This window comes from Passer montanus, unplaced genomic scaffold (assembly GCF_014805655.1).
Source record: "Passer montanus isolate IOZ18808 unplaced genomic scaffold, ASM1480565v1 scaffold8, whole genome shotgun sequence".
Taxonomy (NCBI): Eukaryota; Metazoa; Chordata; class Aves; order Passeriformes; family Passeridae; genus Passer; species Passer montanus.
In genome coordinates, this window is record NW_024373256.1 from 14,888,720 (window position 1) to 14,953,439 (window position 64,720).

Below are 64,720 nucleotides of genomic sequence, written 5' to 3' on the forward strand. Positions count from 1 at the left end.
AGGGTATCTGGAAACCAGTTTGTAACGGGCTGGACACCACCATGAGCTGTCCCTGTGTCTGAGCTCCCTGTGCAGCCTCACCAGGACAGGGACAGTGACAAGGAGTCCTGCATGGAAGAGGGACACAGTTAAACTGAGGGAACAAGATGCCCAGGGCTTTCCTGTGTGCAGGATGAGTTTGACCTGTGCCCTAAGAGCCTGTCCTCTGGGTCCTCAGCTGTGCAGGTGCTGGGGAATGAGGGCAGCTCTGGGGGAGCAGAGTGAAGTCACCCCCACTCCTGCTCCCTGCTGGCCCCAGAGTGTGGGGCTGAGCAGGGCAGGGGTGGGAGGTGTCCCTCCAGTCAGTGGGGCTGTCCAGCTGCCTCAGCCAAGGCTCCTCCTGCCTTGGGGCCTTCTCCAAGCACCTGTGTCCAGCTCTAAATACCTGAGAGATCCCATTTGTTTCTGGAACTTGTCCACTTGGCTGAACTTGGAGTCTGGCTGCAGCAGGGCTGCAGGAGAAGGCGATGGTGAAGACTGAGGTGTGAAGCCAGTGGGAGCAAGGCCACGTTTGCTGTTTAACAGATGCACTGAGAGAAGCTGTTGGCACCAAGAGCCGCCAGCTCTGACACAGGAAAACTCTGTCCAAATAGCTGAGCTTCATCTCCTGCCACTGGCTCTTCCTGAAGGATCCCTCTTTTCCTGTCTGCATGGATGAGATTGAAGATGCCTCCTGGTTTCAAAGTGCACTGAACCCCAGTCAGACACAGGACCTGACTCGCTGAGCCACAGTCCCAGGCCATTCCTCTCCTCTCTGTGTGTGTAGGTTTGGTGTCTGCCATGACCTCGTCCCACTCTGGGGCACAGTGGAGCAGCAGCTGCAGGGAAAGGGCCCCCAGAGCAGCCCCTTGAATGGGGTCACAGAGCTCCAGCCCCAGTGCAGAGCAGGACAATCCCCTCCCTCACCCACGCTGCACCCGGGGCAGAGCCAGCTCTTGGCTGCCACTGCTGGCTCTGAAGTTGCTGTGAGCCCCAGGTGTCTGCTGGGCTGCTCCAGCCCCATCCCCAGCCTGTGCTGCCCTGCCCCAGGTGCTGCTGTTGGATCTCACAGGCTGAGACTGCCCAGCTCCCTGTGAGCCCCTCTGGGGCTCCACAGCCCCTTCCAGGTCACTGTTGTTGGCAAACCTGCTCAATGTATGTCAAATTCCTGGATTTGGAGCATTTACAAAAACATTCAAGAGCACCAGCCCTCAAGACAGAGCCCTGTGTAACCCCACTGGTGACTGCCCTGGAAAATCCATTTCCATGGGAATAATGGGATTTTCTCCCCATTTTCCCTGGATTTGGAGGGGTGTCCTTTCATTCCAGCCTCATCCCAGCTTTGCTGCCACATCCACCCACCCAAATGATGGGATTTTTGGATATTTGGATGTTCCGGCCCCTTCCCCTACATCCCTGGAAATTCTGGGAAGACTGGGCCACTCCTGATGTGACCCCATTTACTGTAATCCTCTGAGCTTGTCCTGGCACTGCCTGCTCACCCATGCACAGGGTGGAGCTGTGTGAGGGACAGCTGACCCAAGAGAGTGCTGGAGATGGGACCAAAAGCTCTGCTAAAACCCCAAACCACCACTGCCTTCCCAAAGATGGCTGACACGGGGCTGGCAAGAGGGCTGGTACCTCAGAGGGTTGTGTGGCCCTTCAGAGGGACCCTAACAGGGCAGAGAGGAACCTTCTGGAATGCAGCACGGGCCAGAGCAGGGGAGAACAACCCAGGCACCAGGCAGGGCTGGGCTGGAGGGCTGGTACCTCAGAGGGCTGTGTGGCCCTTCAGAGGGACCCTGACAGGGCAGAGGGGCACAGAGGAACCTTCTGGAATGCAGCACGGGCCAGAGCAGGGGAGAACAACCCAGGCACCAGGCAGGGCTGGGCTGCTGCTCTGTGGAGAAGGGGGTGACACTGACTGCTCCTGACCAGCCTGGGGGGCTGCTGGGGGTGTGAGGGAGGGGATCCTGCCCCTCTGCCAGCCTGTGAGGCTCACCTGGAATGCTGTGTCAGGACAGGAGGGACGTGGAGCTCCTGGAGCAGGTCTGGGGGGGGGCTGTGGGGATGCTGAAGGGCCTGGAGCAAATTCTTGTGAGGAAAAGCTGAGGGAGCCTGGAGAGGAGCCCCAGCTGAGAGGGACCTCAGCCCTGGGTGTCCCTGGGTGCAGGGATGGGCAGGGCAGGGCCCAGGCTCTGCTCCAGGCCCAGCAATGGCACCAGAGCCACGGGCAGGGACTGAGCCCAGCAAGTCCCAAATGAACACAAAAAAACCTCCTTGTGCACTGGAACAGGCTGCCCAGAGAGGCAGCGGGGTGTCTGTTACTGGAGGTGTTTCAGAACTGTCTGGGCACAGCCCCGTGCCCTGGGCTGGCCCTGCCCCAGCAGCTGGGGCCAGGTGAGCCACTGTGGGCCCTGGCAGTGTTCTGTGCCTGGGGAATCAGTGCCTGAGCCTCTCCCAGTCGGGAGTTAAATGAAGCAGGACCTTCCCCTGTGAGCCCACACGGCCATGCCTGCTGCCTGCAGCTCCCTAAACAACCCCCAGGATTTTAACACTGAAGTGGCACTGACAGGCTTCAGATTTCAGGGATCTTCTTCCTTAAGTCTGCTTCAGAACTCGGACATTTAGCACCTGCCACTCAACACAGACTGTCCAGACTCCCCAAGCCCCGGAAAACACCGGGGAGGTCCCGGATGAATCAGCCCCGGGACGGACGCACCGTGTCCCGTCCTGCCCAGCTCCAGGGCCTGCGGCACTCTGTCCTCTGCAGCCACGGTGTCCCAGCACAGGCTGCACCACACCCGCGAGCCATTACAGACACGGATACATTACATTACTCCGCTGGCCCTTATCGTTACACACATTCCCCGCTTTGCATTTCATTCCATGGAAGAAACCTGAGCCTGCTTAAGGGACACGAGGGGCAGGACGAACGCAGCTTCCTGGAGGCTTCACACCACTGATTGCTGTGAGGCTCCACCGAACGCTGCCGGGTGAGCGGAGGGCGCGGGCAGCCCCTGCGGACAGTCCCTGGGAGCGCACCCCGCCGCTCCCTCAGACGCCGCCGCCATCTTCCCGCCCCTCCCGCCCCGCGCGCGGGCCGCCGGGACGGGGCGGTGCCGGCGCCGGGGATTGGCCCGCCGCGATCACGTGGTGAGGGCCAGCCGTCCGCGAGCCTTTCCCGCGAGGTGTGGCCGCGGCGGCGGCCGCTGATTGGTCGCGGTGCGAGGCGTGGCCGCCGGAGCCATCGCTGATTGGTCGTGGCGCGCGCGGCCCGGCGTGAGGGCAGCACCGCCCACGTGACGCGGGCGCGGGGCCGGAGCGGGCCCGGAGCGGCGGCTGCTCCCGCCGGCGGTGAGTGAGGGAGAGCGGGAGAGGGCGGACCCGGCACCGGCACCGCGGCCTCGGGCCCCCCTCCGGCCGAGCTGCCTCCCCGGGCCCCGCGCAGCCCCGGCCCCGGCTCGGCCCCCGCCGCGGCCGCTGTCCCAGAGACAGCGGTGAGCGGTGAGCGGGCCTCCGTGCAGCGGGAGATCAGGCGGCCGCAGCGCAGCCCCGGCCCGGCAGGTGCAGCCCCGGCTCCGTGTTCCGCGCCGCGTCACTGCCAGTCTGGCGGGCTCGTTTTGTTTCCCCGCAGCTGGATTTCCTTCAGCCCTTACGGAGCGCTGTGGTGTGAGCAGAGAGAGCTGGAGGGATAGCGAGGAACTTCCAGTGTCGGAGGGAAGACTGGTGCAAGGACTGACTTCTCTCTTTCTCTCCTTTTTCTCTCTAACGATTTCAGCAAGCACCCGCAGCACGGCCCTTTGTCACTTCCCAGGAAAACTCCCAAAGCAAAGCGCTTGTTGTACTGCCGGCACCGCAGTTACCGTGGTGAAGTCAGCAGTGCAGCCCCACAGAGCTCTCCGAACGCGATGGGAACGATGCCGTGAGGCCTGGTGAGGCTCGGCCATAGCCATGACAGAGCCGCACAGGGTCTCGTTCACCACGCTGCACGGGCCCCTGAGCAGCAGCTTCCTGAAGAGGTCTCGGAAGGACGAGGCAGAGCAGCCCCCGGAGGCGGAGCCCGCGGCCACGGCCGTGCGCATCACCCTGACCCTCTTCGAGCCCGACCACAAACGCTGCCCCGAGTTCTTCTACCCTGATCTCCTCAAGAGCTGTCGGGGGAAAGTAAAAGGGACTTCTGCAGGTGACAAGGTGAGTGTCCCTGGGGGCCTGTGGGGATCTGTGCTGTAGCTGAGGGTCTCAAGGGCTGTCTCAGCATCACTGTTGTGAGAGTGGGTCTGCCTTTGCTGGGAGGTGGGAGGAAGGTGTGTGGACATCCTGCAGGCAGGAGAACTGACCCACAGGCTGGGCTGCTTGTTGTCAGGCCGTGCTGTGGCACTCCTTTGGCCTGGCTGGAATGTGGTGTTGGGAGGTGTTGTGCTGGTGGCAGCTGTGGGATGTGATGCTCGTTCAGTTTGGAATGGCTGGATCTAAAGTGAGCTTTGGTAGCTGGGCAGCCAGCAGTGACAAGGAGCTGTTTTCCAAAGAGCACCAAAGGAGACAGGAATGAAAACTCCTGTAGCATCTAAAGTTTGAGTTGGGAGTGTTTGTCTATGACAAGAAACTTACTGGATTCTGTTCCTTTTACTGTTTGCCTTCAGGACTGTTAGCAGTCAGTTGATGCTGTGTGCCACTTAATTTTGGGGGGTTTTTTGAGGGTTGTGAGAAGCAGAGGCAGGTACAAAACTAGCTGGAAGAGCAACCAAACCACAGGGATACTCTCAGAATCCCAGCATAGTTTGGCTTGGAAAGGGCCTTAAAGCTCATCCAGTGCCACTCCTGCCATGGCAGGGACACCTCCCACTGCCCCAGGCTGCTCCCAGCCCTGCCCAGCCTGGCCTTGGGCACTGCCAGGGATCCAGGGGCAGCCACAGCTGCTCTGGGCACCCTGTGCCAGGGCCTGCCCACCCTCACAGGGAACAATTCCTAATTCCCAATATCCCATCCAGCCCTGCCCTCTGGCAGTGGGAGCCATTCCCTGTGTCCTGTCCCTCCATGCCTTGTCCCCAGTCCCTCTGCAGCTCTCCTGGAGCCCCTTTAGGCCCTGGCAGGGGCTCTGAGGTGTCCCTGGAGCCTTCTCCTCTCCAGGTGAGCACCCCCAGCTCTGCCAGCCTGGCTCCAGAGCAGAGGGGCTCCAGCCCTGGGGGCATCTCCAGGGCTCCCCTGGACTCTCCCCAGCAGTTCCAGGTCCTGCTGCTGTTGGCCCCAGGGCTGGGGCAGCTCTGCAGGTGGGGCCTCACCTGAGGGGGCAGAGGGGCAGAATCCCCCCCCCCCCCTGCTGCCCACACTGGGGCCCAGCCCAGGGGGTTTCTGGGTGGTTTCAGCCAGGGCAGGTCCAGCTGTCACCCACCAGCAGCCCAAATCCTTCTCCCAGGGCTGCTCTAAATCCCTTCATCTCCCAGTCTGGACTGATCCTGCAGGTTCCAGGTGCAGCTCCAGCTTTTGGCTTGGTTGAACCTTATGAGGTTCCCATGCTCTCAGCTCCCCAGCCTGCCCAGGTCCCTCTGGAGGGCCTCCCATCCCTCAGCTGTGTCAACCTGGCAGCTGGGTGGCACCCCAGACATGCTGAGAGTGCCCTGATCCCACTGTCTGTGTCACTGATGAAGATGTTGATCCACTCTGTCCTAAAGGTTGATTTATCTGAACTTCTGCCTAGCTGCTCCAGTCAGGATGGGTTTAATTTCTACAGTTTTGGGGCAGTGTGGCAGGATTGACTGTCATGGTTTTACCCCTTTTGTTCTGCAGAAGAAAGACCCAGCTGATCCCTTCAATGATGAGGAAAGGGAAAGGCATAAAGTGGAGGCTCTTGCTAGGAAGTTTGAAGAAAAATATGTAAGTGTTTCTTCTTTACATTTTGTTATTCTTTGGGCTGGGCACTGCTGCTCAGGTCTCAGGCAATGCTTTTAATGCTCACTGGCTCTCAAGTTCCTGTTCTCCCCCAGTCCTTTATCCTGGCTGGCATGTGCTGGTTTTTATGTTCTTTTTCTGTCTCAAGGCTGCAAAAATAGTTCAGATTCATTCTTAAATCAGATGAATCTGATTAAAGCAAATTACAGGAACTAAAGTGAGCAGCAAATCACTTACTGTGATTGATAAAATTGAGTTTTCCTGAAGCAAAAATGAATTCCTAGGCCTTGTTGCTGTGGCAGGATGGAATGTTCCAGGTTTCTGAGCATGGGGCTGTGATGAGCCCACTGCCCTCAGGACACTGCTGCATGGATCTCTCTTACCTGTTCCTTTCTGTTCTTCCTTTTGCGTTATTTCTGTGGTTGGCAGTAAAACCACACTGTGGTTTTTATACCCTTTGGCACATTGGGGTAGCAAGTTGGGTGTTGTTTTGTGACACAGGTTTGGTCACCTTGACACACTGTGTGTGTTTGCTGTCTGTAGCACTGAGTCTGTACCTGCTGCAGCACTTAGGGAAGAGAGCCCTGGCAGGAATGTTGAAGGGATGCAGACCCAGTTCAGCGTGGAGCCTGGCTGGCAGATTTTCATTTGGCTGCACTGTTTTGTTTCTGTATCACAAGGCTTAAAACTGGATTTACCACACCCTGGGAGCGCAGTGTGACGGGAGCCAGCCCTGGTTTGGTTCTGCTGCAGCTTTTCTGTCCTGGAGCCAGGGTTGCTGTCCTGTGTCAGGGTATCTGTGTGGTGCTGGAAAGAAAAGTGATCACAGTGTCCATGTTTCCTTGTTCAGGGTGGCAAGAGGCGCAGGAAGGACCGGATTCAGGATTTGATTGATATGGGGTATGGCTATGATGAGTCCGACTCCTTCATCGACAACTCGGAAGCTGTGAGTGCTGGGGCTGTCAGTGGCTGAAGGTGGCTGCCTGGGAGTGAGCCTGCTCTGGGAGTGAGCCACGAGGCTGCCAGGGCCAGGGAGTGAGAGCTCCTGGGGCAGCTGTGTGGCAGGAGATGCTGGTAGGCATTCCAGTGTGCTCCTGGGGGAGCACAGCCTCCTCAGACTCCTGATCAGGGACAGGACTTGGGGAAGTGGCTGGAGCTGAGTCAGGGAGCTTTAGGTGGGATATCAGGAAAAGGTTCTTCTCCCAGGGCATGGTCAGGTGCTGGAACAGCTTTCTCAGGGAAGCAGCCACAGCACCAAGCCTGTGTGAGCTCCAGAGCATTTGGACAAGGCTCCTGGGGATTCACAGTTGGGATTGGTGGGGTGTCTGTGCAGGGCCAGGAGCTGGACTCAATCTGATGGGTCCCTTCCAACTCAGCATGTTTTGTGATTCCATGAATCCCACTGCATCTTCCAAGCAGCTGAGCTGTGGAATGAAGTAACCAAGGTCCCAGTGCCAATGAATGTTCTCTGTTGTTTCCAGTACGATGAGCTGGTTCCTGCCTCTCTCACTACCAAGTATGGAGGGTTTTACATCAACTCAGGAACGCTGCAGTTCCGGCAGGCCTCTGAGTCTGAGGATGACTATGTCAAAGAGAAGAAGAAGAAATGTCCCAAGGTCAGGAAGGCACCTTTCTCAATTTCCCTCTGTTACAGCTCAGAGCTTGCTGCATGAGAGTGTGTTAACATCCAGGGTGGGAGGGATTTGTGTCTTGATGCGGACAGAATAGGGATAGGCTCTTGAAATCCCATTGTATCCTAAAATTTCTTGGTAAAATGAAGCATGTCTGGGATGGATAAGACTCTGCTGGGGCTACCTGGTTCCCAGAGCAGAGGTGGCAGCAGCTCCCTGTCACCCTGGAAGTCACAGCATTATGGGGATGCTGTCAAATGCTGAAGGCAACACGTGTCAGAGCCATGGTGAGGGATGTAGGGGGTTGGGTTAATGAGTCCTGTGTTTTCACATGCCTGGGAGAGGACCCAAAGTGGCTCTGGGAGTGCTGGTAATTTGTGGGAAGCTCTTTGATTGTGACTTGTTTTTAACCCTCTGCAGAAGCGGAAGTTGAAAGATGGGGGTGAAAAAATAAAGAAGAAGAAGAAGGATGATTCTTATGACAAGGAGAAGAAATCAAAGAAGTCCAAGTTTCCAAAAGCTGGGTAAGGAGGGGAGGAGGGAATTCTTGCTGCTCAGCACTTGTGTCAGGGTTCCAGGGGGCTGCAGTAGGAGGCTGTTGCACACCAGCACATTTTCCAAACCCCTGTTGTTTCCCAAGTGGGAAAGAAAGGCAAGGGATGATCAGGAAAGGAGCACAGCTCCACAGCAGCACTGTGTGAGCAAAGAGGGGCACAGCTGGCTGCAGGAGTGGTGGTTTTGGAGCTCTGTTTAGGCACTGACAATGGGAAAAGATCTGGAGAGGAGAGAGAAAGATAACAACTGTTGGAATGAAGGGGGGGGAGGACAGGCAGGTGGGGAGGGCTTGGGGCTGTGGAGTGTGGGGCTGGCAGGGAGGGAGAGGTTACAAGGCAGGCTGTCACTGCTCTCTTGGGGCAGTCCTTTGTACTCCTGCCCAAAGTATTTCTTGGATGAGTGCTCAGCTCTTTTATGGCTTTTGGGCTGTAAAATGGACTGCTTTTTCTTTTTGTCCTGTGTCATCTTGTGCTGTAGCTCTGTCCTGGCTTTGGTCTGCCTGGCCTGTCACTTTCAGTATCTATATCTGTTGCTTTTCATTAATTTCCTGTATTTTCCTGCAAAGTTTTTTCCCTCTTCCTTTAACTTTGTAATTTATTTTTTCCTGCATGGATCTGCTTTTGGGCAGCAGCAGCCCATGTGTCTGATGGTATCATCAGTGTGTGATTCCTTCAAAGTGAGCAAGGAAAGGAATTTGCTCCCTGGTTTCGACACAGCAGAAAGCTTCACACTAACCTGTCCTGCCTCAGTTCCTCTGTACTAATTGTGCATTTCCCAACCTTCCTTGCTGGAATAGCAATAATTTCATGTAGCTAAATGAAAGCAGAGCTCTGTGGAGGTGGTTTAAGCCTTAGCACCTCTCTGCAGTGAGTCAGGACAGCCTTCTCTGAGCTGAGATGAGCAGCCAGAACCCTGAGACTTTTAGAAGCTGTAAAATACCTTTTCTGCTGTAATTGGTTAAGGAGCTAAGACTTTCCAGGGAATTGTGCCTGAAGTGAACTGGGGGAGAAGGGCCCCTCTCTGCTCCTTGATCTTGTATTCAGTTCCCTTTCCCCCTCTACGCTTTGTTTGCAGCTTCACAGCATTAAATGCAAGTAAGGAGAAGAAGAAGAAGAAATACTCTGGAGCTCTCAGTGTCAAGGAGATGCTGAAGAAGTTCCAGAAGGAGAAGGATGCTCAGAAGAAAAAAGATGAAGAGCAGAAAGTGGTGACTCCTTCGCCAGCAGACCCCGCAGCCCCACGGGAGGCAGAGGCCATGGCTGACCCTCTGCTGTCCCTCTTTGGCCACGCCAGTGACAGTGACCTGCTGCAGGCAGCCTCAGCCATGGACTCCTTGAGCGAGCTGGACCTGGAGCGGCTCCTCAGCGAGTCCCCCGAGGGCAGCCCCTTCCCCGAGGTGGAGGATGGCAGCGACCCTGCCTTGGAGCAGGAGTTCAAGCAGCCACCATCCCTCCCAGAAGGGCTGCCAGCCCCCCTGGAGAAGAGGATCAAGGAACTGGCTCAGGTACAGCAGCTCCTGGGGCAGTGGGGCTGGGAGGGGGCCCAGCTCTGCTGGGAGGGGCTGTGTGTGACAGGGGGCTGTGTCACAGCTCTGCTGGGTGTGTGTGACAGGGGGCTGTGTGTGTATGTGTGTGACAGGGGGCTGTGTGTGTGTGACAGGAGGGGGTGTGTGTGACAGGGGGCTGTGTGTGTATGTGTGTGACAGGGGGCTGTGTGTGTGTGACAGGAGGGGGTGTGTGTGACAGGGGGCTGTGTGTGTATGTGTGTGACAGGGGGCTGTGTGTGTGTGACAGGAGGGGGTGTGTGTGACAGGGGGCTGTGTGTGTGTGTGTGACAGGGGGCTGTGTGTAACAGGAGGGCACAGCTCTGCTGGCTGTGTGTGACAGGAGTGGCATAGCTCTGCTGGCTGTGTGTGACAGGGGGCACAGCTCTGCTGGGAATGTGTGACAGGAGCTCTGCTGGCTGTGTGTGGCAGCACCCAGGGACAGAGCACATTCCAGTGGGGGTGTTCCTCAGATCCACTGGGATCACATCTTTGTGTCACTCAGTTTCCTATAAGTGTTCTTGAAGTTCTTGAAGGCCCAGATGTCAAGTGATGTCCAAGTCCTGGACCTTGTCAGGTACTGAATGTAAACTTGAGATCACACCTGATCAGGATTCCTTCTTTACCCCTCTTGGAAAAGCATGGTCCTGATGCAAGCAGGAATTTCCAAAGTCAGTTTGACATGAATGAGCTGAAATGTGGATTACTGAGGCTGGGGGCTGGTTTGGGCTGGGATAGAGGTAATTTTCTCACAGTGGCTGTTTTGGGGCAGATTTGAATGGTGCTGTAAAGAGAGCTGATGGCCCAGGGATGTTTTGTTATTGCTGAGCAGGCAGTGCTCAGCCAGTGCCCAGGCCTTTGCTGCTCCCACCCCACAGTGGCAGCGAGGGGCCTGGGGGGCAGGAGGAGCTGGGAGGGGACAGCCAGGACAGCTGATCCCAACAGGGATATCCCAGCCCAGGGGGTCACGCTCAGGATATGAACCTGGGGGGAGAAGGAAGAGGGGGATGTTTGGAGTGATGGCATTTGCTTTCTCACATGATACATGTGATAGAGCCCTGCTGTCCTGGGGATGGCTCCACACCTGCCTGTCCATGGGAAATGGGGAATGAATTCCTTGTTTGCTTTGCTTGTATGGCTTTTGCTTTCCCTGTTACACTGCCTTGCCTCAGCCCATGGTTTTGTCTTTTACCCTTGTGATTTCCTGCCCCATCCCACCTGGGTGAGGGAGCAGCAGCTGTGTGGGGCTGAGTTGCAGCCTGGGCTTAAACCATGACGAGGACAAATGCCACCATAATATTTTTAAAGTGCTGTGCTGGTCAGGACACTGAAGGGGTGCACAGTGTTGTGTGTGTAAAATCAGAGGGTGCAGCTGGAGAGCATTGCCACAGTTCTGCACTGGGAAAAGGCCTGGAAAGCCCTGTAGATGGGGCTTGAGGATCTGCTAGAACCATTTCCATGTCACAGGCAGATCCCTTGCTGAAGCTTGGGTACCACTGGAGCTGCACCAATTTGGCAATTTGACTGTTTCAGCCATTTTTAACATCTGCTTGTTGGGATCCCATTTAGGGAGTAATGGATTCTTTGCTTGTTTTCTGCCAAGGTCAGGATTAAAACATGAGATGGTATTTCTTGTTCAGACTCAGATGTTTATTAGTTCTTATCTATGGCACAGTCCCACAAACCCTGGCTTCTGGAGTACTTTGCTCTAACAAGGTAGAAAATGGCTATGTATCTCTCTCCACAAGGCCTTTTAAGGATAAACTGTCTAACTAAGAAATGACACCTGAATTATTTTTACTTTTAACCCAATAAGCAGCCACCCATGCCCACAATGTGGACTTTTTATCCAATTACACAAAACCACCCAAACCCATGGAGAAGAAGGTGAAGAAGGAGGACCAGCCTCTGCCCTAAAACCTCCATCTTGCCTTTTATATTTTACTATAGTCTAAAACCTTTAACTCTGAGTTTCCCACCCTGTGATATCACACACTTCTATCAAACTCCACACCCACAGTCCCAGTTCTGTCATTCCATTTTGGAAGCCTTCTCCACAGCCTCAGGTCAATGCAGTGTTGTCTTGGGGGTCAGTGCCTGGCAGCACAGAAAGTCTGAAATTCTCAGCAGCCAGGGTTCCAACAAGGGAGTGAAATACATTAATGTCTAGAAGGTTGATCTTCTGTCTTTTCACCAGCAGCTCCTCCTGCAGCTGGGCTCCTGGGGACTCCCCCATCTTCTCCATCATGTGGTGTGCTTGGGGAAGCTCCAGTGTGTTTTGGAGAAGGCAAATATTGGGTGCTGATCAGGGATCCCTTCCTGGCATGTCAAAGTGTGCTTTCAGCCTTGTGGTGTGAGGGCTGTCACCATCAGCCTGTCAACAAGTGCTGGGAGGTTTTGTGCCTGCTGCTAGTGTGGTTTTAAACATTGATTTTAAGTCATAAACATGCCCTTGGAGCTCTGTGGTGGTTCTGCCTCCTGGGGCACTTCAGTTTAGAGCACATCTTACTGAAGTGAGAGATGCTGAGTACCTCCTGTTACTGAAGATAAGCTGCTCTCAGAGAACTGTCCTGCTGAGTTGTGCATGGGGGTGAGCAGATGGGAGGGGAGGAGGAACTGAAGCAAGTATTGCCACAGCTGATAAAAATAATGGGCTCTTGGTGGATGTTTCTGTTTCAGAAAGCACCAAAACAGCTGTTTGTGACTCTGAGTTAAAGGAGAATATCTTGGAAGTTCCATGATATCAGGTTAATTGTTATGGTGTTGTGAAACAGTTTCATAGCAGAGTCCCCAGTGATTTTCCTGCTTATATTTTCCTGCTGCTGTGTCTCTTGTTTCTGGATTGTGGATGTTAAGAAAAGAAAGAAACTGAAGCCTGTGGGTCAGTTAGGGCTGTGGGACAAGAGCTCATGTGGCAATGAAGAGATGCTGCACCTCTGCCTGAGAGCCAAGTCTCTTCATCCCAGAGGTGGGAGCATCTTCTGAATTAAATGGAGCCTCCAGGCATTTCCTCTTCTATTTGAACTGCTTTGACTTTAACCCTCTCCTTCCTAAGTAATTTTCCTGTAGAGGATTCTCCTTAGCATTGAGCCTTCTCCTTTGACATCACCTGCTGCTGGCAGGGAGGAATGTTCACCCTGTGGGCATAAATGAATTGCTTGCCTGCCTCAAGTTTGGAGTGGTAAATCATGGGATTTCAAAATCCTCTCCTGGTCTGCTTCCCCATGCAAAGAATCATTTACTCATAGTGGTGCCTTGTGCCAAATCCCAGTTTTGTTTATATCCCCACTCAGAAAAAACTGAAAGTCTTGGCAATTTGCTACTATCTCATTCATCTCTTGGAATTATTTCCCTGCTGGACATATTTTTCATGGGTGTGATGTTTTTGGGCAGCGCTTTGTGAGCTGCACTCATAGCTCTGGAAGCTTCCTGAGCTGGACTTTTTTTCTTTCCATGGTGTTGACTGGGAGTAACACATCCCCTGTGGCTGTGACTTCTCTGTTGGTGTCTTGGCTTAGTTTCCAGATGGATCTAGAAAACCTGGTGATAAGTCTCCTCAGCCCTCCTTAGATGTGATTAGGATGAGCTTTGCTGGTCCAGGGACAAGCTCTGTGCTCATATCCCTCAATATACTGAGAAGTTAAAACCATGTTCTTGTCCCCATGGCAAATTTGCCAAAGAAGTCACCAAGCCACCTCCTTTGTCCCAGGAAAGAGAGGACTCTTCATCCAGAGTGGTAACTCCAGTGCATCTGGAGAGGAGAATCCAGGCTGGGAAGGTCCCCAAGTGTTACCAGGTCAGGTGGGGTTGGACTTGAGCTGGGGAGTTCACACTTCTGCTGTGACAGAGTTTATGTAATAAAACTGTGCCTTGTTTTGCAGTAGTTCTGTGGTGCTTTTGGAGACACCTGGTTGCTTGTGCCAGCTGTGAAGTGCTGATGATTTGTGTTATTTCCTGACTTCCAGGCTGCCAGAGCTACTGAGGGAGAAAGCAAGCAGAGATTCTTCACTCAGGACATCAACAACATCATACTGGAGTAAGTGCTGCCAGCAGAGAAAGGAGAGCATTAGGCAGAGCATTTTGGTAAATTCAGGAGCAGGCTCAGCAGGAACTGTGGGGTTGTCCTTGTACAGGTCTTCCAGGCAGAACATGCCCAGAATAAAATCAAAGTCTCCTATAAATGGCTTTCAGTTGAAATATGATGAGTTAGGAGAGTGTTGGAGGGAATGTATCCAGGCCTCCTGTTCTCAAGATGCTGCCTGATATTTATGTACCTAAATTTGGTCACTTGACCTGTGAGTTTAGCTTGATGCAAGACCAGTAAATCTCTCCCTGTGAGAGATGTCAGGTATGTTTTTGCTACTTAATTTACATGCTATGTAGAATTGTTTATAACTGGGATAAGGCTGCTGTGTTCAACTGGTTCTCTGGGAAAACTGGAGGAATTCCATTCCTGCTCTGTGCTTTGAGGCCCCAAATTACAGAGCGCCAGTGTTGCTCAGGCAGCTGCAGATAATGGCTTCATTCTTCTGCCAGAGCCTGGAGAGGCCTGATGAATGCACAGGGTTTTGTGATCAGTGCAATAATACTGACACCCAGGCTTTAATTTCATTAAGGTTTATCCAGGCACTTGCAGGGAACTGCCAAGGGGAGTTTGGGACTCTTTCCCTCTTATTTCCAGGGCTGATTACCACCTTCCAGCATTCCAGTGCTGGCTGCACAAACAGTCCTTGTCTGGTGTCAAACTGATCACTTCAGCCTCATTCAGAGGAGGTTTAGACAGATTTATACAATTTTGCTGTTCAATTTGGATCAGGGCAACCTCAGACAAGAATATAGACTGGGAGAAGAACTCGCTGTGAGCAGCCCTGGCAGGACTTGGGCTGTTGCTGGGTGAGAGGCTGGACATGCTCCCCCCTCTGTGCACCCAGAACCCCCCTGGGCTGGGCTGGAACTCCCCCAGCGTGGCCAGCAGGGAAGGGGGGTGGGGGATTCTGCCCCTCTGGCCCCTCAGGTGAGACCCCACCTGCAGAGCTGCCCCAGCCAATTGAAAGCATTCTGTGACTTTGATGATAGTGATGATGAATCACTTGGCATTTTTTACACTTTCTGACACCAAAAAGTGGCTTAAAAAGCCAGGCTCCTAATTCCTGTTTAGTTGTGTAGATGGGTTTGGCACATGCTGATCTCTCTCATCTACTCAGTTGGAAGTTAAAACCCAAGGGATAAAGTTTGATTTTGTGTTGTCCTGAATTCCACTGCTACAGCACCTGACATAACCAGTGTGCACTTCCCATTTCATGGCCTGACCCTCCTGCAAGCAGCTGCCAGGGAGAGCAGACGAGACTGCTGACTTCCATCTGCTCCTTCTCCAGCTACTCCCAGAGCAGATTCAAAGCACAGCTTGGGATCAAATCTGTTCATTCTAGAATCCAAAGAACCTTCACACGGTTTACCTTGTCCCCTGTGCCTGTGTCCCTGCCTGGTGCCCTGGTGGCTCAGGGGTGGCTGCAGTCCTGCTGACGCTGTGTTTGTCCCCAGCATCGAGCTGCAGACGCGGGAGCTCAGCAGCCAGGTGCGCTCGGGGGTCTACGCCCACCTGGCTGCCTTCTTCCCCTGCAGCAAGGACACCCTGCTGAAGAGAGCCCGCAGGCTCTACCTCTACGAGCAGGTGAGGGAGGTGGCCAGCACAGGCCTGGGGGTGCTAGCCCTGCTGGGCACAGCGTGGCTGTTGCTGTTGTCCCCAAACTGCTGTGTCCTCCGTGGGGCACTGTCCTGGCACGGTGGCTGGGGTGGGGGTTGGAGCTGGCTGGACTTTGGTGTCCCAGCCATGGGAACATTTTGGGGTGTTTTGTGTGGTAGCAGCTCTCTGGCCACAGAGAGAAACAGACAAAACTTCCCTGGCATCATTTTGGGAAAAGGCTGTGAGATGGTCAGAGAAAAGAATGAGAAACAATTCTTATCTTAACTTGCTGCACCTGGTATAGTGAACATGTGGAATGTGTTATGGGGATTTATTTACCAAAAGGTGGCTTTTTAATTAACTAATGGTGGTGATCTTTTAATTAAAGAACTAATCAATTCCACCTGTAGTGAACTAAGGTATCAAAGTATAGGTTTCTTAAAGGTTATTGATCAGCCTTCTGTAAATACATGGAGTCTGTGTAAGTGGTCACCCAGCCCTGGCTGCTGTGCTGACAGTTTTGTGCTCGCTGCAGGGGGGACGCCTGAAGGAGCCTCTGCAGAAGCTGAAGGAAGCCATTGGAAGGGCCATGCCAGAGCAGGTGGCCAAGTACCAGGAGGAATGCCAGGCCCATACTCAGGCCAAGTTTGCCAAGTAAGCTCCTTGTTTGCTCATTCCCCATCTGTAGCTTTAGCCAGCAGGCTCCCTGTGGCCTGGAGGCTGCTCTCCCAAAGTTTGCCACCTCTTTTTGTTCCGTGGGTTACATTGGGTGATGGCCATTGGTTGGCCTGATTCAACTGTGTGTGTTCTTTGTGCTGTCTGTGGCCATGCCAGCTTCAGCAGCACTGATGGGACCAGAGCTTGGCTGAAGGATTTTGCATGTGCAGGTGTGTCCTTAGGAACATGGCAGCCTGGGAACAGTCAGGGTGGATTAGTCCCATCATCTCTATTACAAAATATTGGGAGATTTCTTAACCTTCAGCCCATAGCTCAGCTTGCACCCTTAGCCAGAGATTGCTTATACTGAGACCTCTGTCCCATGCTCCTTCAGAGATACTTAATCCTCACCTGGAACCTGCAGGACAATCACTTCCACATTTTCTGTCTCCATTTTAGGATGCTGGAAGAGGAAAAAGACAAAGACCAGCGAGTTTGTTCTGATGATGATGAGGATGAAGAAAAGGGAGGGAAGCGCGTCGCAGGCCCACGGAAGAAATTCCAGTGGAATGATGAAATCAGGTTTGAATAACTCAGATATTAAGCAAACTCATGACCTGTCTTACTCTTTGCAGTTGGCAGTGAAGCATTTTGGTGTCTGTGTTTTGTTCACAAAGCAGTGCTGATTACCTGTAGGAACAGTCAGCTCGGAGGCTCGTGGCACATGGTGGTGTTTGTGGAAGCCATTGCTGCATTTATTGCATCTCACCCTGAAGCTGATTTCAGGCCCAGGCTAACCCTGAGAGAAGTGCTGAGAAGCTTCTGTGCAGAGTCCAAAAGAGAGAGTCAGATCTTTGGCAACAGAAGGGATTCAGCTGAACTGCTGACATCCTGCAGCCCAGACTCTTGACATGCCCAGGTTCTGGTTGTGGAAGCAGTTGAAGCTGTTGGGTTTTGCTGCCCCTGGCACTCAGGGGGCTGACAGAGAAAGGAGTGCTGAGAATAGGAGAGAGTGACAAAGAGTAAAAAGAAAATCAATCCTGCTGTCTTTTTCTTCTTATTCTAGAGCAAATCAATTTGTGCTGCTGATCCAGGACATAGCCAGCTGTGCTTCCTGCCTTCTCCTTGCTGAGAGGTTCAGTTCTGTGGTTGTTACTGGTGCCTGTGGCTCTGGCACTGGTTTGCTGCCTCAGCTGTTTCAGGAGATCACACTGGGAAGGGGTAACAAGACTTTTCTCCCTGGTGCATCCACGTGTGTGCACACACAGAGCAAGGACTGTGCCTTTCCCTTCTCCTTTCTGAGGAGGCAGTGCAGGGTTATTTTAGCAAGAGCCAGGAGTGTCTTGGTGTGTTTATCCAGCCTGGATAAAGAGAATGATCTCCAAGTGGGAAAGGTCAATCTGCATAACTGTATGTGAAATCTTCCTGTTCCTCAGGGAGCTGCTTTGCCACTTGGTGAAGATTAAATTGGATGGTTATGACCTTGACAAGAATAAGGCTCAGTCTCTAGAGGATTATGTGAAGACCTTCCTAGAAGGAGAGGTGAAGCCCCTTTGGCCAAAAGGCTGGATGCAGGCCAGGTGAGCAAGAATCAAGGGATTCCTTGTCCAAGGGACCTGGGAAGGTCATTAGTCCTACCCTTGCTCAGGGAATGGCTGGCTTCAGAGTTAGATCAGAGTGCTCAGGGCTTTGGCATATGGAATTTTGGAAATTCCCAAGGATGGAGATCACCACAGCATGTCTGGGCTCCTGTTCTGGTACTTGATCACTCTTCATGAAATCTTTTCTCCTTATTTCCTATAAGAATTCCCCTTGCTGCACTGAACTGAATATTCCCTGCTTTTGTTTTTTTACTGTGCATCTTTGGGAAAGGTCTGGCTCCATCTTGTTCCTGTCCCTACCGCTCTTTAGGTAGTGGAAAACTGCCATTAGACTTTAGACTCCTCCTGGGGCTTCTCTTTGTCCAGGCTGAGCAAACCCAGTTCCCTCCACCACTCCTTGGCTGGCGTGTGTCCCTGTTCCTTGGGATGTCTCCAGTTTGCTGGCATCTCTCTTGGATTGTGGGGACCCTGAAAGTGGGTCTGTGTCCAGATGTGTCCTCCCAGGTGCTGAGCAGGGGATCAGGGGATGGTTTGCTCTCAGCAGGACACCTCTGCAGCAGTGGCTTCCCTTCCCTTGCCCCCCAGGACTCCAGGTCCTTTCCTGCAGGGCTGCTGCCCAGGGTTGTTCCAGCCCAGCTGCAGCACTTGGAGCTGGATTTCACTGAGCTTCACAAGGTCTGTGTTGGTCCCTTCCTCCAGGCTGGGAAGGGCCCTGTGAGTGGCAGCCCTGCCCTGCACCTGTCCCTTTTCACCTCACAAATGCCTGAGTGCAGCCAGGACTGTAAGTGGCAGTGCTGAGTGGCCTTGGTGCCACGTTGATGTCACACAGGTGCCACTGGCAGGTAGATCTGGCACTGAGGTCAGGCCCACGGGCCAGTCTCTGCTTTCTTGGCTCTGCATTACAAAAGATCCCTTTATAATCACAAAGGATACATTTTTCAGACACTTTGGGAAGTTTTCTCTGGAGTGTTCCCAAAAGAAGGCAAAGTAGCAAAGTTTTAGGGGCTTATTGGAGTCAGTAGAATCTGGTGTGGTTTCTGTACCCTTACTGCTGTTTTCTGCTCTTTCCCACTCTCCATCATCCCTGCCCTTGAGCTGGCAGTGGCAGAGAGCCACACAAATGGCAGAGTCCCTCTGCTGGGACTGTCATCACCTTCTGGCCTGCTTTGTTTTGCTCAGTACTTTCAAAGAAAGGACAACTCTTCAGTCTTACTTCTGGAATCTTTAAGGTTCCTTCCAGCCCAGGCTGTTCCACGATCTGTCTCTGCATTTCACCAGCTGGGCAGTGCTGTCTTCTCTGCTGAGTTTGCTTTCTGGGTGTTGGGGGTTAAAGGCAGATGTGGGTAGCAGTTCCCAAGAGCAGTGAGTATGAGTGGCACGTCAGAGATGCACTTGGAGAAGTCCATGGCTGTTTGTTGCAGTTGCATGTGCACAGGAAGCTCAGTGCTCAGCATGGTTGTAGTGTGGTGGTGCAGGAGCTGAAAGATGGCATTAGGAGGTGGGGGAACATTCCTGCTTAGATAATGAAGATATACCCAGCCTGAGGGGCACAGCTTGCCAAGTTTTAAAAACTTTTCTTGGAATAAATGGAAATTAAAATCTTCAACTCCAAGTTCATTGTTGGACATTCAGGTATTCACCCAGGACTCAGTGTAGGAGGCACTTCCAGTGGAATTAAGTACAGTAAGTAATACCTCAGTAAAAGTGGATTTCCTGGTTGCTTTCCACTGGCTCAAGGACAATGGTTTCTTCTGGTGGGACTTGATCTTTCTGGGTCCCATCCAGCTCAAGATATTCTCTGACTTGGTAGTTTAAAGACAGAGGGTAGAGTGACAGCCACAGGGAGGGATTGGTGGCTCTAGGAAACCTGTAACAATTTTATGGATAAGTCAGCTTGGTTCATTGTCATCGTGGTCTCAGAAGTTCATCTGTAAGAGGAACTTGAAGGTGGACAGAGCAGCAATTTCATGGAAGGGTTAGAGAGGCCCTGCCATGAGTCTGTTTCCTCCATGAGCACTAAGAGATGACTACCAGACTGTTAGGTTAACATAAGCTTGCTTTTTAAGAGACAAATGATAACAGAAGTCTGTTAATACCAGCCAGGAATCACATTCCATGTGCCAGTGCTGAAGGAATGTTTGTAGCTCCCCCCTGACATGTAGGAGGGCAGCTGAATGGCAGCTGGTTTGGGTCAGAGAGTGTTTGGGGGAGACTCTGCTTTACCCTCAGTAGTGCAGGCTTTGGATGAAGCTCAGTCTGTCAGTCCTTCCAGAAAGGATTGTGATGTACAGAGTCACCTCAGCTCCAGGCTGGGGACACAAAGGCAGCACAGACCCTTCTCCTTCAGTGCTGGATGAGAGGCACGGGAAGGGAACTTTCTCCTGGAGGCTGAAGAGCTCTTGGATGATCTCTGGCAGCAGGAAGGCCCTGAGTGATGATCCTGCCTCTCCTTTGGCTTTTTAAACTGGAAGAGCCTTTTTCCTTAGACATTGTCCAGCCACTGCCTTAATGGCCTTTCCAATGCCTACAAGCACAGAGAGAACTGTGTAGGGCAGCTCAGGATGATCTTCCTGGCAAAGGGCTGAATATTTGTTTGCTCTCTGTGGTTTCAGTTTCACCAAGTCCCTGCTGTACTGTGCAGCTCTGTCTCCAGTGATCCCAGCTGCTCTACTGGGTCTTGCTGGATATCACTTCTCATTGCTCTCTTCCCTTCTTAGGACACTGTTTAAGGAGAGCAGGCGTGTACATGGACACCTCACATCAGTCCTGTGAGTATCACAGCATTCCTCTGGAGTGAAAACTGCTGATCTCCATTCCCTGGGGCCTGGGGGGATCCTGCAGGAGCACCTGAGCTTGCTTGGCTCCCCCCTCATAGATCAGTGCTGCTTCCTTTGGGGAGGTCTAGGGAGAGCAGCTGCTTGTGTGTGACATCTCCCAACACTTTCCTCAGGTGCTTTAGCCTTCAGCAAGCTCAAAAATAACAACTTTAAAGCCAGGTTGCCTCCGGTTCAACAGCCTGGAGTCAGGCCTCTGTGCCGGGCCCGGGAGGCTCAGGGAGGTCAAGTGGAGTGTGATTACTGCAGCCTGTTCAGTTGGTCCTTGCAGGATTGTGGATTCCCTCTTTCTTGTTGCCTGGTTCAAGGAGGGTCACCATGAGCTCAGGCTGGTGAAGGTGGGTGGCAAAGCAAGAGCTATCAGAATCCAGCTGGGCAGGGGCTTTAATCCAAGGGGTCTCATGGATCTTGCTGGTGGTTGATAACAGATGAGGACATGGATTTAGGCTGGTGTCAGCTTGGCAGACAGTCCTGTTCTTGGCACTGGGTGAGTGAGGGGAAGTGGGATAGGGTGCAGAGTCATCCTTCCCTCAGCCACACCACCCAGCAGCTCAGGGATGTCTTGTAGCAGGAATTGCATCTGACCAGATCTATTCTCTGGGAGTTTGGCAGATGCTTTTGCATCTTTTGCTTCTTCTGGGAAACCCAAAAGCAGGGTGTAACTTCTGCAGAACAGTCTCTGTGCCAGTTTCTCTCTGGGCGTTGCTGTAGGAGGGCAGCAGTGGGGTCCTGCAGCTGGTGCAGGCTGTGTGTGTGGGTGTTTCACTGCTCTGTGCCATTCCAAGACTGCTCCACTCCCTGATCCGCTCCCTGGGTGGGAGTTGGGGCTTCCAAGAGCAGCAACCAAATGTCATGTGGTTTTGAATCCTAGCAACCTGAGATGCTGCCTCTGTTCCCTGCAAAGACCCAGTGGATCATCACCAGCAGGGCCCACGTGTGCTCCCTAGCTGGCTCCTTCCCTGGGGCACTCACTGAGCCATGTTTCTCTTGTCTTCCTCCAAACAGGGCGAAGAAGAAGGTTATAGCTCCTACCAAGGTGAAAGTGAAGGTGAGTTCTGTTTTCTGGTTCTCATGGTTGGTATGTGCCAAAAGTCAAGTGACTGCCACCCTGAACCCTGTGTTTGAGCTTTGTATCTGACACCAGCTACTGTGAAATGGCTCTGCTCAGTATCTGGCTTGGAAAAAACAACTGGAACAGCAGCTAAAGTTGATGGCAGTGGCAGTTAGGAGGGAAGTGGGGACTCACGGGTATAGAATATGTGTATCCTGCCTTTTATTCCCAGATTGTGAACTTTCCCTCCCCTTTTCAGCAGTAATCCCTGTCTCTTTTCTGACTGTGCCTTCTCCTGTGATGTTGTTCCAGGACTCTTCCTGCAAGCCAGACAAGAAGCTGTCGGTGTCTGTCCCTTCCCTGCACTCGAGCAGCACCTTGGCCTTGTCCTCAGAGGCCCAGGGAGGAGCCCTGGGCATCAGTGCCCAAACCAGGGAGCTCCTGTCCCTTGGGACAGCCCAAGCTGCCAGCAGCACTGCCACTCCTGCCACCTTCAAGGATGACTCCTTGGATGAGGACTTGATCCATAACCCCACCTCCTCCCTGGAAGCAGTGTCCAAGGAACTGGCTGTGCTGAACAGCAGGGCAGCAGCAAGCCCTGACTTTACTCTTCCTGCAGCTCCAAAAGCTCCACCAGAGAAGATCCCAGCTCTTGCATCCTCAGAGGAGAAGAGGACATTTCCAAAGCCCAACCCTTCCCCTACATCATCCTCTGGTTCCCTCCAGTCTCCTCTAAACTTCCTAGCTGAGCAGGCCCTGGCGTTGGGCCAGTCTTCTCAAGACAAGAAGACAGAGAACTCTAATTACAAAGAGCATTCCTGCCAAGCCTCCCCCAGCAAAATCCTCCCTGATGCCCACCAGGCTAAACAGAAGCACCACAGCCTGGTGAGGCCAGGCCACGGGCCCCCAGCCTCGGCGCCGGTGCCGGCCTCTCAGGTGAAGGTGTTCCACCCTGGTGCTCAGCTCCAGAAAACCTTCACCTCCCCAGCTCCCTTTGTCAAACTGCAGAATCCCAAATCCTCCACCCCTCTGCCCCAGCGCTCCCTCCTCCAGCAGGTCAAGTCATCAACCAAAGCTCAGAGCTTCCATTCCTCCACGTCCCCAAGCAGCACCCAGAACTCCAGCAGCTCCCACAAGAGCCAAGGCTTGTCCTCATCCTCTCTCAGCTACGCCGGGAAGCACTCGAGTGGCTCTGGCTCTTCAGGACAATCCTACAAATCACCTTTTGTTGCTGGCTCCCTCTCCAAGCACGGGGCTTCTTCCAGCAGCTCCTCTGGAGCTCCTGCCAGCCAGGGCAGCTCCTCTGGGACTTTGCTCCCCAACGTCGCAGCCCCGTCCCCGGGCTCGGCCTCCAGCCGCCCGGCCTCGGGCTCCTCCGTGAAGAAACCTCCCGTTGCCCAGAAGCTGACCCTGGTGGCACCTCCTGGAGGCTCCAACGGAGACTCCAGCGGGGGCACCCAGGGGGTGGCCAAGTTGCTGACCTCGTCCCTGAAGCCAGCTGTGGTCAGCAGCACCGCAGCCTCTACCTCTGTGCCGGTAAGGGGCGTGCTGGAGCTCCTGCCTCGTTCGCAGCTGCCCTCAAAAGGGGGCACTTCAAAAGCAGTTGCTGAAGTTCTTGAATGACTGTCTGGATTTTGTTTTAGCTGCTTTAGACTAGAAAGTTGTGGCCTTTGCCCTGGGCTTGCCCTCCAGAATTCCAGCTTTCATTTTCAGTTTAAACAACCACTAAGCTGAATACTGTGCTGCCTTACAAAGGGCAGTTTTGCCCAGGCTATGTCATGGTCCTGCCCTGGCTCTGTTAGTTATGGGGCAGTAGGGCTCCCATTTGGATTAAGAGAAAGTGTAGTAAGGTAATTTATCACAAGAGATAAAATCTATTGCATAAACTAAAAGTATAATGATGAATTTATTATTAATTAGATCTACAAACTTAGCCTTCTTTAAATTATTCCAAGTCATTTTAGTATTATTGGCACTTTTGTCATGACTGGCCCATAGAGTAAATAACCTGTGGTTATAGAACCGTGGAATCATTCAGGTTGGAAAAACTCTCGAAGATCATTGAGTCCAACCATTCCCCCAGCACTGCCAAGGCCACCTTTAGCCCATGTCCCCAGTGCCACATCCACATGGCATTTAAATCCTCCCAGATATGCTGACTCCACCCCTTCCCTGGCAGCTGTGCCAGTGCCTGACAACCCTTTCCATGGAGAAATTTTCCCAGTATTTTTTGGGATAGAACATTTCAAGAAGGACTTCTGGGTTGTCAGTACAAACTTGTGTTATTACAATATTGTATTACTTAATGGTAATAAGGGGCTTCATTTTTATCTATAGCAAAAAAGTAATAGTTCCTAATGTTGTATTCAACATCCTGCCTGCCTTCCTTTGTGCCCCACGGAAAGAGCTGGGAAATACAAGGAGTGTGTTGAAATGGAAAGCATGTACTGCTCAGCTTGTGCAGCTTGGCTGTTGCTGAGCTAGAGAGCTGGAAGCACTCCCCAGTGCTGCCTGTCTCCATGAGAGACATCCTGAATAACATCCTGGGGTGCCTTGGGTGTCAGACCTCGGTGCCTGGAGTTGTCAGCAGTGTGTGCTGCCGTAAGTCAGTCAGAAGCATACCCCTGGAACTCACAGGCAGTGTGGAAACCTTTCCTCTGCCTAATAGAGGCACAATTCCAGAGCAAGGGAGTTGTGGAGGCAAATCCAGCACGGCCACATTCAGAAGAGCTGGCTTGCCAATGTCCATGTGCAGATGGCCTCAGGTGTTGGCATCTCTTGGGCCCTGGCTGGGAGGGTGCTTTTCCAAGGGGGAATTCTCAAGCATTCTATGTTTTGCAGATTTGTAAGTCTGAATGATGCTGTACCTTGATTCTCCCTCTCCTGACTGACCTTTTCATTGCTTTGCAGAAAGGAACTAGTGGAGCTGTGCTGCTAACAAGCTCTTCCTCCTTAAGTGTACTGGCTCCATCCTACAAGTCCAACAACCCAAAGCTGCCAGCTGCCCTGAGCTCCACCCCGTTAGGTATTATCTCTCCTATTCATTCTTTCCCTCTCCATGTCATCTCCTTCAGTTCCGACTCCTCCCCAAAAGCAGGAGTTTCCAAGGATGCAATAGTTACGGGACCTGCTCCGGGAACTTTCCACCATGGCCTCGGGCACAGTGAGTATCCTGCTGGTCACCCGTGTGTCACCTGTGCTGTGCTGTCACATAGACCATCGCTGCTCTGCTGGGCTGCCCCATTGCACACCAGCCCATCTCTCTGGCTGTTGCTTTGTGCTGTGGTCCCTGCTTTTGTATCTCCAGCAGTTGCATTTGGAGAACATCCCTAGAGCTCACCCAGAAGTGCCAATAACTGGAACCCGACCTCTGCTAACTGCTGCAGCTCCTCTGCTCATTTCTGTCTTGGATGTGTATTGGTTCCTTTTTCCCTCTCCTCTCTTTGTTTTTCTCTCTAGGTCTTCTGGCTGGTTTGCACTCCAGCCCCCACCACGCAGCGCCACTCCCACACTCTGCCCTGTCCACTCATTTACCACAGAGTTTGCCAGGTAACTTGTTAGATGCTCGTGTTTGTCTTCTGCCTCGTGAGTCTCCCTCTATCTAAGCAGATCCTTCCTTCAGGGCTGGAGCAAAGGGGTTGTCCATGTTTTCCAGCTGTGTGGTTGTCACGAAAGCCTCTCCAAGGTACAGAGTGAGGGGCTGGGAGCTACCTGGCCTGGTGGAAGGTGTCCCTGCCCATGGCAGGGGGTGGAACAGGATGGGCTTTAAGGTCCCTTCCAACCCAAACCATTCCATGGTTAGGAAGAAATTCTTGGCTGTGATGGTGGTGAGGCCATGTCACAGGGTGTTCAGAGAAGCTGTGGCTGTCCCTGGATCCCTGGAAGTGTCCAAGATCAGGTTCGACAGGACTTGGAGCAACCTGGGCTAGTGGAAGGTGTCCCTGCCTGTGGCAGGGGGTGGGATGAGATGGGCTTTAAGGTCCCTTCCAATCAAACCATTCTGGGGTTCTGTGGTTTCTGGAATGATGAGTCCTCAGTGCTTACAGCAAGTGTTGGTTCCTGGAGATACTCAGAATTATCCTGCCAGGATGAAAGCTGTGCCTGTTTGTGCACAGCCTGCCAGGACTGCCCTGGAATGAATATTCCAGTTCTGGGGAGTTTTGTTCCTGGTGGCCTACATAAAATGTGTCAGACCAGACTGTCTTGTGTCTGTGCACTGAGTTAATTGCCAGCATCTCCTTCACAAGTTTGTAGTATAAATGCAGATTGCTCCACTTGCTGCTCACAACGTGAGGATTTGGCAGTTAAGCCTGTTCCTGCCCCAGTTTGATGCCTGCAGAAGTGATGCATAAGACAAGAGTTTTCCAAAGAAGGAGAGAAGTAAGGAAAATTGAAATTCAGCACCAGCAGATCATTCTTACCTGCTCCAGGGAGCTGTGTATTCCCCTGATAACTCCTACTTCTGCTTTCTTAGGCGTGTTCTTTAGCACTTTGGTGCAGTTGAGTGCCATTATCTTAGTACCTGCTCCTGTTGGGATGGTCTTCCTGGGCTAAGTGAGCCTGATTTAGGAGTGCTGGCCTGGTCCTGTGGCTGTGTGCATGGGTAACCATGTGGCCTGGAGGAGTCATGGAACAAAAGGCCCTTGGCTGCTGAGCACGGTGCTTGTTTGCTTCAGAAGGAAGAGTGCATTGTGCACTCATGAAAATGCCAAGAATTGGTTTGGTTTGTTTCCTTTGCTGAAGTTTGATGTGGGTGGTGCCACGCTGGTGTGGTAGAGCTGAAGAAGGTCCTGGCAGTGATCACTGGTGGGACAGACCCTTCCTGTGTGTAAACCACACTTCCTGGAATGACATCAGAGATTGCACCTGCTTGTGGAATGTATTCCATGTCACTGAGGACCAGCTCTTTGTCCCTTTAGTTGAGGGAATTCTGAGTGATCACTTTGTTCATAGGGCTTATAACAGAAGAATTTTTTGATGAACTCTTCAGCAGGATGCAGGGCCAGAAGACAAAAGACCACTGGGAATAAGTGAAGGAAAATTGACCATGGATCCAGCTTCAGCAAGGACCTGCTTTCTCACTTGGTGTTTTCACTTAAAGATTGAGGATGGAGCCTGGTGCTGCCATCTCTTGGAACATTCCCAATTCTGGTGTTTTGGAGGAGAACACAGTAGATATTTAAGTGACTCCCATAACCTTAAAATGAATTCCTGTGTTTTGTGGCACGAGCTGTGTTTGGCTGTGCCAACACCTGCACACAGCTGCATTGCTCATTGTGTGAGCACTGCCAGGTGTGTGGGAGGTTGCTGCAAATGCAAGGGAATGTTGATGCCTTTTATTTAAAAGTGCTTTTATATCCACATTCATCCAAGAGCCTGTGAGCAAAGAGCATCCAGTTCTTGTCTGTGTGTGGTTGGTGCTTGTGTTGCTGGTGGAGGTTCCTTGTGCTGGGGCTGGGAATGTGGAAATGGGATGTGCTGAGCTGAGCTCTTGCATGCAAAGGAGCTGTTCTTGGCCTGGAGGAGAAGCTGCTGCTGCATTGCTGGGTGCCACTGCTGCTTAGCTGCACGTCTCAGTACTTCCATTTGTTCATCACAGTCTGAAGTGGTTTTGATTGCTCCTGGAAAACTTTTGCGTCTTTAAATTTCCTTCCTTTTCTCTCTTCAGTGCATTTTTTCTTGTCCTCCACATCCATTCTGTTCTATTCCATCAGTGGTGAGATTCCTACGGATCCTGTTGCTATCAGTGGGTGCCTAAAGCCTTCGTTTAAAAAGCACCTAATTAAATAACTTTAAAAAATAAACAATAAAGCACCTAAAGCCCTACCTGAAAGGAGTTTCTAGGTGAGGGGTTTGCTTCTTCTCCCACAAAACCAGTGACAGGACAAGAGGAGACAGGGGGAAGTTCAGGTTGGGTATCAGGAGGAGTTTCTTTATGAAAATGGTGGTCAGGCATTGACAGGGGCTGTCCAGGGAGGTTTGTAGTCTCCATCCCTGAAAGTGTCCAAGGAAGGCCTGGATGTGGCACACAGTGCTCTGGGCTGGGGACAAGCTGGGGATGGGTCACAGGTTGGACTCCCTGGTCTTGGAGGCCTTTTCCAACCTCAGTGATTCTGTGATTACAACAGCAAAAATGTACAGCAGGTTACTTCCAACCACCTGCAGGTGCAAGGCAACTGCAGCGTGTATTTTGGGATTCCTGGAGGGGGAGATGTGGCAGGGTGGATTTAGAGAAGGGCACAGGCTAAGGAGTTCCCTAGCAGCTGGAATTGTGCCATGGGGCTTCTGCTGGGGGCCCCCCGGGACCCTCAGTGCTTCCCTTGTCCCTTCCTCAGGGGCTGGGCTGCTCCCAGCAGAGAGATGTCTCCAAGCACATCCTCTTCTTCTTGATCCCTTGGTGCTGGGAAGGAAGAGTAGGTCTTTCCCTCTGTGCAGAGGCCTGGCTGTCCCAGCTGCCCTTCAGGGGGTGCTGAGCCCCCTTCCCAGCTGTTTTATTTTCTTTCAGATGCTTCTCAGCTTCACGGCAAAGGGTCCAATGCACAGCAGCGCAAGTTGTGACGCCTGCAAGGAGGGGAGCTCCAGCACCCATAGGATAAAACCCAGAGGAACAGGTCATGGACTTTGGATACCAGCTGTGTCTTTTGATTTCTTTTTTTTTTCCTATTTCTTTTTTTTATGACAACTGGAGAGACTGATCTGCAACAAGGAACTCATTGGGGCGTCTGCTCAGAGGCTTTCAGAGCTGAGCCCCCACATGGGGCCAGCTGGAGCCATGCCCTGATGAGAGGAGCCTTTTGTAGCACTGTTTATTGCTGCTGCCCTTCCTGCATTCCCTGGCACTGGCAGGAGCTGGAACTCGCAGGGAGGCTCGGGTGGTCCTGCAGGATTCCCACCCACCTGTGTCTGTAGCTGCCAAGTACCTCCAAGTCCAGTTACCTCCTTGGTCTCCCTGTGGAGGGTATGAAAGGTGCTTCTTTCTTCTGCTTTGGATTTACATGGATAATTCTAGCACTGCCAGTGCTTTCTTTAAGACATTTGAGTAACTTTCCAATTGTACTATAAAACTGTGCTACACTTAATTGGAGGATTTAACATTTCCTGTGTGGTGAATCTGAGGAACCACCTGATGTTCCCCTCTGGAGGAGAAGGAAGACTCTCTAGAGACTAAAGACCTTTTTAGATGCAGTCATCGACTTTTAGAATTGTACTTCTTTTGAGTTTTTGGATTTTTTTCCCTCCAAAGGGATGCTTTTTTCCTGCTCAGTTTTATCCTCATTGCCATCGAATGCATTGGATTGAATGGGACACTTCTTAGCATGTCACATGGATCGGAAGACATAATTCCAGTGCCTTTTATGGTGGAGCAAGAATGGACTAGTGACACACATTTCAGCCCTATTTTGTGTGCTCCTCAACCCTTTTTTAATCTTTCTGTATTTAAAATGTATTCTGGTTTATTTAATAGAGCTTTTTATGGTTGCACATCAGAAAAAAAAAAAAAAAAGCTGCACTGTCTGGACTTCAGTGGTGACCTGGTGACTGAGCACAGTCCCAAATCCAGCAGGAGCACCAGTTCTCATCCCAGTATGTGCAGGTGGGTTCCAGGCCCTCCCCTAAAGCCATTCTTTCCTAGGGTTGTGAGTTAGGATCAATTTGGTGGGCAGAGGAATTGAGTGAGATGAACCAAGGTCACGACCTGTCAAATGAATTCCAGAGAAAAACATTGCTCCCCTCAATGGTACCTGCACCAGGATCATGTGCTCAGCACAGCTGCAGGAACAGGGACCATCTACAGTTGGGGGGGTGTCTTTTCTTGTTCATTTTTTTTAATTTCAGAGCTAAATACTCCCCCTGTGCACTCCCTTTCAGGCTAAGGGCAGGCTGAAGCTCCACCTGAGCTTTCTGAGGTTTGGTTTCCTGCTCTGCCCAGTCTGTCTTCTCTCAGGCCGCCCCAGCCATGTCCCAGTTGTGCAGGGGTAGTGCTGATCCATGTAGAATTTACTGGTGTTCCAAGGAAAAGCTTGTAGCTTCCTCCTTGAGCTTTGGGGAAGGATGCTGACCCCAGGATACCAGCAAATGTCTGCTTTAGTTTCCTCTGTTTTTTTTTTAAGATCTGAGAAAGACTGTTTTCAATTTGAGCTGATACATAACTGCCCAAGATCAGTGAGTTGATTGTATTTCACATGAAGGGATACAGCTCAGATTTCAAGTCTGTTTACAGAAAATACCTAGGTTGTAGCAGAAGAGCCAAAGACAGAACTCGTGTGGGTAAATGAAGCACAGCATTTCTTGGTGGACTCTGATGTCGTGTGGCTCCTGTTGAAGGCCTCACCCTGAGGGGTGCTTGGCACCTTCCCCTGAGAGCTGAAAGCTTGGGACACCTGGCAGGATAGGGGGTCTCAGTGAGTGACTCGAGGTACTGGTTCTCCTCCCTCTCTGCTTTCACTTGAATGCTTCTGCTGGGCGGCCTGCGCGCGCGGCCGGAGCAGAATCCCTCCTCTAGGAATTTAGCGAAGCCTCTTGCCTCAGGGAAACGTTTATGTGGTGGAAATTCTGTGGGATATTTTTTCTTTACATGCTATAATGAATGAGTGAGTGGTGTGGAGCAGCAAGGCAGGCCCACGCAGAGCAGCTGATGGGGAGCCAGGCTGGCACCTCTGCCTTGGTGAGGCAACTGGCAGCGCTTCCAGGATGGAATGGGGAGGGATAGGCTCCCATGGCACTTACCTGGGGATGGCAGTTCCTTTTGGCTGTAAGAGCTGCAGTTTACTATTCCATTTTTTTTTATGTGTGTTGGCACTGTCTTGCTGAAGATGGTGGGGGTGGTATGAAAAATGTTAATCTTGTACAGAACAACTCAATAAATTGTTTCAAACTTTCCAAAACGCTTTTTTCCCCCAATCTCCTTACCTCTAGTTCCCTGACTTTGTTTCCAAGAATTTCTGTTGCAGCTTGGATGCTCATCTGTGTCTCGAGTGAGTAATGAATTATTGACTGTTTTAAAGTCTCCTGTTTGGTGAGTGAATGGCAGCTGTGTTACAGCTGTTGCAGGGGTAGGAATGTTTCTTTTCATTCTCTGTGCTCCTAATGGTTGAAGTTGGCCTCTGCTGGAAAGGACATGTGGGGCTCAGACCCTGCAGGACCAGTGAGATCCTCCCTGATCCCTTCATTCACAAAGGTAAAATAGTGGTGTAAATCCCCAGAGCCAGGAGGGATAAGCAGGGAATGATTATGACTGCTTTTGTGGACATCAGAGCTCCCCAGGGTTTGGCTATTAGCTGAAATTTGGGCAAAGGGAAGTGAATGGCCTCTGAAAGGTACCATCCCAGTGTAATCCACTGTTCTGCAGTCAGTCCCATTCTTTAGTGCACTTCACTCCCATCTAATGCTGCTCATTAGTCCCAGCTCAAGTGCTGCTCCAGCAGTTTCCCCTTGGAAAAGTGCCAACAGCTAAAATGAATAATCTTGCTGTTTTAATTCCTAAATGGCAACTTCTTGTACAGCCAAAGATCAGGAGGCTGCCATAATTAATGAAAACCAAACACCTTCTAATTGGAACCACTGCATTTTTATTTTGTACTATAAATAGAATTCCCCTCTATTCCCCATTCCCTTACACAAGTAAATGAAACATGTAGCTGCATGTAACTCCATCCAGGAAAACACCAGCACTAACAGCTTTTAACCACGAGTGAAGGAGCTGCCTGTGGGAGGCTCTCTGCATTGGGTTCCCTCGCATGCTGCGCACAACCCCTTGTGTCTGGTGGTTCTGCCATCTCTTCAGGTCCTTTTCCTTGACCTCTGGGGTGTGTGAATGCTCCTTCTGGATCAATGGCTGGTGCCATCAAAGTACACCTTCATTCTTCCCCAGCAGCACAGGCACAGAGGTGAACAAATGGTGGTGGTGAGTGTTGACGTGGTGATTCTGGGCTGAAACCTTGGTTTCCACAGAGCTGGCTTTCTCAGAGGACGAGCCCGTCATTGAGTCAGTTGTCCGCGGTGGGACTGTCTGGCTTATCAACATGCAGCTGATGTAACCAGCTCGTGCTGGTCACCTCAGAGTCACCTGGACCTTCAGTCTCTCTCCTGACACGGCTTCGTACACGACTATGTGAGTAGGAGTTGAGGAAACTGCAGGTTCTACTGAGTCTGTTGGACTTGAGGCACTTCACTGTCCTAAGGCTTTCTCTTGTTTTCTGGTAGGCAGGGAGGAAGAGGGGTTTCAGGAGTTTGGCAGATACTTTCCACTACTGGTGGTGTTTACTGCAGTGTGACAACAAGTGGAGTGGCTGCGTAGCATGGCCGGGGCAGAGGCTGTAGCAGTTGGGAAGACGCGAAGGAGGGCGAGGCTTTGCAGTGATCTGGATGTCTGCAAGGTGCTGCAGCTCTGACTGGCTGCTCTTGAAGTGAAGTTTCTAAAGTGGAGCGAGCGCTGTGTAATTGCTTCCGGACACCAAGACTGCCAGCTCCTGGATGGACATCTCCTTGTTGAGGTAACTGTCGTACTGGGCCGTGGTGAGCCTCCCGCTCTTCAGGGCATCCTCGATGGAGAACTCCCTGCCAGACTTCCTGTCGAGGATCACAGACGACTCCCCGTTGGGACCTTTTATTGAGATCTCCTCCCAGTCACATTCCTGGCTCTTCAGTTTGACAAACAGGCTCCATTCGATGAGGCCAAACACGTGAGCTTCCTCTGGAGACATCTCTTTTCCTGTGTCGGGGTCAATGACCACGATGGAGCGCCTCAGGTGGTTCTCTCGTTGCTCCCTCTTGATAGCCACTGTCTTCAGGCGATTCTGGAGCTGCTCAATCTCTGCATCTTTTTCTCTGGATAACTGCTTCAGATCCTCTAACTCTCTTTCCAAAGCTTGGAACCTGGAGTCCAGGTTTATTCCACTGTCCACGTGGGTCATGTTTCTCAAATCCTGAGCTTCTGTTGCGGTGAGTTCAATCTCTGACTGCAGTCTTCTTGTTTCCATCAGTAGGTTCTGTTTCTCAAGGTGGAGCTTGTGGTTTTCCTCCCTTAACAAGTCTAGCTCCTTTGATGACTTGGAGTTGTTGAATTCCACCTCGGACAGCCTGGTTTCCAGGCGGTTGAGATCTGCATCCAGCTCCCTCTTGCGCCTACTTTCTTCCTCCAGGTTGCTCTTCAGCTTTTGAATCTCATACTCCGTGTCTCCTTTGTCCACTTGGACACTCTCTGAAAAGACCACTTTCTCCTTGACCTCCATCTTCTCCAAAGAAAGGAGCTTCTTTCTCAGGGCTTCTAGCTCGGTTTGCAGGACTTGTCTTCGGTGCTTCTCTTCTTCTAACTCCAGCTTGAGGAGGGAGTGCTCCTTCTCCTGCTGGGGATCTTGCTGAAGGATCACTTTCTGTTTCACAGTCACTCGTTCTGTCGTTTCTCTTTCCTGTTCTTCCAGCTCGTTCAGCCGGATCCTGAGCCTTTGCACCTCCAGCTCGGCCTCCCTGCGGGCCTGTCTCTCCTTCTCCAGCTCCTCGAGCTGCCGCTCCAGCTCGGAGCGTCTCCTCTGCAGCTTGCGCAGCTCCTCACGGAGCCCGTCGATCTGCTTCAGTTCGCTCTCGATGCTCTGGGAGAAGGAGTTCACCTCAGCTTTCAAGGCAGGATCCTGCTCATACTTCACTACTTCCTGTTGGACCACCTTTTCTTTCACCTGGGAAAGTTCTTCCTCCTTCAGTCTTACTTTTTCTTCTTGGAGAAGTCGTTCCCTCTCCAGGTCAATGTGCTTCATTTGTTCGTCTGCCAGCTGCACTCGCAGCGACTCTACCTCCTCTCTAGTCTTGGGGTCTTCCCGAAACTGGAGGATTTCTTGAACAACTTCCTTCATTTGCACTTGAGGTTTGGTGTCTTTCAACGCTTGTATCTCTTGTTTCAGCTGGTAGATCTCCAGGTCAGCTCTTTCGATAGCTCCGGTCCTCTCTATTATCTCCTCCCGGAGTCGCTGTAGCTCCTTTTCGGTTTCTGGATCATTCTTGTACTTAATGACCTCCTTAATGACTTCTTTGACTTCTACCAGGGGCCCTCTGTTCTTGAGAGCAGCCAGTTCGCTCTGGCAGCTCTTCAGCTGTTCGTCCCCACCGCGGTACCTCCTCTCCTGCTCTACCAGCTCCAAGCGAAGGTTGGCAACTTCATTCTCAGCCTTGGGGTCTGGGCGCACAATCTCACGCACTTTCTCCTGAACAACCACCTTGGAGTTCTCCTCCTCCAGCAGCTGGATTTTCCTGAGCAGCTCAGCCTTTTCCCGCTCATTGGAACGGCCCTTGGACTTCTCATCTTCGTACTGGCGCCGGAGCTCGTTCACCTCCCTCTCAATGGCCAAATCTTTCTCCACCTTCAGCACCTCCTTGACGGTGATTTTGCCTTCGGCGATGGCCCGTTCCTTCTCCAGACGCTTGAGCTTTTCCTGGAGGAAGCTGAGCTCTTCCTCGTGCTTCTGCCGAAGGGCGCTTTCCCTCTCCTTGGTCTCCTGCAACATCCGGAATTCCATCTCCAGCTGGGGATCGTTCTGCAGCTTCAGCACCTCCTTCTCCGTCACCTTCTCCTGCTCTTTGTTCTTCTCGCTGGACAGCACAGCAATTTGTTGGCGTAAGAGGATGACTTCACTCTCCCTGGTCCCTTCCTGCCTCCTGAGCTCTTCCAGTTCCTCTTTGAGCTTCAGGATTTCAGCAGCTTGAGCCTTATCTTGTTCAATCCTCAGCACCTCTTTCACTATGTACTCCTGCCCTCCTTCCCTCTTCTCGTGCTCCAGGACTCGCAGCCGGATCTTAAGAGCCTCCAGCTCATCCTGGAGCGCCTGGTTCTTGCGCTGCTCCTCTGCCAGGTTTTGCTGCAGTCTGTGGAAACTCTCTTCCAGCTGGGGGTCAGGCACCTTCTTCAGCAGTTCTTTCTTCACCACAGTTTCTTGGGGCTTCTGATTTTGCAGGTGGACAATGTTGTTCTGAATGGCTTCAATCTCTGCCTCGAGCTGTTGCCGACGCTGAGTCTCGTCCTCGAGCTCCTTCTTCAACTTCCAGACTTCTTCCACAGGCCTTACAGACTTTTTGGTCTGGGCAAAGTCTTGTGTCACCTGAATCTCTGGCTGCTGTTGTTGGCAAAAGGATCAAAAAAAATTAGTGAAAAAAAATCCAGTTAATCACACTTTTGGTGCTTATCATCACAGCATCACAGAATCATTTAGGTTGGAAAAAACCTCCAAGATCATCGAGTCCAACCTGTGACTGATCCTTGTGACTGATCCCCATCTTGCCACCCAGCCCAGAGCACAGAGTGTTATATCCAGTCATTCCTCGGAGACCTCCAGGAATAGTGGAACACATCCACCACCTCCCTGGGCAGCCTGACCACCCTTTCAGTGAAGAAATTTCTCCTGATGTTTAACCTGACCCTCCCCTGGCACTTGAGGGTCTCCCTCTCCTCCTGTCCCTGTTCCCCGGAGCAAAGCCTGACCCCCCCGGCTGTCCCCTCCTGTCAGGAGTTGTGCAGAGCCACAAGGTCCCCCCTGAGCCTCCTTTTCTCCAGGCTGAGCCCCTTTCCACCTCCTCAGTCCCTCCTGGTGCTCCTGACCCTTCCCAGCTCTGTTCCCTTCCCTGGATCCCGTCCAGCCCCTCAGTGTCCTTCTTGTCACAACGAGCCCAGAACTGGACACAGAACTCAAGGTGTCTCAGCAGGGCCAGCCCAGAGGGACAATCACTGCCCTGGTCCTGCTGGCCACTCTTCCTGACCCAGGCCAGGAGATTGGTGCCTCCAACAAAGCAACAGGAGGGAGCTGAGCTGTGGCAAATTCTGAGCAGGGAGCATTTGCAAATGTACTTCTGCAGGTTCCCAGCCTGAGAAATCCTTTCTGCAATGCCTGCTGCTGTCAGAACAAAGCTCTGAGCCACAAGGGACACTAATTCTGCCACAGAATGTCAAAGAAAGTTAAAAACTATGTGGAGCTTCCTAGGATGAGTGGGCAATGGGACTGGGGGTAGTCTGTGTGATTTAAGTGTCTGCTGATTAATGATTTAGGGGGATAAGACACCAACTAGACTTGTTCCCACGTGTCCTTGGGTCCTACCTGTGTCCCTTCAGCATCACCTTGCTCCTGTGATCACTCACCTGTCGCAGGAGGCTCTGGGCAAACTCCAGGTTCTGCAGCCTCTGCTTGTTCACAGCATTCACTTCTGTGTATTTGGCTGCCAGAACAGCTTCCTGCAGAGCAAAAATGTGTTGGGAAGAGCTTGAGAAGGGCAGAAACAACAGGCCCTAAACTGGTAGCTCTGGGTGCTCCTCTAAAAACCTGCAGCAGTGAACTGTTGAGTTTTGGGAGAGGGAGAAGGATTCTCATACACAGACACACTCATGGTCATACTGTGGTTTTTTTCTACTCAAGATAAGCAAAACCAGGTGCAGTTAGAACCAGGTGAGGAAGAACCAGGTGAACTTTTGCCTGCCTCTATAGGCAGGGTGAGTTTGAGGCAGGTAGCAAACAGATCTTGCATAAGTAAGTAGCTTGTGGCCTCATCTCACTGCAAGTATTTCTATCTTTGGTGGTGAAATCTCTCTAAAAATCTAGAGAAGAGAAAAACTTCCACGTTTTTGGCTTTTTTCCTCATTTTTCCCTTCCAAAAGTGTTAAATCCAGAGTTTTTCCTCCCTCATTCTGGCCAGTCCAGTTCAAAAAAATGATGAAAAATCCCTTCCTCCTGATTCCCTGTCCTTCCCTGTGGTCCCCTGTGGGACCGAGGTCCTGACAGTAAGTGTAGATGTTTGCAGACCCCCAGTGGTCCTGTGAGCTGCCCTCTGCTTTGGCTCTCCTGTGGCCAGCCCTTGCTTACCTCCTCCTTCACTTTGGCAGCTGGGGACTGCAGCCTGGGCTTCTTGCTGGTGTAGCCATTCCGGCCGTTCTCCAGGTCCAGGATGGACCGCAGCTTCTCAGCCTCCAACTCGTAGTCCTGTGCCAAGACATTCCCAGCAGAAATGTGAAACTGCTGCATCCCCTTCACACACGGGCTCCTCCTAAGCTGCCCTGGCTTTAACAACTTCACCCCTTGACCCGTCTTTTGGGAAGGCCACAAAACCCCACCCTCTGCTCTGGAGCCAGGCTGGCAGAGCTGGGGGTGCTCACCTGCAGAGGAGAAGGCTCCAGGGACACCTCAGAGCCCCTGCCAGGGCCTAAAGGGGCTCCAGGAGAGCTGCAGAGGGACTGGGGACAAGGCATGGAGGGACAGGACACAGGGAATGGCTCCCACTGCCAGAGGGCAGGGCTGGATGGGATATTGGGAAGGAATTGTTCCCTGGGAGGGTGGGCAGGCCCTGGCACAGGGTGCCCAGAGCAGCTGTGGCTGCCCCTGGATCCCTGGCAGTGCCCAAGGCCAGGTTGGATGGTGCTTGGAATAACAGGAGGTGTTGCTGTCCATGGCAGGGGGTGGAATGAGATGGGCTGTAGGGTCTCTTCCAACCCAAACACTGTGTTTCTCTGTTCTCTCACAGGCAGAATTTCAGCCCTTACCTTCACTGCCTGCTGGTACTGCTGAGCTGTGGCAGAGACCTTCTGCACCTCCTGTTCCTTGCTTGCAATGTCACTGAGCAGTGCCTGGGTACACAGAGATACAGGTCAGAGGCAACACAACATCCAAATGCATCCTTCAGCCTTTTTGGGAGTTACCATTAAAATCACAACCCTGAGAATTCCAACCACCTTGAGCAGCCCTGCTTTGTGTGAACAAGGCACAAGAGGACCACGGGACCTTAGAGCCCAAGAATAAATCTAATAAACATTTATATTTTTCTATTTGATGTTCAGGAGCTATCTAAGCTCTGTTTCTGTTAGTCTTGTTCCCTCTTTTCTCCCTGTGGATCTCTGGGAATTACCGCTTGGCTCTTGAGCTTCATCTCCACTTGCTGGATGTTGTCAGTCTCCTGGGGCTCATAGTTGGGGATGTTGCACAGGAACTGGTTCACCTTGTCATAGTTGGCACGGTAGTTGGAGTAGGCACTTTTTGCTTTCTGCAGGGTTTGCGTTCTGTGGGGGAAACCAGCTCAGCTTCAGTTCTGTCCCATCTCCTGCGCCTGCTGCAGACACCTCCTAACCCATCCCGCCTCCCCTGCTCCCCAAAGACATGGATTTGAGCCAGGTTGTTCTCTTGGCACCTCTTCTGCAAGAGAACTAAGCCTTGTTTTCCCAGCTCTACCCAGCCAGCACATGCCAGCAACCTCTCCCTCTTCCTCCTCGGGCCTCCCTGGAAGCCCTTCTGCAGCTCCTCCTTCCCAGGACCATGGTGTGCCTCCTCCAGCTCCACAGCAGCCATGCCTGCTCTGCTGCCTGTGCCCTCACCTGTGGTCGATCTGCTTGCTGAGGTTGTTGAAGCGCTGGTTGAGCTTGTAGAGCTCTGCCTCCTGGCGCTCGATGTCAGGGCAGTGCTCCTGGAACTTGCTGGCCAGGGTGTTGGAGCACGTCTTGGTCCTCTGCAGGTTCTGCTCGGCTTCACTGAGCAGGAACTTCTTGGACTGGAGCTCGCTGCCCATGGCCTGTGGGGGAAGAAGCAGGAGAGGGTGATTCTCTGGGGTTTCACACTGCTGTCACCCACATTGACTCCAGCAACTGCACTGGAGTGCAGGCCTGAGCTGCAGCAGTGCCACCAGTTGTGGAAAGAAACAAGCTCAAGGCTTACATGGTGAGCAGAACCACCTGGTAAACCTGACAGGGAGAAAAGCTACCTCTTACTCCCCCTCGACCTTTAAAAATAACTATGCAAAGTGCAGAATAGCTGCTGCTCTTCATGCAAGGCTTAGATCCTGTTCTTGCCAGTGCAGCAGCTGTGGAAGGAGCAGTGAAAGCTCTTCCGTGTTAGTCTGAGCTTGGGGTTTCATGCAAAAGCTGAAGGAGCACAGAAAATTCTGGCCTAGCCAGTTCTTGGTCTTTCTATACTGGCAGAATTGCCAGTTTGGGTAATTTTTCCAAGCAATAACTGTTCTCAAAGCCTTGCCAGGCCCATCTTTCCAGTATCAGGCCACTGAGCTGCTTTTCCAGACCATTTTATCCTTCACTTCTCTAAGAATCACGGAAGGTTTTAGTTTGGAAAAAACTTAAAGCTCATCTCATTCCACCCCTGCCATGGCAGGGACACCTTCCACTGCCCCAGGCTGCTCCAAGCCCTGCCCAGCCTGGCCTTGGGCACTGCCAGGGATCCAGGGGCAGCCACAGCTGCTCTGGGCACCCTGTGCCAGGGCCTGCCCACCCTCACAGAGCAGAATTTCTTCCTAATATGTAATTTAAATATTTTCTCTTTTAGTTTTAAGTCATTCCTCTTGTCCTGCCAGTATCTGCCCATGTAAAAAGTCTCCCTCCCCCTTTTTTATAAGCCTCCTTTAGGCCCTGGAAGGGGCTCTAAGGACTCCTGGAGCTTTCTCTCCTCCAGGTGAGCACCCCCAGCTCTCCCAGCCTGGCTCCAGAGCAGAGAGGCTCCAGCCCTGAGAGTGTTTTCCCTGGACATGCTCCAACAGGTCCACGTCTTTCTTGTGCTGAGGACTCCAGGCCTGGACACAGCCCTGCTGTGGGAGGGTCTCACAAGAGCAGTGTAGAGAGGGAATCCATCTGCATTAGTCCTTTCATCAAATCACAAGACTTCAAGTGGGATTTGATTTTATTTGATTTGGTTTGATTTGATTTGATTTGATTTGATTTGATTTGATTTGATTTGATTTGATTTGACTTGACTTGACTTGATTTGATTTGAGGTGTTTGTGCCTGAAGCAGGTGGGGATCACTGCAGTCAAGGTGAGTTCTCACCCCCAGCTGGGGGAGCCCATCCTGTCACCAACAGGTCCAAGCTTAGGAGTTGAGCAGGAATCACCACATCTTTTGGAAAGTTTTTGCACGTGCAGCACACAAACAGGGCAGGAAACTCACCAGCAGCTCTTCCTTCTTCCTGTCCACCACCCTCAAGTCCTCTGGTACCGTGTCATCTATGACCAGCTTGTTCTCATAGGTTGACAGCAGGTCTCGGCCTTGCTGGAGGCTCCTCTCCAGGTTTGTGGCCACCTCAACTCTGTAAGGACACAAGGAAGATGTTTAAGCACTCCTGCACCCTCCTCCTGCAGAATCCTGTCACTGTCATATTTTCTGAAAAATCCTTTTGCCAGGATTTTTCTCCTGAGAAGCCTGAGAAAAGGAATGCGAACAAGAACTCGGTGATGGCTGTGGCATGTGGTCTGGAGATGGTTTACCAAGAGGTGCATCTTAGATTGGTCTCACGTGAGTTGGTTTTACTTAATGACCAATCACAGCCAGCTTGTCGGACTCTCTGTCATGAGTTTTTTATTATTCATTCCTTTCCTAGCCTTCTGATGAAATCCTTTCTTCTATTCTTTTAGTATAGCATAATATAATATAATATAATATAATATAATATAATATAATATAATATAATATACACTGGAGCCTGGAGGAGCAGGTCCACAAGGAGAAACTGCCTCGGACCACGAGGGTTTTCCTGTTCCTCTCTGAGCTGGTGATAGTGGTGGCAAAGTTAACTGTGCTCAGATGATGGGCAGGATCAAAACCTGAGGGCTCCCTCCTCATCCTCACAGCCACCACCTGCAGCCATCACCTTTTTCCCATTTGACTGAGCTGGGCCAGAAGCAAGGCAAAGGTTTTTGGCTTCTGAGGCTGCTCAGAGGGCTGCTCCCCATCTCTACTGGAAGAAGCTGTGAGCATCCCTCCACATGCCATTTCCAGGGCTCAGGGAGCACCCTAAGCACCCTCGGCTTAGAGAACCCCACTGGGGACCTTTGGGAGCCCCGTCCCTCAGCCCCCAGCCCCACCTTGAGGTCCTTGGAGCGCTCGGTGCTGTCCTGCACCGCCCGGCTCTGCTCCAGCGGCGGCCGCAGGTTTGCTGTTATCGCTTTCTCCTGCTTGTCCAGGTCACTGTTGACTTTCTCCAGCCCTGCCAGGAGCTGGCGACCCCGAACTGATGCAGCATCTGGACAAGAGGACACCAGATTAAAGCTGGTTGGAGCTGGGTGTGGGCTCAGTCCCACTGGTGAGTGCCAAACCCTCATCCTGCTGCACTCCCTGAGCCTGGCCTGCTGTGACCACAGCCTGGCTGCTCCACCCCCCACCCAACCAGCACTGTTGTCCCCAGGACCCTTTGGGAGCATCCCCAAAAGATGTTCCACCACCCAAGTTCAAGCCTTTTTGTGCCCCAGGCTGCCCTCCAGCCCCACACCTCCAATGCTGTCTGCCTTCAGCCCCTCATAGCGCTGCTGGAGAACATTCTTGCAGTTGTTGGTCTTCTCCTTCACGGCCACATAGTGCTTGGCAATTCTGCAGAACGGGACAGCAGGAGGTCAGTCAGACTCTGAGCCTCTCCATCACCCTGGCGCTGCTCCAGGAAGGAGCTCCAGCTCTGGAGCGGTTCTGGGGGCTGCTCCCTCGAGGCAGCCATGAAGCAGGAGGGGGAAAAAGTACCCTCACCCCATGCTAGGGTAGAGCAGTGTCTTCATTCGAACAGGGGAGAGGCAGCCAGGCAGGAACCTGCCGGCTGAGGGAGGGGCGGGCAGCTCCCCGTGCCATAATGGGGAGCAGGGGGAACCCGGGTGGCCGTGAGCCGGCCCCCTTTGCCAGCTGGGATCTTGTGAGCAAGCAGGAAGGGGCAGGAATCCTTCGGGAGGAAGCCTGAGGCTTCGAGAAGGCAGAGCTTCACTGTGGGAATCGCTGGGGCGCCGGAGGGGGTGCAGGGCCTGGGGCTGGGGCAGGCAGGGGCAGCGGGGCTGTCCCGGCCGGGCTGGCACGTACTGCTCTGCCAGGGCGATCGCTTCGGGGTCGGGCGGGGGGATCATGAAGCAGACCCCGGGGGCGCTGATGGTGTCTCCTGCGCTGTCGGCCACTTCCCAGAGGTCGCCGCTGTTCCTGTGCAGGGTGTAGTGGGCTCCGCGGCTGATCTGGCCCTGGGGACAGAAGCGGTCACAGCAGCACGGCCGGAACCTGCCGGGGCAGGGCTGGCACAGCCCCGAGCCCTGCTCCCGGCTCCTCCGGGAGCCTGCCCCTGCAGAACCTCGTGTGCCTGCTCCTCCCTGCCCGCAGCCTGTGCCTCTTGCGACAGCCGCGGCAAGCGAATTCCCACTCGGGCAGAGATGAGGAGGCGTTTCCAGGGCTGTGCCCTGCCTTTCCTTTCCGGAGAAGCAGGCAGCTGAGTTAGCTGGAGCTGCTGGCCCCTGTCCCACCCCTGGCGCTCCCGCGGTGGCTGCCGGCTCGGCTGTCCCATCCCTGAGCCCTCAGCCCGAGCCGGTGGGGATGGGGGGATGCGGGCTGGGAGCGGCCGGTGGCGCGTTCCTTTGGTCAGGAACACGCCGGGACACCAGCTCAGGGAGCGTGGGAATGTGACAGAGCTGTGCTGTCGCAACCTCCCCCGGGTGTGTGAGCGGCAGCGAGGCTGCCTTTCCCCCAGACCCCTCCTGCTCCTCCGCTGCAAAACCTGCTCTCCCCACCTTTGGGGACCTTTGCCTCGTTCCCACTGCTTGGGAAAAGCCGCTGCTTGCCCGGTGCCGTGCCGTGCCCCCGTACCTGCTCGCCCTCGAACTCGCAGAGCGCCTCCACGGCGATGGGCTGCGGCGGCGGCTGCCGGCGGTAGCGCAGCGGCAGCACCTGCCGGCTGCGCTCCTGCAGCGACTGCACCACGGCCTCGTACTTCTCCAGGGCCTTCTCCTGGTCCTGGCACGGGCAACAACAAGGAACGGTAGGAAAACGGGATGAACGAACTGCTGGGCTCTCACAGCCAGAGGAGAGCTCGTTCCCACGCAGCCGGAGCAGAGGCTGTGGCTGCAGGCACCTCCTGCAGCCCTGTGTGCCTGTTCCAGGTGCTCCTGCACACTCCTGCCTGCTTTTACAGCCGGGCTGAGGGCTGGGACCATGCCAGGGGGTGCCATGGCAGCGGACACTGACAGGGCTCCCTGGTGCCCGGCCCACAGTGGCGTGGCTGTGTGCTGGTGCACAGCCCCACTCCCAGCTCTGATTCCAGCCCTGTCACAAGGCTCTCCAGCAGCTGCTCTGTTTCTAGCCCTGAAGGTGGAGATCCCGAGATGCTGAGGGGGATACAGGAGGAGAGGGGACAGCTCTTGGGAAGATCTGTCAGCTATCCCAGGACACCTGCATCAGCTGGGCCTGCTGCAGCATGCTCGGGCTTGGGCTTGGATTTGGGCTTGGATTTAGGCTTAGGCTCGGGCTCAGGCCCAGCACAGCCCTTCCCAAGTGGGTGATCTCCAGCCCAGCTCATGGCAGCACAGCGAGTTCCACAACCTCCTCTGGCAGCAGGTCTAATTATGCTCCCACCCCTAACGAGTGCTAACTCAATGAGAGAACAAATAAAAACCAGCCCAGTGAGCAATTACGTTGCTAGGGGAGAGGCAATCTCTAGCCAGGGGGGAAGGAAGCTCTGGGGAAGGCCAGGCACAGAGAGGCAGCAGCTCCCCACGGAGAAATCTGGGCCAGGTGCCCACACGGGCAGGGACATCCCTGTGCCAGTGCAGGGGCACAGTGGCTGCTGCTGCTGCCTGCCCTGCAGCGCTGCCTGCAGACTCACATCCAGCTCCCGGAGGAGGGACTCCAGCTGGTATCTGTCCTTGAACTCCGGGCTGAATTTTTGGTCCAGGTCTGTATCCACCTTCTTCAAAAGCTCCTGAGCATCCTTGCTGTCCTTCTGAAACTGCAGAGAGGGAAAGTTTCTTGTGAGAGAGGATCCTGCTGAAACATGGAGCAGAGCCTGCATGGTTTTCACACAGCCACCAGGAGCTACTCTGGGCATCTGAACTCTAGAATATGTGGAGAAAGGCCAGGGATCACTATTTCCCTTGCTCAGGACATCAGATTGAAGGAAACAACAAGCAGGAAGGAGCAGCTTATTCCACACAGAGCTGTTAAGTCCCACCTTTCCCTGCCCTCACTTTTGTTTCACTGGGACAGCATCACCACGGTGTGTGGTGCCACCACTGCCAGCGCCAGCAGAAGGAAGAGCCAAGCCCTTCCACACACAAACCATCCCCTGGGGCAGCTGTTCTGGCAGCTCCCCACAAAAGGAAGGCACTGCCTGGGCTGGGCACCACAGCTGAGCTTTGGCAGGAGACTCATCGGGTGGTGAACACGCCCAGGCTGTGGGAGAGGAATGCAGCCCGACCTGCTCCCCTGCAGAGCCTCCCTGGCTGTCAGATGCCATTTATCCAGCAGACATCTGTCTGCCCAGCTCAGCTGGGACACTCAGCCCCTGTGCCCGGCTCCCCGGGGCAGCTGGGACTTCCTACATGGACCTGTTCTGCTTCCCAGAGGAGCATGCAAGCTCTCCCCGTGCCCTGTTAGGGGGTGAGGGATCTCTGCTGTCCTGGGGACAAGGAAGCTGATACTGACTGTGGCTCATGACACTTCTGCTGGAGCAGAAGCTTTCTGCAAGTCATGCTTTGGCTAAGCAATCACTTGCCTTTGGTGCCTGAGCAATTATGACTTGTGTTCTCTCAGCTCTCCTGGCCTTAAAAATCCTGAGTTTAGAGCACTCCATCTCTTCTACCCAGTTTCCAGAGTAGCAGGAATTTTTATATTCTAGGATCTCCTGCATCCCAGCACCTGCTCTCTGGGCTCCAAGTCACTGCCCCCGGGGATGTGGTACCTTGTGGAAGTCCTCCATGAACTTCAGGTGGCTCTCCTCGCAGATCAGCAGGTTCAGGTACTCCTTCCAGTCAGCGTGCACGGCCTCAATGTGAGCCTGCAACACAGGGGTGCAGGGGACATCAGCAGGACCCCCGTGGCAGGGGAAGCCTGAACTGCCCCAGCTGCATCCTGAGTGAGCAGCTCTTTGGCTGCCTCTGGAGCCACCCAGATGCTCTCAGGGGGAGCCCAGGATGGGAATACCCAAGGCTGGGATGATCCCATGGCACATCCTTGTGTCCATCCTCCCACCAAACAGGGGAGAGTTCCACCATAGTTTATCCTCTCTAGGTGGGCACAGGGTAATTGCCACAGGAATGAGGAAGATGGGAAGAGCTCCTTAGGTTTATCTTTCCTCCTCCTGTGGTGTTTACACATCTGCAAGTGAAGGAGGCTTTTCCCCCCTTGGCATCTCAGGAACTAAGGTCACGAGTGGTGTTGGCACTGGGTCCCACTCTGGAGAAGGGCTGGGTGAGTTGCCCATGCTCCAGGGGGGCTGGGACCCATCCCTGGTGCTCACCTCGATGGCATTCTTCCCAGGGTGGTTCTGGGCCAGCAGCTGATCCCCATCAGCGTGCAGCTTGTTGATGGCCTCCTCCTTCTCCTCCAGCTTCCGATGGATGAAGTTCTGGATGGAGAGAGGTGAGACATTGATTCCCACGAAACAGAGGGGACCCTGCCTGCAGTCTGGGGCTGAGCAGCTCCACAACACAGTGTGCTGTTCCCCACTGCAGCTTTCACTTTTCCTTCCCTTGCAGATGTTGCTAAAGATGTGAGTGCTGCCAAGCCAGCACTGGGATGAAGAACAGGAGGGTGAGGGAGCTGTCCCTGTCGTGGGGACACTTCCACATCACATTATCTTTGGCAGAGGTAAGGATTAACCCCACTATCCCTGTACAATCAGCTGCACATCTCAAAGCCCTTCACAATAGGTTGGCAGAGACTGGGGCACGGGAGAGGGACCATTTCCTGCCCCCATGCAGCTGCCCTGGCGCCGTGCCCAGCTCCCTGTGCCCAGCAGCAGCCGGAGCAGGGCCCGGCTGTGGGGAGCACACCGACCTCGTACTGGCGGCGCCGGCTGGGGTAGTCCAAGTTTTGGTCGCTCCAGTCGTAATGGGTCCTGTCCTTGGCCTGCTGATCCAGCCAGTAGAGCTTGTTGGTGCAGCGCTGCATGTAATCCTGCAGCGAGTTCAGGTCCTGCTGCCGCTGCTGGGAGCCGGCCTGCGGAGGGGCACAGGGACAGCTCAGCCCAAAGCTCCTCTCTGTGTCCCCAACCAGGGACCCCTCCAGGAGGGCTCTGCCCCAGGATCCCAGGGGCTCTTACCAGCAGCTTCTGGTATTTGGTTTGGAAGTCGCTCATGTTTTCCTGGAGGAGGAGCAAGGCAAGGGTTAGGAGAGGTGGCTGGAGAGCAGTGCTCTGACAGGGGCTCGAGGGTGCACAGGGATGTGGGTTTAGGCTGGAGGGGGATGTGGTTTATGGGATTTGCCTCATTGCAAAGCCAGAGCTGGTGTGTGATGCTGTGCTCTCAGGCTGGGAACGGATCTGGGCACCCACCCAAACCTGCCCCAGGCTGTAGCACCTTGGATGGTGGGACAAGGACACCCTGCCCTTCATCCAGGGCTCAGGGCAGGGCTGACCCTGCAGGGCAGCAGGGAGAGGGGCAGGAGAGCTGACCTTGCTTCCTTCCTTGACGATGTGTGGCCCGATGGCCATGACCTCGTTGTGGAAGATGTTGTGCTCTTCTACTTGGCTGTTGACCAGCGGCAGGTCAGTCCCAAAGCCTTTGCTGCTCAGTGCATCCTGGGGGGCACAGGAGGTGGGGTTAGCAATGGGGGAATGGGGGGAGGCTGCCAAGAGCTAGGAAGCTCCTCTTGGAGGTGGCCGGAGCTGGGCGTGGGTGGGCTCCAGTGGCTGCAGTGTATGGATGCCCCAGGAGCGTGTGGGTGAAATCAGCTGTGCTGGAGGGCAGCCATGGGAAAACCAGTTTGGGGGGTTAAACCCTTCTCTGGCTGGAAGAGTGCAGGGAGTGGGATAAAATGAAAAATAAAGGCTGTGGACTAGAGCCTAAAGCAGGTGGTGACTGGGGATGCTGAGGCCAGGAGCGGTGTCACCTCGAGCACTGACTCCTGGTGCCACAGCAGCCAGCCTTGTCCCACCAGCTCTGCCCCTCCCGTGCCACCCAGCTGTTTGCAGCTCCCACTATGGAGCAGCTCCCACTATGGAGCTGCCCAGAAGTTTTCCTGGAGCCAGGTTCTCCATGGGGAGCTGCAGGAGTCCCTGCCCAGCTGGTGCTGCTGGCCAGGCAATGACACTGTTGGCCCCTTGGTACCTGTTTCTCCTCGATCACTGTTGACCAGTTGACCTGGGGCTCGATGTGCTGCAGGGGGAAGTTGTAGATCTGCTCGTGTTTCACACGCAGGTTTGCCACGCGCTCCTTCAGCTGCCGGATGCTGTGGGAAGGGAGAGGTGAGGGTGGCATGCAGGATGTGGGCATGGCTGGCACCAGCATTGGTGGGTGTAGCTGATCCTCTCCAGGCCCCGTGGATGGCGGGCTGTGCTTAGGGGAGAGCCCAGGCAGGCTGGCAGCAGCTGTGCTGTGCCCTCTGCCAGGGGCTGCTCCTGTGGCTGTGAGCTCAGGGCAGGCTGGACCTGGGGCACAGTGTGGGGCACAGTGGGCAGGTGCCACATTGCCATCATGTCACACTCCCCGTGCCCAGGATGGCGTGGGTCACACACCCTCATGGGAGTTGGGATCAGAGGAGCCCCTGGTGACCCCCCCACTGCAGGCAGCAGCTGAGCAGAGCCCCTGGAGAGGCCTCCCCCTCGCCCAAGGGCTCTGGGGACAGTGTCCCCGTGGCACTCACTCTTCTGTGATCATGTCCCCCTGGGGGTGCTTCATGTGCCGGGCCACGGCCGCGTCCCCGTCCAGCACGTAGAGCAGCTTGTCTGACTCGGAGAGTTTCTGTGCTGTCAGCTCCTTGTACTGCGCCAGCTGGCACGCCTTGATCTTGTGCAGGTCCTGAGCAGTGGGGACAGGAGGAAGGGTCACCTCTGGGTGGCCAAGAGGTCATCCCAGCCTGCTCTTCCCTGGCACTGGAGAGGAGCAGGAGCTCTGCTGTCTCCCATCCTCCTGGGATGGATTTTACTTTCCCCTCTCCTGTCACAGGATCATTGAATGGTTTGGGTTGGAAGGGACCTTAAAGACCATCCAGCTCCAACTCCTTGCCACGGGCAGGGACACCTTCCACTTGACAAGGTTGCCCCAGTCTCAGCTGCTGGGGATGGGCTGGGGAGCTGCATCACCTCGGGATGCATCCTTTGGGACCAGGATGGTTCAGGCCTCTCCTCCTCCACCCCAGCTCCCTGCTGGGATGCACACCCCCACTCTGCACAGTCCTGTCCCCTGGGTAGGGGGGAATTTGGGGGGGTCCTGTTGCCTGGAACACCCTCCCACAAGCAGGAGGGACCCCAATAACCCTTAAATGACCCCTGCAGATCATCACAATCCAGGTACCAGTGCAGGGCTGGCAGCCACCCACACCTGCCTAGGAGAGGAAGGGAGAGCCCAGGAGGTGCCCAGGGCTGGGGCAGGAGGCAGAGGGGCCCCCTGGGTAGGGGGGAATTTGGGGGGGCCTGTTGCCTGGAACACCCTCCCACCCTCTTCCCACAAGCAGGAGGGACCCCAATAACCCTTAAATGACCCCTGCAGATCATCACAATCCAGGTACCAGTGCAGGGCTGGCAGCCACCCACACCTGCCTAGGAGAGGAAGGGAGAGCCCAGGAGGTGCCCAGGGCTGGGGCAGGAGGCAGAGGGGAGAGCCTGTGAGTGGGGACCGTGCCTTGCTTACATTTTGCATTCGGGAGTCGGTCTCCACGATGTTTTTCTCCACCTGGTCAGCATTTTTCTGCAGGCGCTCGATGAGCTCGGTCAGCTCTTTGCTGGAGATGCTGGGGAGAGAAGGGGGGGTCTCGTCACCCCACAGAGGCAGCCACAGCCCCCGGGGTGCCCGGGGGTGCCGTGACCCCGGGGGTGGCCGGGGGCCAGCGCAGCCTGCCAGGCACTGCAGCTGTGTGTGACTCACTGCTGCCTTCCAGCTCCTTCCAAAATACTCGGCCAGTGGGCCAGGAGGGGGTGGGGGATGGCTGGAAACGGGAGCGATGCCTGAGCCTCCCTCGGCTTCGGAGCAGGAAAGAAAACAGTTCTTTGCAGGGACAGGGAGAGAATCACAGAGTATCCCCAGCTGGAAGGGGCTCACAAGGATCATCAGCTCCTGGCCCCAACAATCCCACCCTGTGCCTGAGAAGGGGGGTCTGGTGTGGAAAAAGTGGAAAAAAGGGAAGAAGTGGAGCTGGAGCAGCAGGGAGGCCCTGGCCCCGTGCCCACAGGGCAAGTGGCCCCTTGGAGGCTGCTGCCCCTGGGCAGCCCCTGCCCTGCCCCTCCGTGCCACGCTCAGGGCTTCCCTCCCTGCCGGGGTTATTCACACTTCAGCCCGGGAAAGGGATGGGCACTGGGCACACACGTTGCATCTCTTGCAGTGCTGGTTTTGCTCCCAGGGTGACACTGGCCGGGCTGGCAGGGTGCAGGGCCTCCCCAAATGTTCCCATCCAAGTGCAGGGACGGCGGAGCTGGAGCAGAGGCAGAACAACCCGTGACGCAGCCTCTGCATTGCTGGGGTTATTTTAAACATTTCGTCTCGTGTCTGCCACTTTGGCTGCAAGGAGAGGCTGCAGCATGCCAGGGCCAGCTCCAGGGGCGTGTGCCAGGCACTGCCCACAGCTCTCCCACCCCTGACCAGCAGCAGGAGCAGGGTGTGCCCCCCAAATCCCTGCAGCCAGAGGGAGCTGGGGCTGCTGGCAAGGCTGGGGTACCCCAGCTGTGCTGCTTTGCCACCTGGGCTGGCTCAATCCAGTCCCAACCACCTTCATACGAGTCTTAATGACCTCGTTATGTGGTGGCAGAGCTAATCTTTATGTGGCACTTGGAAGTGTCAGTTGCTGCTGGAGCAGCTGGAGAGGACAGGGGGGCTGGCTGGGGGAGCAGCAGCATCCCAGCAGGGCTGGCTCATGGCACAGGGTTCCTGCATCCCCAGGCAGAATCATGGAATTGTAAAGGCTGGAAAACCCTCGAAGTACATCGAGTCCACCCATTCCCTCAGCACTGACAAGGCCACCACTAACCCATGTTCCCAAATGCCACATCCATGTGGCTTTTAAATCCCTTCAGGAACAGTGACCCCACCACTGCCTAGGCAGCTGTGCCAGTGCCTGACCACCTTTGGCATGAAGGAATATTCCCAATATCCAATCTAAACCTCCCCTGGCACAGCTTGGGGTCGTTTCCCCTTGTCCTGTCCCAGTTCTCTGGGAGCAGAGCCCAACCCCCCCAGCTGTCCCCTCCTGTCAGGAGCTGTGCAGAGCCACAAGGTCCCCCCTGAGCCTCCTTTTCTCCAGGCTGAGCCCCTTTCCAGCTCCCTGAGCCCCTCCTGGAGCTCCAGCCCGTTCCCCAGCTCTGTTCCCAGCCCAGACCTGACCCCAGAATTGGTGCTGCAGCTCCCCCAGGACTCTGGTGCTGAATTTCAGGACCTGTTCCTGCCTGCCCCGTGTGCTGTCGCTTCAGTGCAGCAGAACAAACCCAAACCCCAGCTCTGGGCTTGTTCCTCCCTACCTCAAACCTGCCCCAGGCTGCGGGAGCCTTGTGGCATCCAACAGCTCCAGAAAAGTTCACACTTCCCTGGGAAGTTCTGCTATGGGCATGGTTTACACTGCTTGTTTTCTTTTTATAGAAGCTGCATCATCAGGATGGTACTCAGAGGTTTGTGCCTGTCACTGTGCCTGCTGCCTGCCTGGCACCTCCTGCACCAGCAGCACTGAACCCAGTGGGCATTCCTGGGCAGAGGAGACAAGGAGGGGTCGTTGGGAGTCATGGTTGCAATAATTCCAGGGGTGATTCTCATTCTGTGCTCAATAATCACAGCTGGAGGGTGCAGGTGCACAGGGACATGGGGTGTGGGTGGCTGGCTCTGGCTCCAGTGGTAGAAGCAGCTCCTCAAAATCCACTTTGGGGTTTCTTCCAGCCTTCCCCACCCCACAGAAAGCAGGGCAGAAGTCGGGTGCAGTCAGTGCTTTGGAGCGGGTGACTGAAATGTGCCGCACGTGTTTGGGTCTCTTCGGGTGATGGTTGCTCAGAGCTGGCACCTCCTGCATCCTGGCAGAGCTTGTGGCCACCGAGGAGCCTCCCTCACCTCCCACCCGTGCTCTGGAGGCCACGTGAGCTTGGAGGTGAGAGGTTCATCATGCAGGGGGGAGCTGGCTTTGCTCACTGTGGGGCCGGGAGCTGGGCTGGCACTGAGCTGGGCACAGCTGGAAGCTCCTGCTGGCTCCTGTCCTTGGCCCTGCCTTGGTCTCAGTGACTCCAGCACGTCCAGTGACTCCTGAAGTCCAAACTTCAGGGTTTCAGCATGGATGGGAACACCATCCTAAAACCCAGCAGAAGTCTGAGCTTTTTCTAGTTCTAGTTTTGACTGAAACCTCTGAATTGTAGGGAGGAAATAAACCTAAAGCAGGGATTTTTTGGATGCATGGCTGTGGTTGAGGCTGCTGACCTGGAGAGCTGAGCTGGAGCCTCAGCCCAGCCTTTTGCTCACTTTGCATCAGCAAAACTGATCTCAGGTTCTGGAAGCAGCGAGGGCAGCACCCAGCCCTGACCCTCCCTCACTGCCCAGCCACTTTGGGTGGGGGTGAGCCCCTGGTCCCCTTCCCTCTGCTCCTCTCTCAGGCTGGAGCCACGAGCTCTCCTCATCCCTGTCATCACCTGTGCCCTGCCAGCCCCTTCCCAAGCTGGGGGTGCTGGCCCTGGAGCCCCCTCCTGCCCTCAATGACTCTGAGAACCCAGGGCTGGGGCAGAGTCACCCTCCAGCCCCTGGCACCTGGGGACAGTGACATCCCTGCTCCATCACTGGAGCAGGCGAGGGGCTGGGGGAGGGCAGGGAAGGGCCATTCCCCATGTTGGAGTTGGTTTGCCTGGTGATGCAGAGGCTGCAGTGTCTGGGTGACCAGGGCACAGAGATTCAGCCTTGCCCAGAGCAGGCAAGGGCGTGCAGGAGGTGACGTGGGCATGGCTGGGCTCTCCTGACACACCTGAAAACCTCTGTGGTTCAACTGAGAGTCACCAGCTGAGGCTGTGGGACAGGGAACTCTCACAAAAGCTCCCATGGGAGCTGCACCTCAAACTGCAGTGCTGGGGAGCTGCTCCTGTGCTGCCCTGAGCTCAGCTGTGCTCCACAGCCCGGTGCTGCTGCAGTGCAGGGGTAACAAGAGTGCAGGAATAAACAGAAATAAGAGAGAACGGGAAACTCTCACGTGAGATCTCTCTTATTTGTGTGTTTATTTCTCCACTTTGGTGTCACTTTATCAATCAGCTTGGACATCACTGATGTGAGAACTGTTAATTACTATCAGGCCTGTTAATTACCCACCTGTCCCTGCCACAGCTGGGGCAGTGTGGATAAGCCAGAGGAGGAGCACAGTCCCTGCATCCAGCTGGATGTCAAACAGGGAAAGCTGAAGCCTGGCTGGGATCTCCAGCCAGGGGATGGAGGAGTTTGGCTTCATCTGCTGTGAGGAGGAAGATGCTGGAGTGCCAGGAAAAGGAGGAATGGCTCCCACTGCCAGAGGGCAGGGCTGGATGGGATACTGGGAAGGGATTCTTCCCTGCAAGGGTGGGCAGCCCCTGGCACAGGGTGCCCAGAGCAGCTGTGGCTGCCCCTGGATCCCTGGCAGTGCCCAAGGCCAGGCTGGGCAGGACTTGGAACAGCCTGGGATAGTGGAAGGTGTCCCTGCCATGGCAGGGGTGGGATGAGAAGAGCTTGAAGCTCCCTTACAGCCCAACCCATTCCATGATTCTGTGCAGGAGAAGCACAGATGGATGGGCAAAGCAGTGAGGAAGCCTTGGCTGTCCCAGGAAAAGTGTGTGGATGGGACTGAGGGGATGTGGCTCCTTTGGGAAGCTGCCAGGAAGAGCCATGGATGCATCCAGGCTTTGGAGCAGAGCTGCTGGCAGGGGATGCCAGGGCCAAAACGCAGGCTGGGGGGTGGCTGGAGCATGGAGCAGGCTGGGCAGGGAGGGAGAAGGGCAGGATTTGGCCAGAGCCCAGCTGGGATGGGCAGCACACACGAGACTGAGCAGAGCCGGGAGCGAAGGTGCCCAGGGCACAGCACGGGGGGAATGCAGAGCTCTTCTGCTGGAATAGATAAGGCTTTGTTTGAGAGATGAAAAAAATAAATAAAAGCTTGGAAAAACTGGCTTTGCCATTTCCGGAGAACTTTTACATTCTCTGGTCAGGAAGGAAAAAATGATCTCTCATGGAAAGCTGTGCTCAGCACAAGAGTTGATTTTTGTCAGTGAAGGACCCCAGGTCATTCCCGTGGGGAATGGGAGCTGGTGTTGGGGTTTCTCTCAACTGAAGGACCAGGAGGAAGCAGCTGCACCCTGGCAGACAGCTCTTCATCCATGTACCACAAGTCTGCCCTCAAGACCTTGCTTTCAGTGGGGTTCAGGTGTTCCTGAAGGCTATGGGGGGATTTTTAGGGTTCAGGTTTTTCTTTCTTCTGTTTTCTTAGGGTTTTGGTGATTTTTGTTGGTATTTTAGTTGGGGTATTTTTATTAAGAGAGGTTCTCAACAGACAAATATGATGATAATTATTGTAATGTGAAAACTTTGCTGCTAAAACCTGAATTTTCCTCTATTCCTTTTTCTTTTTCTCTTCTCATTAGGTTTCATCCTCACTGCTAAGAGCAGGTTTTGGAGCAAACCTCCCCGAGATCAGTTTCTCCAGGATGTGCAAAGGTCTTGTGCTTGCTGGCAGGTGGTAGAAAATCCCTTTGATTTCTCAAGTTTCCTTTTTTCCAAACAAGGAGGCTGTTTCCTTACTCCCTCCAAGGGAGGATGCTCAGACTCTCCTGAGTTTTGACCACTCCAGCTGCCTGAGTTTCCTGGCCAGGCTCCTGCTGGGGATTTGTCCCATGAGCCTGATCCTTGCTGGGAGGGTTATGGGAAGGGACAGGGAATTATCCTGTCCTGCTCAGGGACACTGCTCTCCTGGCAGGAAACCTTCCCATCCCAGAGGCTTCTCCTGGAGGATGGTTTGGCCAGAGCCAGGGGAGCTGGGTGAGGACGGGGTCTGATCCCACCACGGGAGGATCAGCAGAGCAGGCAGTGCCCACCCACTGCTGCTCTCACTTCCATCCCCGTTCAGTGCCCATTTACAGAGATTTCATAGAAAGCTCTCCCGTGCCAGCCCTGCTGCTGGAGGAATTAAACTGAATGAATCCTCCAGAAGGCCACAGCACAGAGCTATAAATGTCCTTCAAGCTGCGCCAGCCACAGCTCCCACTGCATGAAATTTTCTCTTGCTGCTTTTAATGACACTGGAGTGAAACTGTGGCAGGGTAGAGAGCACAAGGGCTGGGCTCTGGCTACGGCAGTTCAGGTTTGGGAGAGATTAGGATCTGGCTGAAAACTCCGAGCAGACTCCTGTCAAGCTGCCCACGTCAGGGTGTAGCTGGACAGCAGGGCTGCTGTGCTCAGCCCAGCCTGTTCCAGCTGTATTTATCTTCCCTCGTAGCAATGGTGATATTTCATTGTAATCTGCATGGAAATGAGGGCAGAACCGGGGCTCGCTCCGCCCTCAGCCTCAGCAGCTCCTGACTCACCTGCTGACTGCAGCCCTTCCAAACAGCCCCTGGAAACGGGGGCCAGCCCTGCAGGCAGAGCTCTCCCAGTGCCTGCACCCCTCTTATCTGGGGAGCGACACTGCTGAGCTGGGAATTCTCCTGGGTGGGTGCTCTCACCCCGAGGACCCCGAAAACTTTCCTGCTGGCAGGAGGGAGAGTTTCTGCAGCAGCTGCGAAGGCTGAACTGCTTTTTATAATAAAATTATCAAATGGTTTGAATTAGATGGGCAGGGACCCCTTTCACTATCCCAGGTAGCTCCAAGCTCCATCCAGCCTGGCCCTGGGCACTTCAGTGAGGGCACCTCCCTCACTGCTCTCTACCTGCCAAGCCTGGACTATCAGAAGAAGAAGAAGAAGCCAACCTGCTGTGTTCTGAGCATGGCAAGTGTTTGAGGAACGTGGTGTGGAAGGAGGTTGATGATTTTCCCCATGCTGTGGCTCTGTGCAAGGCTTGTGCCTTCCCTTCCAGGGACACACATCCATGTGACAAGGCAGTGGTCACGGCTGAATTCCCAGGGCCTTTCCTCTCTCAGGGATGAGAGCAGAATAGAGCAATCAAGTCCATGAGACTAAAGAGATGTCACCATCATCCTCCAGGATCCCCAGCCAAGGCAGGGAGATGCCCAGGGCTGGATGGGGATGGCTACTGAGCCTGGAGGTCTCGAGGCCAGGCAGATCACAGAGCTGCAGCAGGTATTCCTAAGGGCAGACCTGGCCCCTGGTGCTGCTGGATCCTGAGGGCCACTTTGGGGGTGGGACAGGGTGGCTGTCACATCCAGGGCACAAAGAGTTGTTCATGGGGAGGTTGCAGCACCTGGCTTGGGTGCCAGTGCTGTTCATGGAGGTGTTCCCCTCCTGGGCAGGCTTTGTCCCGAGGCTGAGGAAGCCCCGAGGCTCCCACGGCTCCTCTCCGGGCTCTGTCCTGCTGCCGGCCGATGCGCCCCGGGCAGCCCCTGCCTCCCCCGGCTGAGCCCGTGGCCGTGGCTCCCGGGGCTGGAGGACACGCTCCGGTGCCCCTGTCTCTTGCCAGACCGGTGCTGGGCTCTCGGCTGTCCCTGGGTGCTTTGAAGGCTCCGTCAGGCAGCGCCCTGGCACCGCGCCCTGCCCGGGCCGGGGCCGCGCTCCGCGGTGGCGAAATCCCGGTCCCTGCTGGCGGCGGGGGCGGGCGCTGCCTTTTGGGAGTGTTGCTGTGTTTTCCTGGCAGCAGAGCGGGGCGGGAGCCGCCCGGGAGCCTGGCAGTGCCTGGAGCAGGGGCCGGGGAGCAGCTCCTCGCTTCTTCGCAATCCTCCTCCAGCGAGTTGTTCAACCGGTCGGGCACCGGCTTCCCCATCTTGATGGTGGGGCTGTTTCCACACGGTGGGAGTGTTCCCTGGATTCACAGATGTTTGTAAACTCCAAGGCAGGAATTAACAAATTGGGGCTAATAAGCACAGCTCTCCCCGAGGTGTGCACGGACAGCCGGGGCGCAGGGAGGGAGGGAGGGAGGGAGGGTGGCCCGGGGCACAGCCCCGCGCTGCTTCCTCAGCCACCAGCAGCCAGAAAAGCAGAGGTTTCGGCCTGGCCCGCAGCCTCCGGAGGTGCTCTGGCACCTGCCCAGGGCCGCTGGGCTGCAGGCAGGGCGGTGAGGAAGTTTCTTCCTTCCTGCGCCGATCCCGGCGGATGGAGGGAGCGCGGGGTGCCCAGGGCTGGCCGCAGCCCCCGGTGGGCACCGCGCAGTGCGGCTCTGTCTCCTCCTGCTTCACAGCATCCTCCCGGTCCGAGCTGCCAGCCCCGCCGCGGGTTCTCGCTCTGCAGCCGCCCAGACTGCCCCGGAGCTCAGAACGCGCCCGGCTCTCGGCACCATCCTTCCTTCTTTCCTTCCTTCCCCCGAGGGAGGTGCGGAGCCTCCGAGGGCTCCGTGCCACCCCCGCCTCGTCCTGCCTGCCCTCCCCGGGGCAGGTCTGGCAGCAGAGCCGTGCCCCGGGCTTCGGGAGCCTGGGCGGCCCCGCCGAGCCAGCCGGGCTGCCGGGGAGCCTTGCCCGGGGCTCCGGGAGAGGGAGCTCAGCGATGCCCGGTGCCAGGGCAGCAGCGGGCACTGCCACCGCCCCGCTCCCGCGGGCACGGAGCCGCCAGGGCTCCCCTGCCTGGGAAATGTGGCGCTTCTGGGCTGGCTGTCCCTCTCCGGGCCCTCGAAGCCCCTGCAGCAGCTCCCCAGCTTCCTTCCCCAAGGAGGATTTTTGGGAGAGGGCGGCTGCTCGGACTCCACCAGCCAGGACTGGTGCCGGTGGAAGGAATGGAAGGGGATGAAGAGCCACGGGCTGGGATCATGAATCCTCGAATCACTCAAAATCCTGGAGCACGCCACATGCTCCAGAGCCCCTGCAGCTCCTCTGGGAAACACAGGACACGTTTCTGAGTTAACCCCAACATCCACCTCTGTGGAAAAACATCCCGGTGCAGGCAGGGGCTGGGGACTGTCCACCGTCCAGCCCAGAGAGGCTGAGCCTTGCTGCGGAGGGATTTTTACACCTTTTCCCTTTTATCAGTGACCTTTCACAGGGTGCATTCAACACCCTGCTTTTCTTTTCTTTTTTTTTTTTTTCCTTTTCTTTCTTTTTTTTTTTTTTTTTTTTAACCAACCAGTACTACCGAAACGCGTCCCCACCCCGTCGGAGGGAGCCGAGGAAACGATGGACTAAAACCTCGGTCCGCAGGGAACAGGGGCGAAGGTGGAGAACAACCAGACTATTTTCCCCTAAAATGTGACCCAGCACACAGCTGAGAAGAGAAGGAACCTGCTCGCCGGAGCTGCTGCGATGGGAGGGGAGCTGGGAGACGCAACCTCTGTGCCCACAGCCGGCGCAGGAGACGGACCCAGCTCGGGGAGGAGCTGCCACTTCCCGGGGGGGGCAAACACCGGAGCTCCCACTCGGCTCTCAGGGCTCCACCAGCACTCAGATGGTGCCCGCACCTCGAGCATGCCACACTCCAGGGCTCCTCACCTCGGGAGTGCCCACTCCTCGGGGGGTGCCCACACTTCAGGGTGCCCACACCTCGGTGGTGCCCACACCTCCAGGGGCACCCACTCCTTGGGAGGTGCCGACACTTCGCGGTTCCACACCTCGGGGGTTCTCACACTCGAGGGTGTCCGCACCTGGGGGATTCCCATTCCTCGAGGATTCCCGCTCCTCGGGGGGGTTCCCACTCCTCGGGGGGGTTCCCACTCCTCGGGGGGGTTCCCGCTCCTCGGGGGGATCAGCTCCGCCGAGCCCCGGCGCGGAGCGGGGGATGCTGCGGGACGGGATCCGTGCCACCCCCGGGCTCTGCTCGTCCCGGGAGGAGCGGGGCTGCCCGAGGCCGGCTCACTCACCTTTTCTTCTGCACGGAGGGGCTGTATTTCCCTTTGTTGCGTTTCCTGAAGAGCGAGTGCATCGCGTCCCCGCACGGCGCCCGCCGCGCTCCTCCTGCCCGTGCCCGCCGCCGCCCGCAGCCTCTGCGCCGCCACCGGGCCGGGCCCCGCCGGGAGGCGGGACGGGGCTGCACCGCCTCTGCCTCCTCCTGCCTCCTCCTGCCTCCTCCCGCTCCTGCCCCGCTGCCCGCCCCGCCCCTCCCAGCCCGCAGCATCCCCCCCTGGTTTTGGGGCGCCCGGGAAGGGTCGCGGCAGGGTTGGAGCCCCCGATGTGCAGGGCCGGCCTGACACCCCCAGGGCCGGGCACGGCGGTCCCTGGTCAGCGGGGCCGTCACGGGGGCTGCGGCTCCTCCCGGGCCGTCTCTGTCTGGGGATGAGCGGCGCTCGGAGCGTCCCTGCTCCTTCCAGTGACATCGGGACACCTCCAGTCCTTTCACACGACAGACACGGAGGGGCTGGAGCGTGGCCAGGGAAGGGAACAGAGCACCAGGAGGGGCTCAGGGAGCTGGGAAAGGGGCTCAGCCTGCAGAAAAGGAGGCTCAGGGGGGACCTTGTGGCTCTGCACAGCTCCTGACAGGAGGGGACAGCCAGGGGGGTCGGGCTGTGCTCCCAGGGAACAGGGACAGGACAAGGGGAAATGGCCCCAAGCTGTGCCAGGGGAGGTTTAGACTGGATATTGGGGAAATTCCTTCATGCAAAAAGTGGTCAGGCACTGGCACAGCTGCCCAGGCAGTGTTCCTGAAGGGATTTAAAAGCCACATGGATGTGGCACTTGGGGACACGGTTCAGGGGTGGCCTTGTCAGTGCTGAGGGAATGGGTGCACTCGATGTACTTCGAGGGTTTTCCAGCAATTACAACTCCATGATTCTGCCTGGGGATGCAGGTTTACATTGGATATTGGGAAAATTCCTTCACGGACAGGGTGGTCAGGCCCTGGCACAGCTGCCCGGGGATGTGGTGGCGTCCCCATCCCTGGGGGGATTCAAAAGCCGTGGGGATGTGGCACTTGGGGACAGGGTTAGTGGCACATAGATGGTGCTGGGGGAGTGGTTGGACGTGGTGATCTTACAGATCTGCTCCGACCTCAAGGACTCCATGAGGCACCGGGATGCCTCCCCCAGGCCCCCGCAGCCTAAGAGGTTTTGCTCACACATGCACACAGCAGTCAGCAATTAGGACCAGCTCTGGCCTTTTTATCCCGGGATTTTGTGCCCATGCGGGATTAAAGCCCTGATTGTAGCTTCCCCACCAGCCCCAAATCCTCTGCTGATTTTCGTTCTGGGGCAAGTCAGTGCACGCAGTGACCTATTGATCCCGATCCCGGCGTGTGCCGGATCCCCGCGCTGCGGGAGCCCTTAAAGAGCCCCGGGCACTGCGGCCGGCCGGGCACTGCCGGGGAGGCTGCGGCGAGGAGCGGCGCGAGGCAAGTGTGGGTTTGTGTCTGTCTGTCTGTGTGTCTGTGTGTCTGTCTGTGCTTCTCCGTGTGTGTTTGTGGGGGTCCCTCCAGCCCAGTTTGCCGTGGTTTGTGTCCCGGCTCCTTTGGGGTGAGGCCGTGTCCCGGCAGGAGCTGAGCCTGCTGCGGGCTCTGTGAGGAAGCCACAGCCCGTGCCCCACGAGCCCTGAGCCCCCCGGGCCGGCTGTCACCCCACACACAGCACACTTGGTGTGCCCGTGGCCTCATCCAGCCAAGCACCTTCGAGCCCTTGGCCACTGGGGATGGGTTTAAAACGCTCCCGGAGCCCAGGGCTGTGCTGAGGTGGGTCAGCTGGGGGTGGGGATGGCAGGGTCCTGCTGGGATTGAGTGCCAGGGCTGTCACTCGGGCACTGCTGGGCGTGGAGGTGCGAGGCTGGAGCCAGAGCCGGGGCTGGGCCTCACCCTGGCCTGGCCGGGGCCATCTCTGGGCTCTCCCTGCTGCCAGCCATGGCCCCAGCTCCATCTGAACCACAGCTGAGGGGCTGACTTGGTCTCCATGGAGCTTCCATTCTCACTTCAGAATAGATCGTGAGGATCCCCTGGGCAGGAACGGTTCATCTGATCCCCAAACCCATTATCCCGTGGGATCCCTGGCAGTGCCTGGAGCCTGGCACACTCCCTGCCATGGCCATCAGTGCCAGGCTCCTGCCCTCGCTGAGGAGCACACCGGTGTTCCCCTGCTTTTTGGGAGGAGGGTTCTGCAGGTGCTGAGGTCCTTTCGGAGGCTGTGAGCATCCCCGTGCCACCTGCCCAGGCAGCACCTGCATCCCCTCCTCCCCCCAGCCCCACGGAGGGCAGCTGAGCAGGGACAAACCCGGCCCACTGCTTTTGTTTCACTGCGTGAAATCCTGCACGTCTTTACTCAGCACTAGAAACACTTTCTGGTTTTTGTGCTTTGGGATCCCCCCGTCTCTAGCAGCAACATGTTCTGGATGTTTAAAGGACCAGCTGCTCTTAAAGCTTCCAGAACCACCCCAGAGCCCCCCTGCTTAACCCTGAGCGAAGGTGAGCAGAGGTTTAGGGATGAGCTGCCTCTGCCTACCAGAGGGGTTTGCCTTCCATCTCCTCCTGCGCCAGTTCTGCAGCCTTAATCCTCCTAATCTCCCCACATCTCTGGTGTGGCTCATTTTTGTGTGCAAATGCCCTTGAGAGCAGCAAAATTGCAGCTGCTGGGTGAAACACCAGGCGGAGAGAAACTCCAGTGTAGTGGAAAACTCTGTCTTATGTAAACTGCCCAGGTATTCTGCCTTTGCCTTGGCTTGGGATCAGAGGCACTGCACAATCCTCTGTACACAGGGTGGTTTTGGGGACCCGGGGGCCTGTGGTTTGGGGGTGCTGGCAGCTCTTCTTCAGGCTCTGGTGCCTGCCCAGAGCACCGCACAGCCCGTGCTGAGGTTCCCTCCTCGGCAGGGCTCTGCCAGGCTTGGTTTTGCAGCGTTTATTTTGCAAATGAGCCTTTTGGTGGCTTTAGCGCTGCCGCTGCTCCCTGCTGTGCTCCGTGCCCTCCCGCTGCTGCCGCTGGCAGGCCGGGCACACCCCGTGCCGGTGTGCAGGTACCCGGCCCCGGTGCCCCCGGCTCCCTGGAGCCTCCTGAGCCTGGGCAAGCCGGGGGCCCTGCCCTGGGAGCTGCCCCGGGTGTGGCCCCACGGGGGCTCGTGGGAGGATGCTGAGCCCAGGGTGCTGCACCCACCCAGATGTGTTCCCCTGGCTCCTTTCCAGCCCTCAAAACACCCACGGAGCTCCTTCCACGGGGCCGAGCACCTCGACAGAGGCAGCAATGTGGCAATATTGACTTAACCTGGCTAAGAATCTCTTGAGCTGAAGCTGCTGCGGTGGGAGGGGAGCGGGAGGGGAGAGGGAGAGGAGCACGTTTTATGCAACGAGATGACATTTTCCTGGCAAGCCCTTCTCTGGCATCCCACACCCTGCTCCACCCTGTGCCAGCCCCGGCTCCCGGCCGAGGCTGACCCCGCTGCCCAGGGCACAGGATGGGCACCAGCTCGGGGCTCTCAGTCCCTGCTGACACCTGGGCACGCCCCGCTGTGCCCCACCGTCCCACACAGCCATTGTAGTTCAGGATGGCACCAGGGCTGGGTGGGTCATGCCAGCAGTGGGGTGGTGGCATCCCCTTCCCCAAGGGCCCCAAAAGGCACCGTGGCACTGCCAAGGGTTTTGGGGGCCCATCAGAGCAGAGGGGCCCGGCATGGGGGTGATCAGCCCTGGCAGCTGTTCAGCAATGTTCCTCAATGAGGAATTTTCAGATTTCACTTCTGATGGAGGGGGGTTGAGGCAAAACAACTTGGAAATCTCCTCCAAAAGCTCGATGGAACACAAACAGCAGAAGATGAGCCAAAATCTCATTTATTTTCTGGGTGGGGAGGTTTTGACAGCCCCTGGAGGGCCCAGCTGAGCTGGCGGCCCGCACGGCAGGGGTTCGGGGTGGGAAGGGAGCTGCTGCTCGCACGGCAGGAAAGCAGGGCACTGAAACACCTCCGTGTGCCGCTTCCTCCTGGCGGCTCCCACGTGCGCAGGAATGCGGCCGTGCTCGTTCCTAGCTGGTCCTGGGCCGGCCGAAACCTCCCCCAGCTCCGTTTGGGGCTGGTTTTGCTCTGAAATCAGCAGCCAGCGCGGCTGCTCCGGCCCCATCCCGCAGCCCCTGCCAGCCTCGGTGGCTTTAGATGGCTCTGGTGGGAGGTGGTGGCTCAAAGGACCAAGCTCAGGGCTCCTCAAACTGCGAGAAAGAAACAGAATAAAACAAGTGCATCACTGCCGATGCCAAAGGATGGGAAAGCTCCTGTCCCAGCAGGGAAGTGCTGCACTTTTCCTGCTGCACTCGCTGCTTTGAGCCCAAGTGCCATCAAGGGACTCAGCACTGAACAAACACCAAGCGAAAGCGGTGCAGGCAGCCAAGCAAAACAAAGGCTCAGAGAGGCCGGTGCTCTGACTCATTTGGCATGGAAATGCAGCACGGAATAAATTAAGTTTGGCTCTTCCTCATCCTGCCGGCACAGCACCGAGCAGGAGGGCTGCCTTGTCACCAGGGCTGGGGTGGCTTTGGGAGCGTGGGGACACCTGCACCAAGCTGGGGGGGAAAGGGGGAGTGGGGAGCGCCCAGGAGGGACACAGCCACCCTGGCAGGTCCCTGTCCTGTGTCCCCAGCCATGAGTTTTGGAATGGCACTGAGCAATGTACAGCTGGGCTGGATGGTAAGGTCAGAATGTGCATCCGAGACAGCAGCAGCTTCTCTTGGTCCTTTTTGTCCTGTCTCATGAAGGGATGGGGTCCCAGACCCCCAGTGGAGACACACAGGTGTCATCATCATCATCATCATCATCAAATCATCGTAGAGTGGTTTGGGTTGGAAGGGACTTAAAGTTCACCTAGTCTCCCCCTGCCAAGGCAGGGACACCTTCCACCAGCCCAGGTTGCTCCAAGCCCCATCCAACCCGGCCCTGAACATTTCCAGGGGCATCCCCAGCTCCTCTGTGTCCCCTGTGCCCCTCAGTGGCTCGGTGCTGCAGCCCTGAGCACCCATGCAGGAGCACTGATCCCCGCTGAGACCACTCTGTCACAGTCCCCAAAACACATCGAGGGGAAGAAAAAGGTCAGGGCTTCACCTGCAGGCTTTGGCCTGTGATGTAAAGACTGGGAATTTCCGGGGTGTAATGTTTGCATCTCTATAAATATGCACCTGGAGCGCAGCCAGGGGCAGCTGCCTGCGATGGGCGAGGGAGATAATGCCCCGCTTCCGCCGGCGCGGAAACGCGCGGGGACAGGGCACGGCAGCGCCTGCCCGCAGCACCCGCGGTGATCCACCCCGAGCCCGCCCGGGGGATGCTGCGACCCCCAGGGCTGCGGGTGACACGGTGACACATCCCGGGGGGTCCGCGGGCGCGGTCAGGGCGGTGCAGATGATGCCCCGGCACAGCGGGCAGGCGGGGTGACACGGTGACACATCCCTGGGGTCCCGGCGGGCCCCGCAGCCGCGGGCAGGGCGGTGCAGATGATGCCCCGGCACAGCGGGCAGGCCCGGGGCGGCCCCGCCGCTCTGTCCGGCTGGGCTCTGTCCTGCCCTGGAGCGGGGTGACACTGCCGCAGACAATCCCGACTGGTGAGGCTGGGAGAGGCCGGCCCTGCCCCGGCACCCCGCGCCCGCCCGCTCCCCGGTTTCGGCAGAGCCAGGCCCGTCCCCTCCCGGCGGCACAAACCGGTCCCGGCGCTCACGCCCTGCTCCGCCCGGCCCGCCGTGCCGCAGCCCCGGGAGCGGCCGGGCACCCCTCGGCAGCGCTGGGCTGGGGAGGCAGGGCACCCCGAGCGCCCCCAAAACGCACCAGGGTGCCCCGATGGATGGGGGTCCTGGGCTGGCTCCCCTGCAGGGCTGGCCCCGAAAGCAGAGCTGCGCACAAGAGTGGGGTCGTGACCAGCTGGTGGCGGCTGTCCTGGGCGGAGGACTGTCCCCCCTCAGGGAGCTGTCACCGCGCTGGGAGGCGACAGGTGAAAAGGGTTTTGGCACCGGCACATCCTGCACAGTCACTCGCAAAGGATGCCGAGCGGGATCGGCCTTAATTCCCCTCCTTGTCCCGGCAGCAGCGCCCTCGGCAGCGCCCCGGGCACGGCCCGGCCCCGGGGCGGCTGCGGAGCGCGGGGCCCTCCCTGCTCTTCGTCACAGCGTGGGTGACAGGGGCTGGGCCGGCTGTGCTCACCCGGGGACCCGGCTGTCCCCACTGGTGTCACACGGAGCTGAGCTCCCAGCCCTGGCGGCAGCTCGGGGCCGGGGAGCGGCGGCACGCTCGGGCCACCGCCGCCTCTGCTGCTCGGGGCTCCTCAGCTGCCTCACGTGCCCCATCCTGAAGCAATGACACGAAGCTGTGCCAGGGCAGGGTTAGGGTGGATATCAGGAATGGTTCTTTCCCCAGCTGGGCACTGCCCAGGCTCCCCAGGGAATGGGCACGGCCCCGAGGCTGCCAGAGCTCCTGCAGAGCTTGCACAGCGCTGCTAGGGATGCCCAGGGTGGGATTGCTGGGGGGTCTGTGCAGGGCCAGGAGCTGGGCTGGGTGATCCCAATGGGTTCATTCCCACTCAGGATATTCCATGATTTCCTGTCCCAGCATTACCTGGAGCTGCGGGGAGTGATGAGCACAGGACCTGGCCCTGGAGGCTGGTGGCTTTCCCAGGCCAGACACAGACAGATGCATTTCATAATCCCCAGGTCTCATCTAATCCCCAGGTCCTGGCCACCCCTGGCTGCTGCCCTGCGATCACTGATGGGGAGAGGGAGAAATTTAATACACGAAATGCAGTGGCTTAATGCTCATTTGGGACTTTTCCATCACCCCAAATCCGGGCCTGTCTGTCCATCCTGCTGTCCATCCATCCCACCCACAGCTGGATGTGGACAAACGTGACTGGGCTGGCTGTGGCTTCACTGCTCTGGGGTAATTCACATTCCAGGATAATACCCCACTTCAAACAGGTCCCATCTGCCCACCAGCGCTCACTCCCAGGCCTTTCCTAATAGTCTAAAGGATAATTTGGTTGCTGGGGTAGGATCAGAAAACCTTAACCAGGGATGAGGATGGGGATGGGGGGGGGGGGAATACTCAATGCAAGACTTGTGCCCCATATTAAATATACTTGTATATATAATATTTTATATATATAAAATATTATCATGCAGTGGCCAGGGAGGAGGGGAGCCCTGAGTGCTGCCCCAGTCCAGGCTTAGTGCAGGTCAGAGACGCCTACAATTGTCTTTAAATAGTTTGTGGTGGCAGGTTAACCATGGATTACAACCACCATTAATGATTATAACCATCATTAATGATTACAACCATCATTAATGATTATAACCATCACTAGCAGCCACTGCAAGTGCGGGGTGAAGGAGGGGCTCGCTGGTGGGGGCTGAAGGGGTCCTTGTGCCAAAATAAACACTCGGTTTGTGGAATCAGGGCCGCGGTGGGCAGGGA

At 55.4% G+C, this 64,720-nt stretch overlaps 2 protein-coding genes across 8 annotated transcripts; one reads left to right on the forward strand and one right to left on the reverse strand.

The window, feature by feature from the left end:
* The first annotated feature begins 3,302 nt into the window (after positions 1–3,302).
* On the forward strand, positions 3,303–30,877 carry UBN1 (ubinuclein 1). Of its 7 annotated transcripts, none has more exons than XM_039731831.1 (18): positions 3,303–3,375; positions 3,800–4,212; positions 5,806–5,892; positions 6,758–6,853; positions 7,389–7,523; positions 7,959–8,062; positions 9,168–9,597; positions 13,602–13,672; positions 15,178–15,307; positions 15,855–15,973; positions 16,436–16,558; positions 17,413–17,556; positions 20,295–20,345; positions 21,417–21,459; positions 21,775–22,998; positions 24,373–24,625; positions 24,922–25,011; positions 26,453–30,877. In XM_039731831.1, exons 2-18 carry the CDS (start codon positions 3,973–3,975, stop codon positions 26,494–26,496), a joined length of 3,384 nt encoding a protein of 1,127 aa, XP_039587765.1. In that variant the 5' UTR covers positions 3,303–3,375; positions 3,800–3,972; the 3' UTR covers positions 26,497–30,877. The 7 variants fall into 7 exon arrangements, with proteins under 7 accessions (XP_039587765.1, XP_039587763.1, XP_039587768.1 ...); XM_039731829.1 differs by having other exon boundaries at positions 27,968–28,139; XM_039731830.1 differs by lacking the exon at positions 3,303–3,375 and adding an exon at positions 3,388–3,690 and having other exon boundaries at positions 27,968–28,139.
* Positions 30,878–31,011: 134 nt separating this feature from the next.
* On the reverse strand, positions 31,012–57,400 carry PPL (periplakin). The gene is made up of 21 exons (XM_039731873.1): positions 57,238–57,400; positions 48,004–48,103; positions 47,018–47,172; positions 46,483–46,603; positions 45,828–45,953; positions 45,477–45,518; positions 45,212–45,373; positions 44,673–44,780; positions 44,115–44,210; positions 43,041–43,163; positions 42,026–42,172; positions 41,258–41,409; positions 40,689–40,786; positions 40,250–40,442; positions 39,371–39,509; positions 37,796–37,989; positions 37,333–37,483; positions 36,971–37,054; positions 36,297–36,413; positions 35,579–35,671; positions 31,012–34,562 (listed from the first exon to the last, which is right to left on the reverse strand). The coding sequence occupies exons 1-21, from the start codon at positions 57,297–57,299 to the stop codon at positions 31,878–31,880; spliced, it is 5,148 nt and encodes a 1,715-aa protein (XP_039587807.1). The 5' UTR covers positions 57,300–57,400; the 3' UTR covers positions 31,012–31,877.
* Positions 57,401–64,720: the final 7,320 nt, after the last annotated feature.

Excerpts from the sequence above, each read along its gene's own strand:
- UBN1 (XM_039731829.1), top strand. The coding sequence starts at position 3,973 with ATGACAGAGCCGCACAGGGTCTCGTTCACCACGCTGCACGGGCCCCTG. Across the intron at positions 6,854-7,388 it reads TCATCGACAACTCGGAAGCT|TACGATGAGCTGGTTCCTGC; the intron begins GTGAGTGCTGGG and ends TGTTGTTTCCAG. Across the intron at positions 9,598-13,601 it reads GGATCAAGGAACTGGCTCAG|GCTGCCAGAGCTACTGAGGG; the intron begins GTACAGCAGCTC and ends CCTGACTTCCAG.
- PPL (XM_039731873.1), bottom strand. The coding sequence starts at position 57,299 with ATGCACTCGCTCTTCAGGAAACGCAACAAAGGGAAATACAGCCCCTCC. Across the intron at positions 41,410-42,025 it reads GCGAGTTCGAGGGCGAGCAG|GGCCAGATCAGCCGCGGAGC; the intron begins GTACGGGGGCAC and ends TTCTGTCCCCAG. Across the intron at positions 39,510-40,249 it reads GAGGGACGGGGCTCCCAAAG|AGTTGAGGTGGCCACAAACC; the intron begins GTCCCCAGTGGG and ends GTGTCCTTACAG.